Source organism: Rattus rattus, chromosome 14 (genome assembly GCF_011064425.1).
Source record: "Rattus rattus isolate New Zealand chromosome 14, Rrattus_CSIRO_v1, whole genome shotgun sequence".
In the NCBI taxonomy this organism is placed as follows: domain Eukaryota; kingdom Metazoa; phylum Chordata; class Mammalia; order Rodentia; family Muridae; genus Rattus; species Rattus rattus.
This window is the reverse complement of record NC_046167.1, coordinates 41,951,642-42,022,951: the sequence shown is the minus strand read 5'-3', so window position 1 is coordinate 42,022,951 and position 71,310 is coordinate 41,951,642. Positions and strand designations below refer to the sequence as shown.

At 41.0% G+C, this 71,310-nt stretch overlaps 5 protein-coding genes, 2 non-coding genes and 1 pseudogene across 7 annotated transcripts; 6 read left to right on the top strand and 2 right to left on the bottom strand.

Annotated features, from left to right (window-relative positions):
- Nucleotides 1-32,722: 32,722 nt before the first annotated feature.
- LOC116883553 (olfactory receptor 2B2-like) lies at nt 32,723-33,664 on the top strand. Its single transcript, XM_032884732.1, has one exon. It carries the CDS (start codon nt 32,723-32,725, stop codon nt 33,662-33,664), a length of 942 nt encoding a protein of 313 aa, XP_032740623.1.
- A 5,927-nt stretch (nt 33,665-39,591) lies between these two features.
- Trnag-gcc lies at nt 39,592-39,662 on the top strand. Its single transcript has one exon. It is a non-coding gene; the product is annotated as a tRNA-Gly (tRNA).
- Nucleotides 39,663-40,007: 345 nt separating this feature from the next.
- Nucleotides 40,008-40,079, top strand: Trnam-cau. Its single transcript has one exon. It is a non-coding gene; the product is annotated as a tRNA-Met (tRNA).
- A 4,348-nt stretch (nt 40,080-44,427) lies between these two features.
- On the bottom strand, nt 44,428-44,871 carry LOC116883206 (annotated as a pseudogene).
- A 209-nt stretch (nt 44,872-45,080) lies between these two features.
- Nucleotides 45,081-46,063, top strand: LOC116883566 (histone H2A type 1-B). The gene has a single exon (XM_032884747.1). The coding sequence runs from the start codon at nt 45,106-45,108 to the stop codon at nt 45,496-45,498; it is 393 nt and encodes a 130-aa protein (XP_032740638.1). The 5' UTR covers nt 45,081-45,105; the 3' UTR covers nt 45,499-46,063.
- Nucleotides 46,064-46,343: 280 nt separating this feature from the next.
- LOC116883587 (histone H3.1-like) lies at nt 46,344-70,948 on the top strand. The gene is made up of 3 exons (XM_032884768.1): nt 46,344-46,685; nt 67,987-68,000; nt 70,587-70,948. Exons 1-3 carry the CDS (start codon nt 46,357-46,359, stop codon nt 70,898-70,900), a joined length of 657 nt encoding a protein of 218 aa, XP_032740659.1. The 5' UTR covers nt 46,344-46,356; the 3' UTR covers nt 70,901-70,948.
- Nucleotides 51,572-51,954, bottom strand: LOC116883897 (histone H2A type 1-H-like). The gene is made up of 2 exons (XM_032885165.1): nt 51,918-51,954; nt 51,572-51,832 (listed from the first exon to the last, which is right to left on the bottom strand). The coding sequence occupies exons 1-2, from the start codon at nt 51,952-51,954 to the stop codon at nt 51,597-51,599; spliced, it is 273 nt and encodes a 90-aa protein (XP_032741056.1). The 3' UTR covers nt 51,572-51,596.
- On the top strand, nt 52,013-53,803 carry LOC116883560 (histone H2B type 1-M-like). The gene is made up of 3 exons (XM_032884741.1): nt 52,013-52,413; nt 53,318-53,427; nt 53,702-53,803. Exons 1-3 carry the CDS (start codon nt 52,037-52,039, stop codon nt 53,773-53,775), a joined length of 561 nt encoding a protein of 186 aa, XP_032740632.1. The 5' UTR covers nt 52,013-52,036; the 3' UTR covers nt 53,776-53,803.
- Nucleotides 70,949-71,310: the final 362 nt, after the last annotated feature.

Sequence of the window (71,310 nt, the reverse complement as noted above, 5' to 3'; positions counted from 1 at the left end):
ACATGTTTAAAATTGTAAAAAAAAATATATAATAAATAAAACCCTGCAACTTTAACAAATTTGGAGAGAAAAAATCCAATACATTACCACATTTAAAAGAAATATCAAACTGATGTAGAGTAGCCAGGTTTGCAAGTCCAAATAGTATAACAAAACTGATCCGAGATTGAATGAACGGCCATTCAGAGCCTGCCCTACATGTGGCCCATATATATACAGACACCAAAACTAGATAAGAATGGTGAATCTAAGAAGTACATGCTGACAGGAACCGGATATAGATCTCTCCTGAGAGACATAGCAAGAACATGTCAAATACAGAGGCTAATGCCAGCAGCAAACCACTGAACTGAGAATGGGACCCCCGTTGCAGGAATTAGAGAAAAGACTAAAGAGCTGAAGGGCCTTGCAACCCCACAAGAACAACAATGCCAACCTACCAGAGCTCCCAGGGACTGAACCACTACCCAAAGACTATATATGGACTGACCCATGGCTTCGACTGTATGTGTAGCAGAGGATGACTTTGTTGGGCACCAATGGAAGGAGAAGCCTTTGGTCCTGCCCAAGTTGGGCTCCCAGTGTAAGGGAATGCTGGCGGGGGGGGGGGTGGATGGGAGAGGGGAACACCCTTATAGAAGAAGGGGATGGGGAAAGGATAGGGGACTTGTGGACAGGAAACCTGGAAAGGGAGTAACACTTGAAATACAAATAAAGAAATATCCAATAAAAAATCAATTAAAAAAGAAAAAAGAAAACTGATCCAATTATCAAAGAAATATATATTAAAATTGATAAAACTCTGTATTTTTATCAGTTTTTAAAAGGAGAAATTAGTTTTAAAGGTTCTTTCTAAAGAGACATAAGAAAATATTTCTTTTTGTTTTTCTCATTTTTATTAGTTCTTTGAGACTTTCATACAATGCATTTTGATCATATTTACCCTCTCCCCAACTCCTCTCAGATCCATTTCCCATTTCTATTTCACTCAACTCTGTCCTTTTATTTTATTTAAATCTATCAAGTCCAATGTGTGCTTTCTATATTCTCTTGGATATGTGTCCTCCACTGGAGGATGGCCAACTAACAAGGGGCTGACTCTTCAAGAAAGCTGACTCACCTTCTTCAGACATTAGCAGTTTCCAATACATCTTTAGATAGGGATGGGACTTAGTGCTCATCTTCCTTCCCTGTATTGGAATTTTGTTTATGCCTGCTGTCTCAAATGCCATGAATTCATATGTAAAACTCTTCAGCTCTGTGCACAAAACATCATTTCTCCTGGTTCTAATGATATTTCAACCCCCTCTTCATCAGTGATTCCTGAACCTTGAGCAGATGAAGTATAATATAGATATTCCATTTAGGGCTGAGTGCCAAATTGGATTTCAACTTGTGAAACAGACCTGAAATCCAGTCAGTAAGTGGTTGGTTACTCACATGCTTGATTTCTCAGTGTTCTCTGTGTCTTCATAAATTGGGTTTTAGTGTCAAATTTGAGTAACCGACAGCATTGGCAATAGCCTATAATATTGAGGTATTTATAGGATCTTTGAGTTGTCCAACAAGTCAAAAAGAGGAAACCCACTATTGCCACTGTCCTGTCTAATAGGGACCTTGTTGCCTTGTTATGGGCAACTCTATTTAAACTCCTTACACATGTGTATTTGTATATTTTAGAAAGTTTCTTCGGGTTTCCATATGACTTTCAAAATGTCTTTAGTGTTAATTCCGCATATTCTAACCTCTATCTTGCCATTTCACCTTGTTCTTAACCCTACCTGTGCCATTATTAGCCTCTAATCCCCTATGCCATTGCTTTCTCTCTCCCTTGAAATCCACCATCCCATGATTCCTTACTAATTTCATGACCTTTATGGATATTCCCAACTGTGCACACGTACCTGCAGATTGAAAGCTAACATTCATAAATGAAAGGACATTTCATTTGTTTGTGTGTGTGTGTGTGTGTGTGTGTGTTTATCTTATTCAGACTGATTATTTCCAGCTGTATCATTTACCTGTGAAATTCATAATTTCCTAAGAGCTTAAGAATATTTTTTAAATATACCATTTTTCATTATTCCTTCATCATTGCTAGGTGTCTAGGCTGTTTCCATTTCCTAGCTCTTGTGACTAAAGCAGGATTGAACACAGATGGGTAGGTATCTGTATAATAGTATGTCTCTGCCTATGGATCTTGTGGTTGATTTGTTTCTCAATTTTTGAGGAACCTCTGTCTTGAATTTCAGAGTGCTGCACCAGTTTGTACTACCACCAGCAGGAAATTCATATTTTCTCTTCCTATATCCAGTCATTAGGGAGGAAGGGGGTGGTCTTAGCTGTTCAATTGGATGAATTCTCAAAGCAGTTTTAATTTGCATTTCCCTGACAGCTAGGGATGTTGGACATTCAAAGCAAATGTTTCTCGTCCATTTGTATTCCATCTTTTGAAAACCCTCTGTTCCATAGCCAATTTTAAATTTGGCTTGTATTCTTGATGTTTAGTATGATCCTTTTGTAATTGTTGTTCTTTGCATGTTATAAATACTAACCCTCTGTGAGATATTGGGATGGGAAAGTTATTATTCCATTCTGTAGGCTTCACCTTCACTTGAGTGATAGTGTCTCTTGCTGTATAGAAGCTTTTAGTCCAATGAGGTCTTATTTATTAATTTTTGGTCTTAACACCTATGTTAACAAGGTCCCATTCAGAAAGTCCTTTCCTATTTAATGACGTTCAAGCATATTCCCTACTGTCTCCTCTATCAGATTCAGGTTATCAGGTCTTATGCTGAAGTAAAGACCTAGTTTCATTCTTCTACATGTAGCTATCCAGTTAGATCAGCATCACTGTTGAAGTTTTTTTCTCCAATGTGTATTGTGAGCTTCTTTGTCAAAAATCATGTGACTATAGGAGTATGGGTTTATGTGAGTCCTCAATTTTATTCTACTGATCAACATGTATGTTTTTATGATAGTTCTATGTTTTTCTTATTACCATAACTCTGTAATATAACTTGAAATCTGGGATGACATTCCTCTCAATAGCTCTTCTTGTAAAGGAGTGTTTTCAGTGTCTTTTGGTTTTTCATGCAAAATTTAAGATTTTTTTTTAAATTTCTGTGAAAACTTGAATTGGAATTCTGATGGTGATTGCATCAAAATTGCTTTTGGTAGGATGGCCATTTTCTCATTGTTATTTCTATAAATCCATGAGCATGGGAGGCCTTTCCTTTCTAGTATCTTCTTCAGATTCCTTTGTCAAAGTCTTGAAGTTTTCATTTTACAAGTCTCTCATGTCCTCAGTTGTATTTATTTCATGTGTTTTCATTTACTTTTATGTTATTGTGAATGGACTTGTTTTCCTGATGTCTTTCTCAGCATGCTTGCCATTTTTGATTAGTAACTACTGATTTGTGTGTTAATTTTGTATTCTACTACATTGCTATAGATTTGTGGTGATATATGGCATCATATCATCTGAAAATAAGGATGTTTTGAAGATTTTCCATAGAGACTTGAGTAGAGAGAATCTCTTGTGCACTGTGTGCATCTATTAGTAAAAAGATGATTAGCAAATGGCAGGAAGTAATAGGTGGGAGTTTCAGTAGAGAGAATAGAATTCTGGGAGAGAGTCAGAAGATGGAGGATTTACACTAGACTCTGAGGAAGACAGACACATGAAACTGAAGAAAGGTAACTAGCTTTATGGCAGACTAGTTAACAGAGATAATTGAGTTATGTGCTAGTGGGGATGAGTCAAAGCTTATGGCCTAAGCATCTGTTCATAACTAATTAAGCCACAGAGTTGTTATTTTGGAGACAGGGTGTACATAAAAAACCCTAAGCCTACAAGTTGGGTCTTACACAGATTTAATTTTTTGAATGGTGTTATTGCATCTCAGCTTAGATATGGTAGATGGAAGAAATACCTAGGGAGTTTGAAGATCTTAAGAACTTCCTATCTGAGATAATGAGTCCAAGTTATCATAGGGCAGAAACTCAATAAAAGTTAAGGAAAGTTAGCCAGGGAAGAAAATTCAGCATACTTTTTTCCATTTTTATTCCAACCTATCTTTTTGTTCACACTTGGTGCATCCTCACCCATAAATCACTTCAAATACATTCAAGTTTAAAAGTTATAAAAGTATCATAGGTGTATAGCTCTCTTTTGGGTGAAATGATGTAATAGAACCCAAGTTCCTCAGTATTTCATGTTACAATATGACCTAATGCAGTATTAGTTTGACACCATACACTACCTCAGAAGAATAAATAAAGTCTATACCAGTCATCATTTCCACAAATTTAAGAACATTGAAACACATTCTCTTCTACTACAATGTAGTCTAATTGTTTTCCTGGAGCTTTGGTAGAAGGGAAGAAGATATTGTCCATACTACTTTGGTCAAATGTATTCAGAGCATTTACAAGCACCCATTAATTCTTTGAACTTGATTTTCCTAAATGGCTGTGCATGGTTTTAGCCTCTGCAGTTTGTGAAGACAACACCATTTAAAGTAGCACATGTCTCTGGCATCATTTTCCCCCTCCTACTTATATTCACTAAGATGCTAAATCTACCATGAATTTCAAAGCTCTGACAACTTCTTCTTTTCTGCTTTGTTTGTCCTAGACTACTACCCACCCCATTGGTATAAAGATATCTTCATCAAGAAACTAATTTTTCTTTAGTAAGCTTTAGGGACCGAGTCTACAGTCCATGCTTTCCTGTAACCCATGGCAATCCTGCCTCTGCAACTTAAGTGCTGGAATAATAATACAGAGATCATTAGAGAAAACCACAACCAACCAGAATGCAGAGTTATGGAGCCCAGTCCCAATGGACACATCTACAAAACATTCCTATACCTAACATTTAGGGATTACTGTGAAACAGAGGAAAGATAGATTGCAGGAGTCACAGGGACAGGGAGTTTGATGTGAGTGTGTATCTTCTAGTAATATCAGAAGCTACAGCCATAAAGTTTCACCAGCATGAGAGCCTAAACAATAGCTGAATAAGGATGGTAACAACACACTTGCTAATGTGGACAGGGAAAAGCCCAAGAGACCTCAACCCTACACAAAGAATTACAGGCAACTAAAGAATTCTGAGAACAGGAGAAATAATCTCCCCAGGGAAGAGCACAGTTGGTTATCCAGTAGCACACTTTCAGTCCTCAAAACCTACGTATAAATAGCATTATACTGACAGAGCAGGTAGTCCTTATGCATTTAGAAATATATATTTAATGTGTCTGTATGTGTATAACAACAATTAATGAAAAAAAGAGGTACGAAGTTGAAAGAATAAGGGAGGTATATGGGAGGATTTGGAGGAAGTAAGTTGACCTGGGGAATGATGTAATTATATTATAATTTCAAAATGAATTTTGCAAAACTGCTCTACATGGTATCATAATTTGGCAACACAGTCCATTATACACAGGGAGAAGAGAAGAAAAAATTTTGACAAACTTAACAAAATGAAAGAACCAAGTGCTCATTGTGGTTGTTAAGTGAAGGAATGTGGATGTAAGGATAGAGGATGTGGCAGAAAGAAAAGATTTGCCCTCAGAAGAACACATTTTGTGTGATGATATCATTTAAGGCCCGTACAATCTGTTATTCAAACCCTTCTATGTAATAAAAGAAAACTACAATATGATAAGAAATCCAAAGTGCATATAATCAATAATCAAGATTTCTTTCAAAGGTGCCCTATATAGAAACTATTGAACACTTAAGATGTTGTAAATAGTGAGAAAATGGTTGGTTGTAAATATTAACTTGTGAAAGGTATTTAGCAACGAAAGTAATGAGGTTGTGACAATTTTATTTGATAAATTGAAATACTGAAAATGAAAGAGACTTCTAAAAATGAAAAGTAAAATAAAAAAAGTAAAATAAAGACTGGGAGACCAATGAATAGAAATATGTTGGCAAGAAGAAAAATAAACACAGAGCACAGTGGTGACACATACCTATAATGTCTACATGTGGGAGGCTCAGAAATTTGAGGTCACTCACCACTGTACATTGAGTTGGAGGTCAGCCTTAACTACATAAGACCATGACTCAACAACTTACAAATTGAAAAAAAAAATATGAACATGCAAAATTTGCATAAAAACCGTGATAGTTAGCCTTCATTGTCAATTTCATTGAACTTTAAATTATCATAGGAATACATTCCAGAAACAGCCAGGAAGAACCACTGTAATATGAGCAATGCTATTGCATGGGCTGAGGTCAACTGGCCTAAAATCAGTAAGTGAACTTAGCACCTGTCTCTCTGTCCCACCCTCCTCAGCACCTTCTGTGGATACAACATATCTTCAAACCCTGACTTGAAGTAAATCCTCCCTTCCCTAAGTTACTCTGGTCAGTTACCTGGTGACTGTAGCAAGCAAAGTAACTAATACAGAGACAAAGAACTGGTTACAGAAGGAGATTGGAGAATTTTGGCTGCTGTACATTCAATAGAGACTTTATAACCAGAGTGCATGAAGAACTCAAAAAGCAAACACAGAAAAAACAAGGAAATAAATGATCCAATTAAAAATGGGCTATATATCTAAAGAGAATTCTCTAAAGAAGAAATAAAAATGATCAAGAAATACTTTTTAAATGTTCAACATCCTTAGCCATCAGAGAACTGTAAATTAAAACTGCTTTGAGATGTCACCATTCCCAAGTTAAGATCAAGAAAAAAGGCAACAGAAATGGGGACTTTAGAAAGATAAACTAGTCTATTCGCAATAGAATCAGTGTGGAGAGTTCTCAAAGAGCTAAAAGTAGATCTAGCACATATAACCCATCCTTGGCATACACCCAAAGGACTCAGTTTCCTACTCCACAGGGCCTGGCCATGCTCTGTGCTGCTCTATTCATAATACCTAGGAGGTGGAAACAATCTTAATGTTCCTTATCTGGTGACTAGGTAATGAAAATGTAGCACATTTTGAATGTGGTACACTATGGATGTCTATTTAGTTTACAGAAAAATAAAGTTTTCAGGCAAATAGATGCAACTGAAAGGACTATATTATGCTGGTTAATTTTGTTTTTGTTTTGTCAAATTGACACAAACTAGATCCAGCTGGGAGAAGGAACTTCAATTGAGAAAATTCTTCCATTGGATTGTCCTATAGGCAAGTCTTTAGGACATTTTCTTAATTAGTGACTAATGTGAGAAGGCCCAGACAACTGTAAACAGTGCTACCCCTAAGCAGGTGATTCTTCCTGCCTTGTATTTAAAAAATGCTCAAGCTGTGAGGAATAAGCCAGTTAGCAGCATTCCTCAAATGTCTATGCTTCAGCTATCACTTCTAGATCTTGAGATCATGCACTGGAGTGCCTTGATAATGGACTCTAACCTAACTGGCAAGATATACTAACTCCTCTCCTCCCCATTTTGCCTTTGGTGATAGTGTTTATCACAGCAATAGAAAACAAACTAGGACATTTACTAACTAAGGTAACTAGATCCAGAAAGACAAATGCTGCATATTTGCTCATATTTGAGAATTCGAGCTCCAAATTTTTATATTTGAGTACATAGTCTGACATAACCACAGAACCTAGGAAAGTAAAACAGGATCATGTTGAACAGGGAAAAACAGGAGTTCTAGAGAAGCAGAGAATGAATCACAAGTGCTGTGAAAAGGGAAAGGGGGGACATGGGAGGAGGGTACTTTAACTGGGAGCAGGGAGGAAGAATACACACACACACACAAGCAGGAAAGAGAGTGTGGATAAATTATACTAAGTAAATTGAAAAGCTATGAGGGGGAGGGGGAATTGGAGAGATGGCTCAGCAGTTAAGAACACTGACTGCTGTTCCAGAGGTTCTGAGTTCAATTCCCAGCAACGACATGGTGGCTCACAACCATCTGTAATGGAGATCTGGTGCCCTCTTCTGGTGTGTCTGAAGACAGCTCAGTGTATTCATATACATAAAATAAATAAATGTTAAAAAATAAAAGAAAAACTAAATTCTGTGGGGAAGCTGAACACCCAGGAGTGCAGACATCCTGAGACCACACGACAGACTGCCACTTCTGCACACCTCTGCCCACATCTCTGGTCCAAGAGGAAACTGCACAGTGCCTCTGGACATGGGAATATAGGAACAGTCAGTCACTGGTACCTGTGGTTCTGGTCTGTGCCCAGGACTGAACTGAACCGGCCAAGCAGCTCCTTGCACCCAAATCCTGTGGGGGAGAGAGCTGGACCCTCAGAAGTGTGGACAATCCTGAGAAGTCAGAGGAAACTATCCTTTGTCCACAGTCGAGACCCAAGAGAGAATAGCCCAGTGCCAACTGTGTCCCCTGCGTGCGGGGACCTGGGAGCAATCAGGGGCAGGACCTTTTGATTCCTGCCCATGCCTAGAGCTGGAAGACAGTCTCCAGGAGTGCCTCCACACCTGAGAGCAGAGGTAAGATCCACTTTTCTGCTATCAAGTGACCTGCCTGGTGGATTTGGACACACAGAGGTAGAAATCCTCTGGGTCAGGGCACTTCCTGTTTCTGGCTCTGCCATTCCACTGATACTATTCCACAGTTACCTGCACCCAAATCCCATGGGGAAGAGAGCTAAACATCCAGGAGTGCAGACACCCTGAGACCACAGGACAGACTGTAACTTCTGTACATCTCTGTCCACATCCCCGGTCCAAGGGGAAACGGCACAGTGCCTCTGGACACAGGAATGTAGTAACAGTCAGACTGTCCTGAAGACAGTCTCCAGGAGCACCTCCATACCTGAAATCAGAGCCCCTTTTCTCAGGAAAGGCTGAAAGAAAACAGGAAAATAGTTCTGCAGGAGTGCTGACACAGAGGCCTGCAGCAGGGTCAAGTCACTCTCAGAAACAGCAAGACAAGCAAACACCAGAGACAACCCAATGGCTAGAGGAAAGCTCAGGAACCTAAGCAACAGAAACCAAGACTAGTTGGCAACATCAGAGCCCAGTTCTCCCACCACAGAAAATACTGTATATCCCAACACATCAGAAAATCAAATTTAGATTTAAAATCACATTTTTTGATGATGGAGGACTTTAAGAAGGACATAAAGAACTCCCTTAAAGAAATGCAGGAAAACGCAACTAAACAAGTAGAAGCCCTTAGAGAGGAAACACAAAAATCCCTGAAAGAATTACAGGAAAACACAACCAAACAGGTGAAGGAATTGAACAAAACCATTCAGGATTTAAAAATGGAAATATAAACAATAAAGAAAGCACAAAGGGAGACAACCCTGGATATAGAAAACCTAAAGAAGAGACAAGGAGTCATAGATACAAGCATTACAAACAGAATACAAGAGATAGAAGAGAGAATCTCAGGGGGCAGAAGATACCATAAAAAACATTGACACAATTGTCAAAGATAATGTAAAACTCAAAAAGCTCCTAGCCCCAAACATCCAGGAAATCCAGGACACAATGAGAAGATCAAACCTAAGGATAATAGGTATAGAAAAAAGTGAAGACTCCCAACTTAAGGGCCAGTAAATATATTCAACAAAATCATAGAAGAAAACTTCCCTAACATAAAGAAAGAGATGCCCATAAACATACAAGAAGCCTACAGAACTCCAAATAGATTGTACCAGAAGAGAAATTCCTCCAGTCACATAATAGTCAAAACACCAAATGCAAAAAACAGAGAAAGAATATTAAAAGCAGTAAGGGAAAAAGGTCAAGTAACATGTAAAGGGAGACCTATCAGAATCACACCAGACTTCTCACCAGAGACTATGAAAGCCAGAAGATCCTGGACAGATGTCATACAGACCCTAAGAGAACACAAATGCCAGCCCAGGTTACTGTACCAGCAAAACTCTCAATTAACATAGATGGAGAAACCAAGATATTCTGTGACAAAACCAAATTTGAACAATAACGTTCTACAAATCCAGCCCTACAAAGGATAATAGATGGAAAACTCCAACACAAGGAGAGAAATTACACTGTACAGAAAGCAAGAATATAATTCCCTTGCAATGAAACCAAAAGAGAGACACACAAACATAATTCCACCTCTAACAACAAAAATAACAGGAAGCTACAATCACTATTACTTAATAGCTCTCTACATCAATGGACTCAATTCCCCAATAAAAAGACATAGACTAACACACTGGATATATAAAGAGAACTCAGCATTTTGCTGCACGCAGGAAACACACCTCAGAGACAAAGACAGACACTACCTCAGATTAAGTGGTTGGAAAGCAACTTTCCAAGCAAATGACCCAAAGAAACAAGCTGGAGTTGCCATTCTAATATCAAATAAACTTGACTTTCAACCAAAAGTCATTAAAAAAAGATAAGGAAGGACACTTCATATTCATCAAAGGAAAAATCCACCAAGATGAACTCTCAATCCTAAATATCTATGCTCCAAATGCAAGGGTACCTACATTCATAAAAGAAACCTTATTAAAGTTCAAAGCACACATTACACCTCACACAATAATAGTAGGAGATTTCAACACCCCCACCTCTCATCAATGGACGGATCATGGAAACAGAAAATTAACAGAGACACAAAGAAACTAACAGAAGTTATGAACCAAATGGATTTAACAGATATTTATAGAACATTCCATCCTAAAACAAAAGGATATACCTTCTTCTCAGCACCTCATGGTACCATCTCCAAAGTTGATCATATAATCTGTCACAAAACAGGACTCAATAGATACAGGAAAATAGAAATAATCCCATGCATCCTACCAGATCACCATGGACTAAGTCTTGTTTTCAATAACAACAATAATGACAGAAAGTCCACATATACATGGAAGTTGAACAATGCTCTACTCAATGACAACTTGGACAAGGAAAGAAATAAAGAAAGAAATTAAAGACTTCTTAGAATTTAATAAAAATGAAAACACAACATTCCCAAACATATGGGACACAATGAAAGCAGTGCTAAGAGGAAAGCTCATAGCTCTGAGTGCCTGCAAAAAGAAACAGGAAAGAGCATATGTCACCAACTTGACAGCACACCTAAAAGCTCTAGAACCAAAAGAAGCAAGTACACCCAGGAGGAGTAGAAGGCAGGAAATAATCAAACTCAGAACTGAAATCAACCAAGTAGAAACAAAAAAGACTATACAAAGGATCAACAAAAATCAGGATCTGGTTCTTTGAGAAAATCAACAAGACAGATAAACCCTTAGCCAGACTAACTAGAGGTCACGAAGAGTGTATCCAAATTAACAAAATCAGAAATGAAAAGAGGGACATAATAACAGAATCTGAAGAAAAAAATCATCAGATCTTACTACAAAAGCCTATATTCAACAAAACTAGAAAATCTGGAGGAAATGGACAATTTTCTAGACAGATACCAGGGATCAAAGTTAAATCAGGAACAAATAAACCATCTAAATGACCTTATAACTCCTAAAGAAATAGAAGCAGTTATTAAAAGTCTCCGAAACAAAAAGAGCCCAGGACCAGATGGGTTTAGTGAAGAATTCTATCAGACCTTCATAGAAGCACTCACAACAATACTGTCCAACACTTTGCTGAAGTTGTTTATCAGGTTAAGTAGTTCTCTGGTGAAACTTTTGTGGTTACTTAAGTATACTATCATATCATCTGCAAATAGTGATATTTTGATTTCTTCCCTTCCAATTTGTATCCCTTTGACTTCCTTTCATTGTCTGATTGCTCTGTCTAGGACTTTGAGTATTATATTGAATAAGTAGAGAGAGAGTGGGCAGCCTTGTCTAGTCCCTGATTTTAGTGTGATTGCTTCAAGTTTCTCTCCATTTAGTTTGATGTTAGCTACTGGTTTGTTATATATTGCTTTTACTATGTTTAGATATGGGCCGCTTATTCCTGATCTTTCCAGGACTTTTATCATGAGACTGTGTTGAATTTTGTCAAATGCTTTCTCAGCATCTAATGAAATGACCATGTAGTTCTTATACCTCTCCTGGGCATATACCCAAAAGATGCTCCAACATACAACAAAGACACATGCTCCACTATGTTCATAGTTGCCTTATTTATAATAGCCAGAAGCTAAAAAGAACCCAGATGTCCTTCAACAAAGGAATTAATTCAGAAAATGTGGTACATCTACACAATGGAGTACTACTCAGCTATCAGAAACAATGACTTCATGAAATTCATAGGCAAATGGAATGAACTAGAAAATATCATCCTGAGTGAAGTGACCCAATCACAGAAAAACATACTTGGTATGCACTCATTGATAAGTTGATATTAGTCCAAAAGCTCGAATTACCCAAGATGCAATCCACAGGAAGCTCAAGAAGAAGGATGACCAAAATGTAGATGTTCCTAGTCCTTCCTAAAAGGGGGGAAAATATCCATAGGAGGGGATATGGAAGTAAAGTTTAGAACAGTGACTGAAGGAACAACCATTCAGAGCCTGCCCCACATGTGACCCATATATATACAGCCACCAAAACTAGCTAAGATTGATGAAGCTAAAAAATGCATGCTGAAAGGGACCAGATGTAGAGCTTTCCTGGGAGACACATCCAGAGCATGTCCAATACAGAGGTCAATGCTAGCAGCAAACCACTGAACTGAGAACAGGACCCCCTTGGGGGGAATTAGAGGAAGGATTGAAAGAGTTGAAGGAGCTTGCAATCCCATAAGAACAACAATGCCAACCAACCAGAGCTTCCAGGGACTAAACCACTAACGATAGACTATACATGGACTAACCCAGGGCTCCAACTGCATATGTAGCAGAAAATAGCTTTGTTGGGGCACCAGTGGAAGGGCAAGCTCTTGGTCCTGCCAAGTTTCGACCCCCAGTGCAGGGGAATATGGGGAGCAGTAAGGGGGATGGACAGAGGGAATACCCATATGGGGGAGGGGAAAGGGATGTGGGCTTATGGACAGGAAACCAGGAAAGGGAATAACATTTGAAATGTAAGTAAAGAAATACATCTAATTAAAAAAATTAAAAAGAAAACAAAAAGCTATAGGGAAATGTAGCATGTTATACAGATGAAGGCAGGTACAAGATAGAATGAGGCCTGTTATTGGACAAGAAGGAAGGATAGACAGGAGAAAAGTTTGAGTGAAGAGGAGACTGGAATGCGAGGAGACTGGAGAAGAAGCCACGGAGAGAACATAGAGGCTGATGTTAAGATTATACTCTGTGTATTTACAGGTTGTTATGAATATTCTTAAGGAATGAATGTGTACAAGGCTTTGTATGTTTACATGGGCAATTACATTTTATCAATGGATCAGAGGTTGTTATGTTGTGTGTTCTTTCTTGAGGTGAGTTAAGTTTAAGAAAGTATGTGGCAGCAGAGACACTAAGCTACCATGGAATTGGGATGTGTTTCTGGCAAGATATCTACCAGATATCTTGGAGTACTCTGGTACCAGACCTACAGAGGGAAGAAGACAGCCATTTTTTATTATTTTACAACAACAGGGGAACATTTTATAGGCTTACTTAAGAATACATATTTATGTACATATATTTTAATGGAGTTATGGTAAAGGACATGATAATGCTCTACCCAAGATTAACAGATGATCTGACAAAAGTCCTGGTGGGAAACCTCCTTTAGAGTCATTAGTCTGGGGAGTCCACAAGATCCTGTAAACAAAAGAGACTACTGCATTTGCTTTGGTCACCTCCCAGAACTTGAAAGTATGACCCCACTCTTGAAGACAACACACAATTTGGACACAAGATTTGGAGGGATCAAGCTGGAACTGACAGTGAAGCCGCCTCCTGAAGGACTAACTCCCACAGTATGGGAAGATGCTATGTAAGCTCCCAAGAAAGAGAAGTAAACACTAGTCCTACCCCATTGAAAACCCATGGACAGCAACAACTAGTCCAGTAATGTGTCCCCAACAGTGCAACAGTGGTACTTGGAGTTCAACCAACAACTGTCTAATTGGACTTAAGGCCCAATCAATAGGAGGTAATTTATGCCTGGTAAACCTCATCAACTATCAGTGCTGCTGGAATGTCATAGATCTTACAGTATAACCTACTACTGCCACTTTCCTAAGCAGTACAATTTCTAAGTGCACCCCCAAATGCTTATCCTTATGCCTATAGATAAGCATAGCTCTTGTCCCTCATCAAAGAACCTATTTCTTCAGTAGACAGAAACACCTACAGAGGTCCATAATTGGTCACACTGAAGATAAGAGACTGGGGTGGGGGCATCCAACTACAATGGATATATTTATAATGTAACTCCATACCTAAGGCTTGGGGAACATCATAGATAGAGTCAGGAGACCTGGATGCCAACTCTGAGATAAGGCATGATTTAAGTTTCATGGGAAACCGCACCCATGAAATTTCAACAATAGGTGTGTTTTCATTTCAACTTGTTACAAATTAGAATCACCCAGATAGGAGCCTGACCCAAAGAATTGTCCTGATTGCCTTGACTGGAATGGGAAAGCCGCCCCAGATGTGGATGGCATGCTCTGGCAGCAGCCCAGTAAAAAGCCAGGGTTAGCAGCAAGACTATTTGCCCTTGTTCAGTTGGCTTTCCCTCTTGCTACAGAATGGATTCACTCTGTCACTGCTGCTGTTTTGCTTGCTGAGATTAGAAACACCACTTCCAGGTTTCCATCATTGGTTAAAGATCATTGTTATCAAGGAAACTTCCAGATTTTTGGTGCCAGATTGGCACTGCTGACGTATCTAGTCTCAAGGACAAAGAAAACGCTGGCTTCTTAGCCTCTCAAGCACAAGACAACTGTTCTATTTTGATTTAATAAATTTTTTACACTCACACAACCCACAAGCTTATTGGTTCTGTCCTTCTAGAGAACTATCTATCATCATCAGTACAATATGCTCTCCTAAGTAAGACTTCTGTCTTAGGGTTTCAATTGTAGTGAACAGACACCATGTCCAAGGCAACTCTTTTAAAGGACAACATTTAGTTGGGGTTGGCTTATAGGTTCTGGCATTCAGTCCATTTTCATCATGGAAGGAAGCATGACATCACGCAGGCTGGCATGGTGATAAAGAATCTGAGAGTTCTATATCTTCATCCAAAGAAAGCCGGGAGCAGACAGAGGAAGACTGGTTTCTAGGCAGCTAGGACAAGGGTCTTGAAGCCCACGCCCACAATGGCACTTTTTCTCCAACCAGGCCACACCTACTCTAACAAGCTCATACCTGCTACTAGTGCCACTCTGTGGGCCAAGCCTATATAAACCAACACAACTACATAATGACAAGAGCAGTCAACATGCCAACATGGATGAGGAATGAATTTCACAAAATCCCATCTCTACAAGGGGAACTGCTGTCTGCTTTAGGCTAGGCTACATTGTAATACTCTATTTTAAAACAAAAAGAATCAAAACCACTCTACTCCTAGACCTCCTAGACTCCCCCCAAAACCCAGCTGTAGAATATGAGGACAGGCTTGCAGACTATGTACCTCACTCTAAATTCTACCTGAATGTATAATGACATCTTAAAATATACAGGCTGGGGACATATCTCAGCCTAGCATGTGGAAAACTCTGGATTCCATTCCTAACAATACAAAAGGAAAAAGGAAAAATGGGTCAAAATACTATACAAAACATCAACTATTAACAGATTGAAGTGTTTAGAATTGGGGAATCTTGGCTCACACTTTCAATCTTAGCACTCGTGAGGCTAAGGAAGGAGGAGTAGCCATAGACTTGCAGCTAGTCTGTACTACATAGCTAGACCCTGTCTCAATAACAGAAAAGTATTTATTTACCATATACCCATAATCCCAATAAACGGTCTTAATTTTTACCTCAACAAAATGAACACTGTCTCACACAAAACTCTACATACCTTTATTGTAGTTTTGCATGTGGTATTCAAATATAAAAATTACTTCAATGTTCTTCAGTAAACAAGAGGCTAAAAAGAAGTGCTGCTGCATTCATTGTATGAAATATAACCTGGTCATTTAAAATATTGACAGCAGCTACAGGAAAAATGCTGAGGGAATAAAACAGAGTAGGAAAGTTGACCTTAAGGTTACAGACTGCATGATTCTATAAATAACCATTCCCAAAATGGCACCCATAAGTGGTGGCCAGGAGTCAGGGTCAGGGCGGTAAGAGGAAAGAACTGTGTTGGAGCTACAAGGGTGGAGCCTGGGAATAGCATGGTAATAGAACAATTGTGGATCTGGGTTGCAGTGGCGGGAGCACAAGTTTGCATAACACTAATACACATGTTTGTGAACCTAGGGTTCTAAGGTTGTCCATGTCTTAATTAGGGTTACTACTGGTCTGATAAAACACCATTGCCTAAAGTAACTTGGGGAGGAAAGGGTTTATTTGGCTTATATTTCCATGTCACTGTTCATCACTGAAGGAAATCAGACAGGGCAGGAATCTGGAGGCAGGAGCTGATAGAAAGGCCATGGACAGGTGCTTTTACTGGCTTCTTCCACATGTTGACACTGGTTAGGGATCAGACATGCCTTTTACAACATTTATTTCCAGAGAACAAACTGTTGTTCCATGAAACATCAATTCCTTTGGCAGTTTGGTCATCTTGTAGCAGGCTTCACTTCTTTCATATCAAACACACATCAATAGTGCCAAACTTGGTGACACATTCCTTTAATTCCAGCACTTGGGAGGCAGAGGCAGATAGATCTCTGTGAGTTTGAGTCCAGCATAGCCCATGTGGTAGTTTTGTATGTGGAATTCCAGGACAGCCAGAAATTCATCGAGAGAGCCTGACTCAAACAAAACAAAACAAAACAAAACAAAACAAAACAAAATAAAACAAAACACAACAATCATCAGTATGGACACACGAGGAACCAGGCTTCCAACATAGGACTCTTTGAAGGAGACAAATCACACTTGAACCAAAGCAGTAATTATATGCATTAAAAAGCAGTTTGTACAGAAACAAGAAGCATAATATATACTAAGGGACATGTTTAGTGCCTACATCTTTTTTTTTTTCATCTTTATTAACGGGTATTTCTTATTTACATTTTGATTGTTATTCCCTTTCCCTGTTTCCAGGCCAACATCCCCCTATCTGGTTCCTGTCTGCCTGCATTTCTTTGCTTCATCCATCTTATCTAGTTTGGTGACTGTATATGTATGGACCACATGTGGGGCAGGCTTGGAATGGGTGTTCCTTCTGTCTCTGTTCTAAACTTTGCCTCCCTATTCCCTCACTAGGGTATTCTTGTTTCTCTTTTAAAGAAGGAATGAAGCATTCACATTTTGGTCATCCTTCTTGAATTTCATGTGTTCTGTTCATCGAGGGTAATTCGAACATTTGGGCTAATAGCCACTTATCAATGAGTGCATACCAAGTGTGTTTTTCTGTGATTGGGTTACCTCACTCAGGATGATGTTTTTCCAGATCCATCCATTTGCCTATGAATTTCATAAAGTCATTGTTTTTGATAGGTGAGTAATATTCCATTGTGTAGATGTACCACATTTTCTGTATCCATTCCTCTGTTGAAGGGCATCTGAGTTCTTTCCAGCTTCTGGCTATTATAAATAAGGCTGCTATGAACATAAGGAGCACGTGTCTTTGTTATATGTTGGGGCATCATTTGGGTATACGCCCAAGAGAAGTATAACTGGGTCCTCAGGTAGTTCAATGTCCAATTTTCTGAGGAACCTCCAGACTGACTTCCAGAATGGTTGTACCAGTCTGCAATCCCACCAACAATGAAGGAGTGTTCCTCTTTTTCCACATCCTGGCCAGCATCTGCTGTCACCTGAGTTTTTGATCTTAGCCATTCTCACTGGTGTGAGCTGGAATCTCAGGGTTGTTTTGCTTTGCATTTCCCTTATGACTAAAGATGGTGAACACCTCTGTAGGTGTTTCTCAGTCATTTGGGATTCCTCAGCTGTGAATTCTTTGTTTAGCTCTGAACCCCATTTTTAATAGGGTTATTTGTCTCCCTGCAGTCTAACTTCCTGAGTTCTTTGTATATTGCAGATATGAGCCCTCTATCAGTTGTAGGATTGGTAAAGATCTTTTCCCAATCTGTTGGTGGCCATTTTGTCCTAACTACACTGTCCTTTGCCTTTCAGAAGCTTTGCAGTTTTATGAGATCCCATTTGTCGATTCTTGATCTGAGAGCATAAGCCATTGGTGTTTTGTCCAGGAAATTCTCTCCAGTGCCCACGTGTTCCAGATTCTTCCCCACTATTTCTTCTATTAGTTTGAGTGTATCTGGTTTGATGTGGAGGTCCTTGATCCACTTGGACTTAAGCTTTGTACAGGGTGATAAGCGTGAACTGATCTGCGTTCTTCTACATGCTGACCTCCAGTTGAACCAGCAGCATTTGCTGAAAATGCTATCTTTTTTCCATTGAATGGTTTTGGCTCCTTTGTCAAAAATCAAGTGACCATAGGTATGTGGGTTCATTTCTGAGTCTTCTATTCTATTCCACTGGTCTATCTGTCTGTCTCTGTACCAATACCATGCAGTTTTTATCACTATTGCTCTGTAATACTGCTTGAGTTCAGGGATAGTGATTCCCCCAGACATACTTTTATTGTTGAGGATAGTTTTAGCAATCCTGGGATTTGTTTGTCAAGATGAATTTGCAAATTATTCTGTCTACCTCTCTGAAGAATTGGATTGGTATTTTGATGGGGATTGCATTGAATATGTAGATCACTTTTGGTGAAATGGCCATTTTTACTATATTAATCCTGCCAATCCATGAGCATGGATCTTTTCCATCTTCTGAGATTTTCTTCAATTTCTTTGTTCAGAGGCTTGAAGTTCTTTTCATACAGATCTTTCACTTGCTTGGTTAAAGTCACACCGAGGTATTTTATATTATTTGGGACTATTATGAAGGTCATTGTTTCCCTAATTTCTTTCTCAGCTTGTTTCCCTTTTGTGTAGAGGAAGGCTACTGATTTATTTGAGTTAATTTTGAACCCAGACACTTTGCAGAAGGTGTTTATTGGGTTTAGTAGTTCTCTGGTGGAACTTTTGGGATCACATAAATATACTATCATATCATCTGCAAAGAGTGATATTTTGACTTCTTCTTTTCCAATCTGTATCCCTTTGATCTCCTTTTGTTTTCTGATTGCTCTAGCTAGGACTTCAAGAATTATATTGAATAAGTAGGGAGAGAGTGGGCAGCCTTGTCTAGTCCCTGATTTTAGTGGGATTGCTTCAAGGTTCTCTTCATTTAGTTTAATGTTAGCTACTGGTTTGCTGTATATGGCTTTTACTATGTTTAGGTATGGGCCTTGAATTCCTATTCTTTCCAGGACTTTTATCATGAAGGGGTGTTGAATATTTCCAATGCTTTCTCAGCATCTAATGAAATGATCATGTGGTTTTATCTTTCAGTTTGTTGATATAGTGGATTACATTGATGGTTTTCCATATATTAAACCATTCCTGCATGCCTGGGATGAAGCCTACTTGATCATGATGGATGATTGTTTTGATGTGTTCTTGGATTCAGTTTGCAAAAATTTTATTGAGTATTTTTGTGTCACTATTCATAAGGGAAAATGGTCTGAAGTTCTCTTTCTTTGTTGGGTCTTTGTGTGTTTTAGGTATAAGAGTAATTGTGACTTCATAGAAGGAATCCGGTAGCACTCCATCTGTTTCAGTTTTCTGGAATAGTTTGGATAGTATTGGTAAGAGGTCTTCGATGAAGGTCTGATAGAATTCTGCACTGAACCGATCTGGACCTGGGCTCTTTTTAGTTGGGAGATGGTTAGTGACTGCTTCTATTTCTTTAGGAGTTATGGGGTTGTTTAAATGGTTTGTCTGTTCCTGATTTAACTTTGGTACCTGGTATCTGTCTAGGAAACTGTCCATTTCCTGCAGATTTTCAAGTTTTGTTGAATATAGGCCTTTGTAGTAGGATCTGATGATTTTTTGAATTTCCTCTGATTCTGTAGTTATGTCTCCCTTTTCATTTCTGATTTTGTTAATTTGGACACACTCTCTGTGTCTTCTCGTTAGTCTGGCTAAGGGATTATCTATCTTGTTGATTTTCTCAAAGAACCAACTTTCGGTTCTGTTCTTTCTTTGTATGGTCCTTTTTGTTTGTACTTGGTTGATTTCAGCTCTGAGTTTGATTATTTCCTGCCTTCTACTCCTCCCGGGTGTACTTGCTTCTTTTGGTTCTAGAGCTTTTAGGTGTGCTGTCAAGCTGTTGATATATGTTCTCTCCTGTTTTTTTCTGCAGGCACTTAGAGCTTTGAGTTTTCCTCTTAGCACAGCTTTCATTGTGTCCCTTATGTTTGGGTATGTTGTACCTTCATTTTCATTAAATTCTAAGAAGTCTTTAATTTCTTTCTTTATTTCCTCCTTGACCAGGTTATCGTTGAGTAGAGCATTGTTCAACTTCCATGTATATGTGGGCGTTCTTCCCTTATTGTTGTTGAAGACCATCTTTAGCCCATGATGGTCTGGTAGGACACGTGGGGTTATTTCTATATTTCTGTATCTGTTGAGGCCTGTTTTATGATCAATTATATGGTCAATTTTGGAGAAAGTACCATGAGGTGGTGAGAGGAAGGTATATCCTTTTGTTTTAGGATAGAATTTTCTATAAATATCTGTTAAGTCCATTTGGTTAATGACTTCTCTTGAACTTCTCATGAGTCTGTCTATGTCTCTGTTTAATTTCTGTTTCCATGATCTGTCCATTGATGAGAGTGGGGTGTTGAAATCTCCTATTATTATTATGTGAGGTGCAATGTGTGCTTTGAGCTTTAGTAAGGTTTCTTTTATGTATGTAGGTGCTCTTGTATTTGGAGCATAGATATTTAGGATTGAGAGTTCATCTTGGTGGATATTTTCTTTAGTGAATATGAAGTGTCCTTACTTATCTTTTTTGATGACTTTTGGTTGAAAATCGATTTTATTTGATATTAGAACTCCAGCTTGCTTCTTCAGACCATTTGCTTGGAAAGTTGTTTTCCAGCCTTTCACTCTGAGGTAGTGTCTGTCTTTGTCTCTGAGATGTGTTTCCTGTAGGCAGCAGAATGCAGGGTCCTCCTTGCATATCTAGTTTGTTAATCTATGTCTTTTTATTGGGGAGTTGAGTCCATTGATGTTAATATCCAGAAATATTAAGGAATAGTGATTGTTGCTTCCTGTTATATTCGTATTTGGATGTGAGATTATGTTTGTGTGCTTTTCTTCTCTTTGTTTTGTTACCAAGACAATTAGTTTCTTGCTTTTTCTAGGGTGTAGTTTGCCTCTTTATGTTGGGCTTTACCATTTATTATCCTTTGTAGTGCTGGATTTGTAGAACGTTATTGTTCAAATTTGGTTTTGTCACAGAATATCTTGGTTTCTCCATCTATGTTAATTGAGAGTTTTGCTGGATACAGTAACCTGGGCTGGCATTTGTGTTCTCTTAGGGTCTGTATGACATCTGTCCAGGATCTTCTGGCTTTCATAGTCTCTGGTGAGAAGTCTGGTGTGATTCTGATAGGTCTCCCTTTACATGTTACTTGACCTTTTTCCCTTACTGCTTTTAATATTCTTTCTTTTTTTTGTGCGTTTGGTGTTTTTACTATTATGTGACTGGAGGAATTTCTCTTCTGGTACAATCTATTTGGAGTTCTGTAGGCTTCTTGTATGTTTATGGGCATCTCTTTCTTTATGTTAGGGAAGTTTTCTTCTATGATTTTGTTGAATATATTTACTGGTCCTTTGAGCTGGGAGTCTTCGTTCTCTTCTATACCTATTATCCTTAGGTTTGATCTTCTCATTGAGTCCTGAATTTCCTGTATGTTTTGGACCAGTAGCTTTTTCCGTTTTACATTATCTTTGACAGTTGTGTCGATGATTTCTGTGGAATCTTCTGCTCCTGGGATTCTCTCTTCTATCTCTTGTATTCTGTTGGTGATGCTTGTATCTACGACTCCTTGTCTCTTCCTTTGGTTTTCTATTACTCCAGGATTGTCTCCCTTTGTGCTTTCTTTATTGCTTCTATTTCCATTTTTAATTCCTTCACCTGTTTGATTGTGTTTTCCTGGAATTCTTTCAGGATTTTTGTGATTCCTCTCTACAGGCTTCTACTTGTTTATTTATGTTTTCCTGCATTTCTCTAAGGGAGTTCTTTTTGTCTTTCTTGAAGTCCTCCATCATGTTGATCAAATGTGATTTAAAATCAAGATTTTGCTTTTCTGGTGTGTTTGGATATTCAGTGTTTGCTTTGGTGGGAGAATTGGGCTCTGATGATGCCATGTAGTCTTGGTTTCTGTTCGTTGGGTTCCTGCACTTGCCTCTCACCTTCAGCTTGTCTCTGGTGTTACCTTTTTCTGCTATTTCTGACAGTGGCTAGACCGACCTATAGGCCTGTGTGTCAGGAGTGCTGTAGACCTGTTTTTCTGTTTTCTTTCAGCCAGTTATGGGAACAGAGTGTTCTGCTATCAGGCGTATAGTCATTCCTGTCTACTGGTCTTCAGCTGTTCCTGTGGGCCTGTGTCCTGAGTCCACCAGGGAGGTTGCTTGTTGCAGAAAAGTTGGTCTTACCTGTGATTCCCAGGCTGAAGTTGCTCCTGGGGTGCTGCTTTTGAGACCCCTCTGTGAGGGCGGCAACCAGGAGGGCCTGCGCTGCCTTTTCCCAGGGCCCCTGTGGACCTTGGTCCCAGATGGCTTAGGCTTTAGGTGTTTTCCTCTGGAGTCAGAAATGTGGGCTGAGTGTAGTCTCTTCTGGCTTCCCAGGCATGTTTGCCCCTCTGAAGGTTTAGCTCTCCCTCCCACTGGATTTGGGTGCAGGGAGCTGTTGACTGGGTCACTTCAGGTCTGGGTGGTGTCTGGACCGCAGGGGACCTGCTGCTTGAGTGCCCCTATCTTCTGGTTCCCAGAGGCCCTATACAGTTTCCTCTTGGGCCAGGGATGTGGGCAGGGGTGGGCAGTATTGGTGGTCTCTCCTGCTCTGCAGTCTTAGGAGTGCCCACCTGTCCAGGCGGTGAGCTCTCTCTCCCAAGGAGTTTGGGAGCAGGGAGCTGTGGGCCGGGATCAGTGAGGTTCGGGCTCCAGCTAAAAACGGGAAGTGTTGGGTCACAGAGGAGTTTTGCCTCTGTGTTAGTGCCTAGATCTTAATTTCCAAATTTATTCTCCAGTAAAAGGAGCCAAGGACCCAGAGAGAAACAATGTATCGCAAGGCTGACTTGCAAAGGTTTCCTGGACAATGGCGATAGAACTTAGACATGCTCAAATAGTGAGCATCATACAAGGTCATGGGAACTGTCAGAGGCCAAACGAGAACAATCTTATATTAGTTAATTACAAATCGAGATAAGACAGGGGACAAACCTGGGCTGTGTTGTGGCCTCATGAATGTGTCCTTGAAGAGATGAGGACACTGTGAAAGGACAAAAGAGTAATGTTGAAAGAGCTTTCAAAGGACAAGTAGAGGACAGTTGCAGTGACAAACAGAATCAATAACCTGCAATTTTTTGATACACTTTGTTCCTGTTAATTCCCTGAATGCAAAGTGTCTGAATTATCTTTGCAAATATTTAATTTAAATGTAACGAATGCCGATATATGTAACTATAATTTATACATAAGAAAATTGAGACTGTGAACCATAGTTTAAGGTGCATTCTTAATCTCTTTTTCAGTTGACCATTCTTTGACAAGGCATGGGTCTGTTACAGAACTCTGGTCATTTTTGCTGAAACCCTTCTGTCAGCATCTACACAGCCTCCACATAGCTTCCAGGCTATTTTCAGTGAGATAAAGCATCTCACCTATGCTTGGATGTGTGTGTGAGCCTTCTCTTGGCTTAAAGCCACATATGTATTGATCTATACCTAAGTAAACACAGTGCACCCAGATAAAGTATGTAACTTAAAACCAGCTTAAAACTTGCAAAAGATGCCCATTTCATTTGAAGCTTTCGCAAGCTGCTGCTTAGTAACAACATAAATCAACAGATCTGAAGACCAGAAATGCACTCCTTTTTTTTCCTACAAAACCCAGGATACCCTGGCAAGCATCCAGGTCAGGTATTAAGGTAGGAAAACAAAAAAATCGTGTTAACGAGCAACAAACTTATCTTCACTGAGATAGTTTAAATATGAAGAAAAAATGGCATTTTCTCTCAGTGGTCCTTTCCCCTATAGAAACACAGTTGGAAAATTTTAAGTACATCCAGATAGATGGTTTTAATGTATTATTAAGGAGAACTGATTCAAGGAATCCTGCTCTTCTTTGAACCCAGAGAGCCAGGGTGAAAGCAGGAAAGGCCAGGAGTTAGAGATGCACTGAATCTGAGTCACATACCTGGTTAGGCCCATGTCTCTATTGCAGACCTCCAGGAGGACATGATGCAAGCACAGTCTTATGATTCATAATGATGCTTTGGTTATATATACTCCATATACAATCATGACCTCACCACATAACAACAGAGATGAACACTTTTTGTTACCTAATGAATGGCATTGTGGTTGTTTCAACTGTTAGAACAAGTTGCTACGTCAGTGTTTGTTATGGAACTGTCGCAAACAAACCTGTGCTGCCAAGTGATATAGAAGGAGTTGTGTGTCACACACTGGTATACACACAATATGCAGTACTTGGTGGATGGCCATGCTACTAGCTTATATTGTTGTGTTTGAAATTGTGTTCTGTCTTCTTATCAAACATTTCCTGTAAAGCAACATGTTGGGTTATGCTGGCAGAAGCCTTGCAAGTCTTGAAATTACTGCATCTCTTGATTAATTTGTACAGATTATGTTCACAGAATGAAATCGAATAATGATGAATTTCTCAGAACATTTCTGCCTCACGCCTCATGTTCATACCTGTGAATAGAGCTGGCAGAGGGAAGATGGCAAGAAGGGTTGAGCCCTTGACTGTAACATGCACCAGAGAGCCTCCACAGTCCTGGTAGATTAAAGATAATCAAGGATGTTGTAGGCTAATGTGTACCATGGAACTTGAAAGCTGACATGTCTCTGAGGAAAATGGGCCCCTCCATGTCCTCTCTTCTCCTCCTTTTGGTATTCCAAAGTCACTAAAATGGCGTTTAAGAGTAGCCTCATTTGGACAGAAAGAAACAGATGCCTGCAATTCTAGCACTCAGCAAAGCAGGAGGATTGCGAACTTGAAGCCAACCTCTGCTAAATATTAGTGAGACCCTGTCTTAACCCAAATCAAAACAACAAAAGCATCCATAAAATAACAGTCAAAGGCATGGGTCCTTTCCAGAATCAGCAGCTAAATCAATCCTTCCTTCCAGTAAAGTGCCAACTTCAAGGTCATTCGTGGTTATAATGGCTATAGACATTTAGACTATAAACATTTAGGCTACAGACAATGGTGGTAGGCATTTCAATCCATGGGATTATCTGTCTTACAAATTCCAAGCAGATGATGTGATTAGAGTGCATCACACCTTTGAAGTCTTTCATGGAAGCATTTTCCCGGAAGGAGATCTTAAATACTTGGTCAGCCATTAAGAGTGAAAGTTTGCAAAAGTCAAATGATACAGGTTGTCTTCATTTTATGGAGCCTCCAGGTATCCATAAATCTGATCTCTGACCATTTCCATGAGTCTGGATGTTCTCCTTGCTCTCTGGTGAGCAGATGGGAATCTGAGCTCCATATATATCCCTCAGGGCCTGAACAGAGGCAAGTCAGGTAGCCATGAGTCCTAGTTTGCTTTCTACTTCTGTGATTACCACCATGACCTAAAGTAAGTTGGGGAGGAAATTATTTATTTATTTAATTAAATTATTTAAATTATTTATTTCATCTTAAAGCTTGCAGTTCATCAGGATAGGAACTAGAGGCAGAAACTGAAGCAGAGAACATGGAGAAACATTGCTTATAGACTTGTTTTCCAAGCTTCTATTGAAATACCCTTTTAAAACTTCCCAGGACTGTTTGCCCATGGTGGCATAACCCACAATAGGTTGGGCTCTCCCATATCAATCATTCATTCTAAAGAGATGTGTGTTCCTCTGAGTCCATCTGTTGTCATGAGGACTGAATTTTACTCCCCAGAAGTACAATGCTTGGAAATGTGACTGTTTTTCATTTTTGTTTGTCTTTTTTATTTTGGTTTTGTTTTGTTGTTGTTATAAGTGTAACTTTTAAATTTTCTTCTCTGCTATATTTAAAGGCTTGTAATTGAGTCCTTACTTCATTTTAGTTACTTTAGCTTTATAAAAGTAACAACTTTCTCCACACCCCCTGCCCTTTTGCCAGCTGACTGTGATAGGACAGATTTCTGGAGCCATCTGCTGCTGGCTGGCACCCAGGACCAGCAAATTTCTCCAGGGAAAAAGAAATTTCAAGTCCACTTCAAAGCTGTTCACTCTATAGTATAGTAACTTTTTGTGTTTATTACTTCAATGGCTCTATGTTACTTATACAAATATTTTTGTTATTTATTCTGACTTTTTTAGTTCTTGAAGGGGTAGCATACTTTCTGAGATATTCTGTTGCCTACAAGCAGAATTCACAATCTAGAATTGAGCTAAGTTTGCAAAGGAAGACATAGATTTCACTACCATGGGTGACTTCACAGTCAGGGGCACAGATGTTCTTACTATGAAGCTGAGCTTAATTTCATAACCTGGTACTTGCACAGGCCCTTTCTAAGTCTCTGGGAAGGGTCCTAGTGATGTATTCCTCTAAACACATTTCACCTACAATTCATGGTACATGCTCCCTTTTTTAAATTTTCATATTAATTGCTAATAAGGCAGGTACAAGAATTTTCATCATCTAGTTAAAAGATTCACAGTCATTTGCATATACTGATGAGTGATTAGTAGCTTTTCTGGACTAGAAATAGTATACTTATGAACTACTGTGATTAAAATGACAGAAACAACTTGGTGAAGATTCAGTCATCAAGGCTAGAAGGATATGGTAGCCATATAGCAATGAGTCAGAAAGGGTAGGGGACAGGGATTAAAGGAGGAAGAGAAAAGAGGAGGAAGGGGAAAGGAAGGAGAAGGGGAGGAAAAGGCAGAAGAGGAAGAGACCAAGGGAATTGTAGACCAAAAATATATGTAACAGCAAAAGCAGTACTGAGAAAAAATTATACCCATCAGGATCCATATAAAAAGTAGAAGGATCACAGATAAACAACCAATTACAGTGACTCAAGAAAATGTACTACACAACCAAACCAAACCCAAAATACTAGAAGGAAAATAAAGTTAAGAAAGATGAAAACATAAATGAAACAGACTCCCTCAACCAAGAAGAGAAACAATTCTTTCTGTACTCATAAAATGGATCCCAGTTGTAATAAAAGAAAAACACTACTTGGGTATATGTAGTAATATGGATACATTTCAAAACAGTATGCCTAGTTGAAGAATCTAACAAAAGTTTACAAACTACACACATAAAAGTTTTGGTATAAAAAGAAATGTGTGGAGCTCACACTAAGTATCCCACATCTGTGAAGCTGTCAGGACTTGATGAAATGCTGTGCGTCACAGATAAAGTGATTACTTGCAGAGGACTAACTGAAGAAGGCACCATGTTGAGGAGCCTGCTTTCTTCTAAAAGGATCTAGCAAACAAACAACACCAATTAAATTGTTTTGGAAAACTCCCTGGATAGATTATAAAAAGAAAACAAATCCATACTGAGGACAAAATTTACTTTCCATTTGATAAGACGTTCCAAGCCATTCCTTTACTGTTAAAAAAAAAAAAAAAAAAAAGTTGAGAATCCCATCAATCCCTAGAGGGAAGTCTCTTCTGGAGCTAATCAGAGGAAAAGGCCATCATCTCTCGGCTCCCCTGCCTGTTCCCATAGGGTCAAGTCCTGGCTTTGCCATAAACAGAAGACTTTGGCTATGACGGATTGAGATTCCCTCCACAGACCAAATGAAACACCAGTCTTTACAGAGAAAGTATTTTTCTATCCAGTTTTGCAATGCTCACAGAAAAAAAAATCTCTAAAAATAACAGTAGATCCCCTAAACTATAAATGGCATGGCACCCACCCCATACATTCCAGTCCTGAGTGATATTTCCTCCTCACTGTCCAGTGAGCTGAGTTTGGGGATTTCAGAACATCTACCTAGCAGTGAAACTAAAGAACGTTAAGTCATTTTGCCAGAATGAGTGTACCGCTAACTGGTGCGGGAAAGCGCCCGTGCATCTGCAGACTTTAAATCAACTCTAATTGTATTCAAGGATACTTGGATATCAAAAGAAAGTCATCATGCCAAATGCTTAAAGTGCCGGTAAGTAAATACATTTAAACAAACTGCTAAAACTCTCATTAGAATTTGAGAACTAGAAGAGGTTTGGAATCTCCGTGAGACCATGGGCTTCACAGCAGGTCAGCTTTTCCTTCTGTTTGCTGCTCAAGCAGATCTGGGCTCTCAGGGAAGGGACCTAAGCTAGAGGAGCATGGAAACCCAAGCTTCTGCCTTCAGGACTCAACTTTTCTAAACTAAGTTTTTTTTGAAGATTTTTCCTTACTAGCAGTATAGGGAAATGACTTCTATTATGTATGCTTATAATCCAGCAAAACAGGATGGTATGTCAAAGAGCCTTTCACTGAGGTATGAGGTCATTTCAGGAAACACAAATAAGTAGTTGTTGTACAGAGAGGAAAATATCACCTCTATCCCATCACAAAAAATAAAACCGAACTTCGAAGTGTGGAATTCACTCGTGCAGTTAACAGGCTTGGAGCTGACTCTGGCGTCTTTCTTGTCCCAATATCCTTTACGGAAAGCTTAAAATGCTTTCTCAAGACCTCTCTCACTGTTTTGAGTAATCAAACTCAGACCCAGGGCAAGGAAATTCAAGGAGATGAGAAACACAAGGCCAGTCTATTACAGGCTAATAATATTATTATTATTATTATTATTATTATTATTATTCATCAAAGAAGTATCCTGAAGTTTAGATTAAAATACTCTCAGGTGATCACAGATGAAACCTGCAAAGACTCCTCAGCAACTTTCTGAAACACTTACCTACAAATGTCAGTTTTAGGCTTGCTGTTGTGCTCTCACATGATTCAAATGTTTTGTTTCGCTGGCTGACAGAATGTGTGGTATTCCAAAGGAGAATAATATAACCCTAAAGTTCTGCAATGTAGGTTTGCTTTAAAGGAGAGAAGCCTATTTTGTGGCCTCAAAAGCCCCAGCTGTAACTATGAGCAAGTAGATTAGGCGCTAAGAGCAAGGATGAGGAAGAGCCTGGCCCCTGCTCTTTATTCATGCAGCTAAGGAAACCCTAACCTTTAGTCCTGAGTTCTCTTTATTAACAAACACTTTTTCGAAGGTTAATGATATAAGTCTGAGTTCAGTTCACTTAATAGACACAATGATAGCAATACCACCTAGAGTTGTGCTCTTAGGAGATCATAGATGTTTAAGGCTCTCACTTGTTGGAAGTTAGACACATTCAGAAAGCTGAATGAAGCACAGTGTAAGAATTGAATTCTCCCATTGCCTTCCCTGCTTCCTGCGTGTTTCTCTGCTGTTATTCTGTTCCAAAATTTCCTGCTAAATGGACAAATACTTTTGCTCTTTTTTGCACCATGATTATGGAGTATGAGAGGATTTTACATATCACAGAATCACTAATATATTATGTTGTTTACAAAGGAGTTATAAATTATGACTCTCAGAGTGAGGGGTACATTGATTGGAAGTGTATCAACTAATTTTCTTTCCTTTATTTATAATGAGGCTTCTTATAGAAGTTGCCTTTTGGTAATGTCTCTTAGGATAAATTTCAGAATCAAGGGCCCAGGTGGGTCATTGGTCATGTTGGAGCAGAAAACACAAGCACTGTCCTCACGGTGAGAAGCCCCCTTAGCAATAATACACAGCTCATTTCATACCTTAGCACTGCTTACAGAGACTTAACAGCTTATCCGAGAGGACCCAGTGTGAAAGTAAAAGGAATTCCATCAGTTTCTGTACCAGGCCAGCAAGTCCTAGGTGAACTGAGACATAGAGTCACTCTAATTGTATGGACTTAGGGAAGATGTGATTTACTCTTGTAATGCAAAGACATATAAGTTGTATATTATGTTAATAAAGACCTATACCCAGCATATGAGAGGGTAAAACAGAAGGATAATGCCAACCTTAGCTAGGCATCAAGTGTGAGGCTAGCCTCGACTACATAAGGCCCTATCTGAAAACAAAAATACAACAAAAATGAAATTGTGAAGTATGTGAAATTTATCTCTACTAATGCTTATCCTGCTCTCTCTACCTGGTTCCCACATTTTTTTGACAATGTGGATGTGAATTACTTTTGGCTAAGAGAATGAAGATGTGTTTCTGCCACCCATGCTTCAAATGTCCTCATAGATTTATACTGTATTTTAAGAAAGTACTAAGTTGAGTAGGTCAGAGAAGTCCCCACTTCTGTGCTTCCATATTAAATGAAGAGTTCCTTAGTACCTTTACAGAGATGAGAGATAAAAGCATCAATCTTTGAGCATCAATATCTGTTTTGAGACAGCTGACTTATTCTGACACCTTGGTATGGGACTTATATGAAAATAATTATCTTTTGTAAATAATTTTTCAATAAATTGAGAAATTATCAAAAAAGAAAGTGCTTTAAGAAATTATATTCCTTATGAAAATTTGAATCTGATAATGATCAAAGTCTTAACTAAAGGTACTTATCTTAAAACAAAACAGACAACTGGCAGATTAGTAGGCCAAGACTGGTTTCCTTTCTCTACACTGTTTCGCAGGGATATGAGTCTCTTCTGTATCTCTCATGGTTACTTCTAATTTGTATATTAATATTGAGATATTCTATGCTGTATATTCTTTAAATGGGTGGAATTATACTATACAACTCTTCAGTAACACACACACACGCACGCACACACACACACACACACACACACACACACACACACACACTACTGTGAATCTAGCTAACTTTTGGTGAGTGCTTACCTACCTTGCCTGAAGGCTAGGGCTCTAACTTAGCACTGCTAACCAAGGAATGGTCATGCACATCTATCTATTCACTCTCAGGGCAGAAGGCAGGAGAAAGAGAGTTGAAAGTTGGTCTTCAGTTACCAGGAAATTTCAAACAAGTCCGGAAACTTGTCTAAGGGAAAAGCTTAAAACTTAATCTCTCTATATCTCAGATTTCTTAAAGGAGAGAGTAAGAGAATGATTCCTAGGGAGTAAATGTTGTGGAATGAGTAGAAAAACCCAGCAGCCTTGGCTAATATTTTGATGAACTGGACTAAGGCAGAAAAACATAATTTCAGATGGTGATTTAGAGTAACTTAGATTACCATTGAGAATTGTTTGGGATGCATACTTTCTTAACTGCCAGTCCTGTCATGAGTATCTGCAGAAAATATAGAGCTATGAATAGTTTCTCAAAGCAAACTGCAGTCTGTCACAACTGCCAAACCTCTGTGCTCCCAGGAACCAGACACTACCAATTTACACAAAAGATTACAGCTACACTAAGATAACAGCCAAACCTAGGATGGGTTCCCTTGGACCTGAGACTGAAGCTGACTGCTGGGATTGTCACACAACAACTTGTGCTGCTGACCCCTAGCAAAGTGAACACTGTAAAAGCTCCAAGTGAGTCTCCTGAGCTCCTCAGTTCTTTCCCTCACTCTGGCTGCTTAATTCACACTCTTCTGTTACTATTCAGTGTCAAGCTCAGCAAGGTACAATTGTGATTCTCCACAGTCCAGAAAAGTCATTCCTATCAGTACTGGCTGGTTTTGTGTCAACTTGACTAGAGTCATCAGAGAGGAAGGCGCCTTAGTTGAGTAACTGCCTCCCTGAGATCCAGCTGTAAGGCAGCCCTGGGCTGGTGGTTCAGAGTCCAAAAGCAAGAAGCTTGAGCAAGCTAGGGGAAAGAAGCCAGTAAGCATCACTCCTCCTTCGGCTCCAGCCTCCAGGTTCATGACATGCTTGAGTTCCTGTCCTGACTTCTTTGGGTGATGAACAGCAATGTGGAAGTGTGAGCTGAATAAACCCTTTCCTCCCCATTTGTTTTTGGACATAGTGTGATTTCACCATAACTAAAGTATTTTTATTAATGAGTATCTTACAAAAGAGGAACCTGAATGTCAGAGGACAAGAAGCATTCTCAGAGCAATGTAACTAGTTACAGAAGAGGTTTGGCAGTGCATAAGCCAGACCTGCCAGTCTCAGATGTCACATGAGCAAACAGTCCTGTGTAGATTCTCCAACATGAGAGTAATAGGATAAGTCCCTTGACATGGTGTCTGAAAGAGTACTATAGAAGCTACAATATCTAAATTTCTTTGACAGCAGGGCAGGAATAGTAGAGAAATAAGATTTAAATAATTTTCACAAATGCCAGTGAACAGTGACTCTCACTGATTCTGGGGAGAAATTAAACTGGATTCAAATAACAGGGTCAAGAGCTGCGTCTCCCTGATAGCGATACCTGCTTTAAAAATAGACCAGAGAACCCATCCATAAAATAGCAAACACCCAAGGAGATGTCCTGTGACAATGATAAAGTGCTATAACCTTGAAATCACCTTGGTTAAGAATTATTAGGAATAGAAAACACCTCTGAAAGGTTTGACAGACACTTAAACTTCTGTCAATGTATTTTCACTATAACAGGATGACTTCGTGAATGCACAAACTCTCTAGCATCATCACTTCATAACTAATCGACACATCCAATAATCATGTCCGCCAACTTATAACCCTTTGTGTTCCAGGGACCCGGAGGCTGTATTGTTTACCATGAGTGTGGCCAATGAGAGCATCTCACGGGAGTTCATTCTCTTAGGGTTTTCAGATCGGCCATGGCTGGAGCTGCCACTCTTTGTGGTGTTTCTAGTGTCCTATATTCTGACCATCTTTGGAAATATGATGATAATTCTTGTGTCCCGCCTGGATTCCAAACTCCACACCCCCATGTACTTTTTCCTCACTAACCTGTCCCTGCTGGACCTGTGCTACACGACAAGCACAGTCCCACAGATGCTCATCAACATATGCAGCACCAGGAAGGTGATCAGCTACGGTGGCTGTGTAGTTCAGCTTTTCATTTTCCTGGCCTTGGGTTCGACTGAATGCATTCTTCTGGGAGTCATGTCCTTTGACAGGTTTTTAGCCATCTGTCGGCCTCTCCACTATTCAGTCATCATGCACCAAAGGCGTTGCCTCCACTTGGCGGCTGCGTGTTGGATCAGTGGCTTCAGCAATTCAGTATTACAGTCCACATGGACCCTTCAGATGCCACTGTGTGGTCACAAGGAAGTAGACCATTTCTTCTGCGAAGTCCCTGCTCTGCTCAAATTGTCCTGTGTGGATACGACAGCTAATGAAGCGGAGCTGTTCTTCATCAGCGTGCTGTTCCTTTTAATACCTGTGACTCTCATCCTCATATCATATGCTTTTATTGTCCAAGCAGTGTTGAAAATAAGATCAGCTGAATGTCGGCGCAAGGCATTTGGGACATGTGGCTCCCACCTCATTGTGGTGGTACTTTTTTATGGCACTGCCATCTACATGTATCTGCAGCCACCATCCCCTACTTCCAAGGACCGGGGGAAAATGGTGTCCCTCTTTTATGGGATCATCACACCCATGCTGAACCCCCTCATCTACACACTCAGGAATGAAGAGGTAAAGGGAGCCTTCAAGAGGTTGATGAAAAGAATCATCTTGATTGGAAAATAAGGGGTGCCTGAATAATAGCCCTATTAATATAAGTATATTTTTATAGCCTGATAAATTATATTGTTTTCTTCTATGCTGAACTATTGTGATGATTTCCATCAAATAAAGTCTTGTTGATAGAGGACTATATGGTTTTCACCTGCCTGGATATATTCATTCACAAGCCCTGAGAATGACTCTTTATGATTCTTCCAAACCACTATCCCTACAAACCGCATTTTTCCAGTTTTACACTATCTGCGTGTTTGGTGAGGATTCCTAAACATCTCAGGGTCTAAAGTAAAAAGATTCTTAGGAATATTTTCTATGAAAACAATACATGCAGATACCCTGTCAATGCACATAAACATTCATCCCACATTGAAATATGTACAGAAGCTCTAACAGAAGTCTGTAACACTAGCTCTCATCTTGAGCCCTGGGTAAAAATTTAGCATTATCTCTATACCAGCACAATTTAAAATCCACAAAGAACTGATCTCCACGGATTATTTAAAAATTTTCATGATTATCTTTCTACAGTCTCTACTTCTATTTAATTGAGGTCATGTCCTATTTTATCTACCAAAAAAAGGAATAATGATAAAGCAATACTTTAACCTTGAGTCAAACCACTTTTGACATTTTAACAATTTTCCCTATATACATATCATCTCTTCTTAATAACCTCTAAAAAATCCCTAGTTCAATTCATTTTAAAAAGCAGCTTACAATGATGCACACTCCTTTTTACTGTACCTCTCTTCTTGTTAAGGTTTATTTCATGTGTATTGTATGTGTCTCTATGTGGTGGTGTTGGATCCCCTGGAACTGGAATTCGAGGGAATTGTGAGAAGCCACATGGGTACTGAGAATTGAACCAAGGTCTTTGAGGAGCTGGATGTTGTGGCTCTCCAAGACAGGATGCCCAGGAGAAAGCCACTGAACACTATGATCCATCCTGGTATTCTGAGGTATCACTGGTATTTCCTAGGGATCATCTGGGATCAGACCCAGCCTTCAGAATTAGGGTGAGGCCCTAATAGGCTGTATGCTGGCATCTTGATCAAAGCCAGAGGTGGGTTTGGGGGAATTAGCAAAAGGGAGGAAATTGAGGTATTTATGTTTTAAAACATGAGCAATTTCATTGATTCAACATGCTGTACACTGGTAAATTTAAAGGAATTTATATCTAAATTCTATAAATATTTTCCTATTAGTCGATGTATATATGTACATATGATATGTATTTCGTGACCTCTGCCTTTCTCATTATACTTTTTGTACAATGTGGAGCAACAGTGACTAAGGAGATAGAATAAGTCTATGTGCTCTTATCTGTCTTAAAACCCCTCCTAAAAACTGACTAGTAAAATGCTACTACTTTTGAAAGAATTCACCGTTGCTATAGGGTTTAAATGTTTTACTATACTAATTGACACTTGTCAATCAATAGCCTTTCTGAATTTAAAAATAACAGGAGTGATAACTGTAAAAGGATGGGTCGAATAAGAGAAAATAATTCTGAAGATGTGAGAAATATGACTTAAAACCAACAGATAGGTGGTTGGCATTTAACAAAAATCAGTATACATATGTCACCTTCATTTTCTACTCTAAAAGGTATTGAAATATGAAATATATTCCATATAATCCTTACCTGGAAGAATGTGCTAATAAATTATTGGTTGTAGCTCTGGGGTTTGCATCTTAATCAATCTATTTTAATCAATCTGTTTTACCTTCATAGAATAGGTAATAAGTAAAGAATTGAGCAATCAGAACACCAAATCTCTTGAAGACTTTTTAAGGAAGGCATGGATTCATTCAGCAAGGAATAGGAAGCATTTTATCCTGATGTCATTGACATCAGCATTGGAAGAGTGCTCATGAAATGTAGTTTCTTTAATTCCTACCAGTGAATAAAAATTGAGAAATTGATTTTAGTATAATGGGAGAAAGAACTCATAAAAATATTGACACTCTACAATGCTGATAGAGTTGACCATTTGACAATCTTGAAAAATAAAGGTTATAAAACAAGGGTAAATTAAAAATCTTCTCTCACTTCTGGCTGCTTTCACATTTCTTTCTCCACATAGTGAACCTCAATAGAATCTCTCTCAACCTATCTTACTCATGATGCCATTTGGGTGCCATCTAAATAATCTAGAATAAGCACCTCTACTTAAGACTCTCAATCACACCTTTTGCTAATAAAGAAGTGTGAAATGAAAGAAAAAGTTGTCATTTTTGATGACAGAAGAATATTTTGGCAGATACAGGAGCAGCTCCTGATGCTGCTTTTTCGTAAGGATCTGGCATTGTCAACAGATGGGGGTCAGAAACATAAAGAAATTTACATGAATTACTGCACCTCCATCAGAAAAGTGACTACAGACAACTTTCATCAACCAAGACACTCAGTAGCTCAGGATGCTGTGGTAGCTACTGTCATCCAGTTACCACCAGACTGAATGCCAGTCGTGGAGGCCAGGAGAAAAGATACTGCTGTGTAAAGTGTCGACTCATGAAAGCTGTTGGAGTGGCTTTTCTGATATAGGTGGGACAAAGCAGATATGGGTAGGGTGGGCTGGGTAACTGACCGGGAGTATTGGAGACAGGGAGAAGTGGAGTGGTGAATTTGTTCAAACGAAGACAAATGTTCAGAAGATGGCCATAACTGTGTGTTCCTAGGATAGAGTTTTAGCTACCAGATATAAAACTGTCATCCATGTGTAAGCAAGGGTTGCTGGTTTTCTTATTGAAGTTTTTGGGTAAAAGTGTGACCATGAGACTCAACTAACAAGAAGGGAAGTGGAGAAAGGTAGAGAAAGAGATATAAATAACCAGTCTTTGGTGTTTAGACATGAGCTTTATTTGGGTTTAAGGAGAGGAAGGGTTTGAGCAGAGGAAAGACAAGTACAGTGATGCAGGGTCTGCTCAGAGTGGGCTGGATGATTAACCCATGTGTCTGTTCTACCAGGTTTGGGGACATTGTTATCACTCTGGGGTGGGGTGGTAGAATTGGGGGTTGGGTATGAGCTGACTATGGCAATGTTTGTCTCTCATCTTCTCCTGTTCTTTTTCCTGTTCTCCTACAGCTGCAAGCCCAAGGCAGGCCACAGAAATTAGAAACCTTTTCCTCCCAAAGAGTTATAAACCCCAGGAATATTACTTCAGACTTCCCCATCTATTCTATGTAATGGCTGGCTAAGAAGAAATGTTATGAGTGACCTGACCTGATGGGAAAGACATTTCAGGAAGGTCTTATTCTAAAGGATGAGGAGCTAGTGCTGCAAGAGCAAGCCTGTAGCCAGGTCATCTTACGCTCCCACTCAGTCCATTTCTGTTTGTACAAGCACATTTTTACTGTCCATTGCTGCCTATACTTCAGCAAATGTAATCCTAAAGATAGGTGATTCTCCCTGGGTCTTTAAATGGTCCACCTCTAGGCTCCCACAACATGTCAAACTTGAATCAAATCTATTTGTTATGATTTTTTGCTTATTAACTTCTTTCCTTAATAGAGGTGTTATTTCTGGTCTTTATGATGGACAGAAAAGGAATCATCTCCTTTGATGTGATTACACCTGTGAGGAATTTAGATGAAAGGGTAGCACAATCATATCATATAATGCTTTATTCAGGGCATAGCTCATCTCGTTACCTGGCTCACGCTTAAAGGGGCTAAAAGTTAGTCAGTGAGCATGTTGTCCTGACCAATAATGAGGGTGAGCAATTTAGCTCATCATATGTAGGACAAATAATGAGAATCTAGCTTTGAGGGGTGCTTGGGCTGGAGAGATGGCACTTACTACTCATATTTGATCACCTGAGTTCAATCTCAAGATCCTAGGGGAGAAGGAGAGAGTCAGCTTCTACATGCAGGCCATGGTAGACACACACACGATGATGATGATGATGATGGTGATGATGATGATGATGGTGGTGGTGGTGGTGGTGGTGGAGGAGGAGGAGGAGGAGGAGGAGGAGGAGGAGGAGGAGGAGGAGGAGGAGGAGGAGGAGGAGGAGGAGTAAAACTGCCAAAAAGAAAAGTGACGGGCTGGGGATTTAGCTCAGCGGTAGAGCGCTTACCTAGGAAGCATAAGGCCCTGGGTTCGGTCCCCAGCTCCGAAAAAAAAACAAAAAAAAAAAAAAAAAAAAAAAAAAAAAAAAAAAAAAAAAAAGAAAAGTGACACATGAGTCCTAAATGCTCTGATGGGACATAGAAGGAGGGACATAGAAGGATGGGGACATAGAAGGAGGAGGACATGGAGGCTTTGAGGCCTCCACTTGGTGGTTTTTTCACTTGAGCCTCCAACCTTAACTTTACTCCTTTTTACATTGAGGGAATCCTTTCTGTGCAGATCTTACAGTCACAGTATTCTATGGCAGAGAGCCCTTTCCTCTTTTGCAGGAGTCCTTTTTGCTCTTTGCAATAGCGATTTGCATTAAAGTTTCTCCTGAATGTGGAGAGACTTTTTGGACATCTTAGTTCCGGAAACCCTAACAAACCTTCTGGGCAAAGATATGTTAATGCCTTGGTTTCTCTTCCCAGTGTTGCTTCCAGAGTCTCTCCCTCCTCAGTGTCTATGGGTTTTGTTGTTTGCTTAACAACGTATAAATAAACATATGAAGAAACCCTTTATCAGATATGCTACACATATTTTCTTCCTGTCTGTGGCTTGTTTTTAAATGTCTCCACAGTGCCTTTTGCTGAACAAGTTTTACATTTTGATTCCATGCTGAATGTTTTTTCTCCTCTATTACTTAACTTGGGATTTTGAGGCTACATAGCTAAGGGGTTAGTTTGTTGGTTTTTGTTCTGTTTGTTTGTTTTTTAAATTTTCTTTCTCTCCCCTCTTCTCTCTGCTCCTCTTTACTGTTAAGGGAATGAGAAGGAGAGTTCAAGGAAAGGAACTCCTCCCTCAGCTTCTATCCCAACATGTATTTGGAATCCTAAAGGTTTTTGGAAAGAATTTCGACACCCTTTCTACTTCTCCAGAAGTTTCTGTAGGGCTGCCTGTTCATATTTCCCCCGGGGAGGTGCCTGGAAGGAGGCCCCAGGCAAAACCAGATTTAGTATGCTCAAAGGAAATTGAAAGTTATGGCCTTGTTCACACATTCCTTTCGACATTCCTGATCGCTTATAGAAAGCTTCTATTTTTTATATTTTTTTGTTGATTAGGTTACAGCAATCGCATCTTGAATTTATTATACAAGATCATTTAACACGAGTTCATTTTTCTGTTTTTATGGAAGTCATGACTGTGCCTTTGGGGAGAAGTTGGCCTTTAATGGGATCGCTACACTGGATTTTCCTAAAGGACATTTCAGAGCTACTTCTGAAATCAATACATTGGCCAAAACTCCAAAGGCCGAATCCTCATTTCTAACAGCCGCCCTTCCCGCCTTCCGATCTTCCGACCAATAGAGAGCAGCACTGATCCCATACACCAGTGCGCACCTTGGAGTTCCTCTGTTTCCTTTGCTCTGCTCTTTTGCACCCTTTCGTTGGACTCTTCTTCTTCTCGTTCCCTTAACATTTCTTCATTGTCCCGCTCACGTTCCTTCTGGGTCCACACAGATTCTTAAGCGATTTCTGAGAGTTGCCTTCATTAAGGTGATATTCACGGCATCCGCAGGTGCCCGCCTCCTGACTGCCCTCCCTGTGCCACAATACTCCGGATCTCCCATACCACCCAAGCCTGTCTGTCAATCTTTCTACCTCCGAAGGGAGACTTACGGCCTGCAAGCTGGTGACTTGCAAGTGCCTAGAACACCCAGTAATTGCAGTAAATTGGAAAGGAACATTACCAAACGTTATCGATAAGAGTGTAAGATGATATTACAAATAGGTATATTTTTAAGGAAGTGATATTTTAATACTGAGTTTTTCATATGGGTAATGTAATCACCTATAAGATTAAACCCTTCTGCTCAAGGCATTGGTGGTTCAGTGGTAGAATTCTCGCCTGCCACGCGGGAGGCCCGGGTTCGATTCCCGGCCAATGCAGTTATACCATTTTGTTTTTCTCTAAAAACACATCTTCAAGATACAATTTGTATTACAATCATACGTTTTTCCTACTTATATTTTCGATTGCTCGTATATACTAATCATATTTTAAATAAAATCGCTCTTTCAAATGAAGGGGACTAGTAGATTAGCGACAAGCTATTTTCTTAAAGAAACACTGAATTTCATTTATCTGATGTTATTTGAAATAAAATCTTTCTGAGCTCATTTTGCTAGATCTAAGTCATTAATTAAACCAGTATAACTTGTAAAAGGCTATGGAAACACAGTGTTTACATAAGCCTATAAAGATGTGATTTCAGAACCCAGCTTGCTAGCTCTAGCAGAGTGGCGCAGCGGAAGCGTGCTGGGCCCATAACCCAGAGGTCGATGGATCGAAACCATCCTCTGCTAAAAAGCAATTCCCTTTTTTTTTCCCTCGCCACAAAACCAAAGTTTCGTTAACTTTCTACTATTTGCTTGCAAAAAAAGAGAAAAATAACTAATTAAAACACGCTGCACTCCTCGAAATGTATATAAGAAATATTCAAGTTAATAAAAAAAAAAAATCACGCTGCACTCAATATACCTTCAAGATAAAAGGGCGCACTTTCAATTAACTGTGGGATAACAGACTCAGTGGTGGTAAGAAAGTTAGCCACAGAGTTCTCATGTCTGTGTGCCACTGAACTGCCTACTACAAATGAAACTACAAAATGCCAACTTCAAAGAAACTGCTTATAGCCAGCTTGATTTTAGAGTGTCTGTGAAAGTTACATGGATTAGGCTTTTCATCCTGCTCCGTTTTCCTGCTTGGCGCTTATTACCACCAGCTCAGGGAAATGTGTTTTATTCCTTTATTTCTTCAGAGCTCTGGACATTGCCTATGGAGATTTTTTTTCTAGACCAGAGTAGAAAGTCTGTGTAGGGCAATAGTCATTTGGCCGAGAACTGACTGTCGTCCCTGGTGAGGTATGGAGAAAGAAAGACCACACATCAGCCCTACCTTCCTTTCCACAGTCAACATTTGGAAAAAACTGGCATCTTATCCGTTATAGTCACACTCCTGATACATCAAAGACAGCAAAAGATCTCCATTCCTGTTAGGTTATTCCGAGAGGATACGCTGGAATTTTCTTTGTCCACCTCCAAGTCTTTCGCAGTTTGTTTTGACAACTCTTACCTCTTTTGTTAATAATCTTTGATAATGCTCCAAGCCAAGTTTCCTGTGTCAGACTTCGGTATATTTATCTCCCAGTATCAGGCCTTGAAAGCACCAGCCCCCTTCTAAGTCTTGCAGGCAGAGAAACGGTGGGGTCGCTGAGCATCATAAAATGAACCTACTGATACTCTAATGAAGTATTTCACAGAGCAAAATTCAGAGATTATGACACAATAGTAAGAGTTAAAATTTTAAAGTTTTGGTTTTATATAATCCCAGATGCTCAGTCTAATGATGGAGGGTGACTTAAACCAATAAATTGCTGGGAAACATATGAACATATTCTTTCAGAAGAAAAATATAAATAAAATGAAATTTAAGCCCAGTACTGATATTTTTTCCTCTTAAAATGTGTGCTGCCTTCTGGAATGCAAACCAGCAACCTTTTCCTTTTCCTTTCTTTTTTCTTTTCTTTTCTTTTCCTCTTCTTTTTTTTTCTACTTAAAATCATAATTGTTGAAATATGAAAGCCAGAAGGAAACAGTTCTGTTTAATTCTCAATCATGAGCGGAGAGATAAAGAAAAAGGGCTATTGATTTGTTAGACAACTATTTTAAATAGAATTCGAGATTCTTGCTTCATCTAAAATAGACTGGAGGCAACAATGAGAGAAAGGGAAGTAAGAAAAACTTAGGCAGTTCATTTGCCAAGGGATCAGCAAGTAGGAAAGGAGGAGTCCGGCAGATTGTTGTTGCCTCTACCCTCTTCCCTTTCATGTCTTGTAAGACAGAAGGGGAGGGAAAAACCACTAAAGAAAAGAGAGGGAATTTTAGAGACAGGACGGAGAAAAACAGGTAGAAGAGATTGTATCACAGGACACAGGTAAACAGGTGACTGGTCCAGTAATTCCCTCTATTTAATACTCAGCATTGTATACAGATATCAAAATATTATGCTGTGCCCAACTAATGTATAAAACTTTCCCTTGCCAGTTAAGAATATCATTTAAAACAAAACAAAGGTCAGCTAAGCAGAAAAGAATGCTTGTTTTGCTTTTTTAACTTAGATAATTATTCAATCAACAATAAACAACTTTTGAGAGGTTAGGAAACAACACAGAGGTAGAGTGTTTGCTCAGTAAATACGATGACTGACCTGAGTCAGAGTTCAAGATTAAAACAAACAAACCCAAAACAACAATAAACAACTCTGGATATTTCCTACTTCTTCACTCTCACCTCACTATTGTTAGAAAGTCAAGACTGTTCCCTCTGGTTTACTTTTTTTCTTAACTAGCTTTTGAGTATCTGTTATGTGAGACTCTGCTCTGCCAAGAAGGGACAATCGAGGAATGACTTCTTAGTTGAAAATCATGTGGGAAAGTCTGGGCCTTTGAGTCAGGCTGTGGTGCAGGAGACATCATGAAGAGTTTGTCCTGGGTCCAGAAATCTTTTTTCATATCCAGATTTCCAACTTTGAGATTAAAAAACAATAGACAACTTTGTTTGTTTGGTCTGGGTCATATTCTAAATGTTTGTTAAGTGCCAATACAAAAGATCTAGACTGTTTCACATTGAAATGCATACCTTCTTCAAAACTGGAAGACTCAGCCAGTAAAACTGTGTTGTGCAGGAACATGCTGAGCATTTCCACTCCCCAGTTCCTGTCAGTTTCCACCAGTTTTATGAACATGTATGTGCTGTAATTGTTCTTACAACAGAGCTAAGAAACTACTGAAATGTGTTTTGGTCTTTATTGAAAGATGAATGTTAAAATAATGGACGCTAAAGAATTAAGATTTCCTCCGGGAGGACTAGAGAGATGGCTCGGCCATCAAACGACTAGGCTCATAACTAAAAATATAAGATGTTCTCCAGGAATTTCAAGATGGGGAAGGGAAAGGCTAACATCCGGACCCCAGAAGTTTTCATAGCATGACAACCTAACTTGCCAAGAACTCAACATCTTTTGTCCTGTGTTTCTTTCTATGGTTTCTATAAAATTGTAGCATGGCCATAGGAAAAGTAGAGAGTGCACAGGAACTTTTAGCTCTTCAGTTCTCTCCTGTTAGTCTACTTTCCTTTACTCATTTCTAATTTCTTTCAAAATTTGGGGAAACTAGAGTGGTAGGACTAGGTGCCTAAGTATCTCAAAACACTATCAAAAAATTAAAGAAAAAGAATACAATGCAGAAGGACTTCAAGAAAATGAATAGAAATGAGACATGGTTTCACATGTCCAATAACCCTCGGACCCCTGTGAGCAACTGACATAAACTGTCTTAGAAAATCTTCGGTTGTCGTTTTTCCTATAATTTTAACAAAATGCAGACTTTTAAAATGAGAATGTGAAATAATAGCAGGTTGAAATAAAATATGGTGTTAAGTGTGGTGACAGATTAAAGTGTTCTCAGTGTTCTCCCCACAAAGGCACATGGTCAGGTCTTCTCTGCGATATGATTGTATTTGGAGACAGGATCTTCAAGGAGCTAATTCACAGGCTGGAGCTGCAGGTCAGTGGCTGCCCACTTGCCTAGTAACTTGCCTTCAGTCCACTTCCATTAAGAAAGGTCCTAAGAGTGAAGCCCTTACTAGAGAGACACAGAGCTGAATAGGTAGGGCACAATATGAAGGCAGACACCTGCCAAGTCTCAGAGAGAGACCTCGGGAGAAGCCATATCGTGCCGACCTGATCATGACTTCAAGAAAATATCTATTGCCTATGTTATGTTTCTTATGCAACCCTGTCACTCTAATGTTTTAATAATACATTTGGGTATGATGAAGCACTGGAAAATGTCAAAGAAGAAATTATTGACAGAAATCGAAAACTATAAATCATGTCTCTAATATTTTCAGTTATTTTATAATGTCTTAATTTGATTTTGTGTAGTTTTCTGACTAGACTCTCCCTCTATGTTCACCAGTCTCATCTGTCTTGCCTCGGCTCCTTCAGTCATGGTCCGGTGACTCTTGAGAAGTTAATATAACTCTTATAACGTTACCAGGAAAAAACCAGTAACACTATTGAAACTCACTGGTCACAGGATAAGGAAGCATTTCTAGACTGGATTTAAAAAAAAACAAGGCCATGGGTTTGTGATTCTGTTGTTGCCACAAGATGGCAGAAAAGAGCGGCACATTTCACAACACTGCAAAATTAGGCTAATCCTTAGATATCCCCCACCTGTCCTGCTTTAATTGCACGCTGGAAGTCTTCATGCAGGGGGACTGCGGTGATCTACAAAACATGACTTACTGGACAAAGTAGATGAGGTAACGGAGAACATTAACATCATGAATCAAAAATTTTGGGGCTGTCGGGATTATGGAGTTGCACTACCTGGGTGGTACATGGAAGCCCCACAAATATTGGGAGCTAACCAGCGCTTTTAATTCACCTCCAACTCCTCCAACTCAGGTGAATTAAAATGCAGTTTTCCTTCCTGCTGCTCAAGGACCCAGATCCTCCAAACTCACTTGCTTTGTTACCCTGCAAGGCTAAAGAACTGCCTTAAATAATACGTGCTGCAGTTATCCCTTAGGAAATTTGTGGGTGGCTCTGAAATACAGCCTTTGGGTTTGTTGTGAGCGTCCGCGCTCACTTGTAGCTGGTGTACTTGGTGACGGCCTTGGTGCCCTCGGACACGGCGTGCTTGGCCAGCTCCCCGGGTAGTAGCAGGCGCACGGCCGTCTGGATCTCCCGGGACGTGATGGTCGAGCGCTTGTTGTAATGCTCCAGACGCGACGCCTCGCCCGCGATGCGCTCGAAGATGTCGTTCACGAACGAGTTCATGATGGCCTTAGAAGAAATGCCCGTGTCCGGATGCATTTGCTTAAGCACCTTGTACACGTACACCGAGTAGCTCTCCTATCGGCTGCGCTTGCGCTTCTTGCCGTCCTTCTTCTGCGCCTTGGTCATGGCCTTTTTGGAGCCCTTCTTCGGGCCGGGGGCGGACTTCGCGGGTTCAGGAATGGCGAAAAGAAACAACCAACCAAAAAAAAAATAGAACCGAACAACTGCACTGTCTCTGCACAGGCTCATTTTAAAGAAACTTGTGGCTTTGGTTAGCGCGAACTAGCAATCGTCATCCACTAAATACCCAATCATAGCAAGGGTTTGTCAAACCAACTGTGTTATTGGTCTAGATGAATAGTTCCATGTAACCAATGAAATTGCTACTTTTTCACGCCCTGCGTTGAGTATAAATGGCAAAGCATAGCTGTGTCATCTCTCACTGAGTATCTTTCAGTAGATTCTACCTTCCAGCTCTCTATAATGTCTGGACGTGGTAAACAAGGTGGCAAGGCTCGTGCCAAGGCCAAGACCCGCTCTTCCCGGGCCGGCCTACAGTTCCCCGTGGGTCGTGTGCACCGGCTGCTCCGCAAGGGCAACTACTCGGAGCGGGTGGGCGCCGGCGCCCCGGTGTACCTGGCGGCCGTCCTGGAGTACCTGACGGCCGAGATCTTGGAGCTGGCGGGCAACGCGGCGAGGGACAACAAGAAGACGCGTATCATCCCGCGCCACCTGCAGCTGGCCATCCGCAACGACGAGGAGCTCAACAAGCTGCTGGGCCGCGTGACCATCGCACAGGGCGGCGTCCTGCCCAATATCCAGGCCGTGCTGCTGCCCAAGAAGACCGAGAGCCACCACAAAGCTAAGGGAAAGTGAGACCCTTTGTACAAAGCACTATAACCAAAGGCTCTTTTCAGAGCCACTCACTTTCTCCAAAAAGAATTGGACGCTGCCAAAAATGTTAAATTGTAGGAATTTTTGTGTTTTGCCCCGCCATTAATTTTTGAAAACAATTTTACCTCGGTTGTATCAAGGGTTCCTTTTCCCCATACATAAGCTAAATATTCTTGGTATAGTTCCTAGGGCTCCTGGAAGAATTCTCTGGCCCAGTAGTACACAAAAGCAGACCCACCCTTTAGTTCGAGGTCTCAACTCTGCAGGGTGAATCCCAAGACAGGACTACACAACGAATTGTCTCGAGAAGTGTTCCTTTTACACTTGGAAGACAGCACACACTAGAAAACAACTAATCACTGTACAATTCTCACCTTAATACTGCTTATGTGCATGATTGACAAGTCCTTATTGCCATTTGACAAGTACAAGATCAGCTAAGGGTGTTAAATCATTTGGTTACCATCACAGCTAAAAACGTTTCCACTAGACCTCCCCACCTCGCTCTGCAAATCCCAAGGGGTCAATGCCTATCTTGTAGGTATCTTACTACACATCTTTCCATATAATCTAAAACAGGAAAAAATGTAGGAAAAGTGCTTTTAATAAACATTACATTGATCTCCCCGATTATTCAGCGAGATTTCCTTTTCAATGAGGAAATTGCACACTTGCTTAAACACAAACCCTCATCAGACTCAGAAAACAAAAGAACTCACCAGCCAATTATGTTGTTCCTGCAACTATTTTGACCAATCAGAATCCAGCCGCCTGTATAAATGTGGCCGTGAAGCTTTTTCTTTTTTCCTTTCACTTTCCTGTGGGAGGTGAAGAGTTACTATGGCTCGTACTAAGCAGACCGCTCGCAAGTCCACCGGTGGCAAGGCCCCGCGCAAGCAACTGGCCACCAAGGCCGCTCGCAAGAGCGCTCCAGCCACCGGCGGCGTTAAGAAGCCCCACCGCTACCGTCCTGGCACCGTGGCTCTGCGTGAGATCCGGCGCTACCAAAAGTCGACCGAGCTGCTGATCCGCAAGCTGCCTTTCCAGCGCTTGGTACGTGAAATCGCTCAGGACTTCAAGACCGACCTGCGTTTCCAGAGCTCGGCGGTCATGGCCCTGCAGGAGGCCTGTGAGGCTTACCTTGTGGGTCTGTTTGAGGACACCAACCTGTGCGCCATCCACGCCAAGCGTGTGACCATCATGCCCAAGGATATCCAGCTTGCCCGCCGCATTCGAGGGGAGAGAGCATAAGTTGTCTCGTGTTTTTCCAAAGGCTCTTTTCAGAGCCACCTATACGTACACAAAAGAGTTATATTACTTTTACACGAATTGGAGCTCTTCCCTTGGTACAAAGCCAGTTTGTAACCAAATTTTTTAAGTTTTGCTAAAGAAAATAACAGGTCACATGGTATTACAAATACAGCAAATTCTCTTCACAATCTCTCATGTATTTGTGTTAGAGAATGGTGCCTACCCTCAAAGTTGCTTCTAATCCCCCAAATGCACTAAATTTTTTTTGCCTAAATCCACGGATTGTGTTTTGTAATTAGCATGGCAGCCATTTTAAGGTGCATGGAGTCCAAAATCCCAGGCATGGGCAAACCTTTAAGGTTTTAATATGACTAAATTCATGATCTCCGCATTCTTTTACACATTACCAGGCAATGACTCACCTGCTTATGGGTGTTTGTTCTATGCATGACTGCACCACCTGTATACCTGATGCTCTGAGAGGCCAGAATAAGGGGTTAGGTCCTCTGTCCCTGGCATTCTAGAGGGCTGTGAGCTACAAAATGGGTGTATGGAAATCTGAGGTCTTACAGAATTGCTGCAAGCATTGTAACATACAGTCCCAAGAATAGACTTCTGGTGTTCAGAATCCACTTAGATAAAAGGTTTGAATGGGTGGAGAAACAGTAAGAAAACCCATAACAACCCAAGTGCTACAACCAGCTTTCTGTGGCCTGTGAGGGCTATCTTTAAATGTGCACAATTCTAACATCCCATTTCCTTATCAAAGCATTCATCTTTTTGTGGCCAGTGACCTATGTACCATAACTGCTGCTGTGCAAGAGTGAAACTTCTAGTCCCTAGCGATCATGTGTCTTTCTATAACGACAGCACAACAGAGGCTGAGATACATTCAGAGACAAATAGCTAACTTTAGAGTCCTTTGGCTCAGGATTGGAATCGGAGACTTCAACTGAAGTTATAAGGTGGAAAACGGTGAGGCCTATGTCGACCTCTAGCCACACATACACAAACTGTATCATAGGCCCACACATTAGCACAGTCACCACACACAAGGGCAAAGTAAAAATTCTAGGTAGAATAATATAGTGCTTTCTATTGGAATTAATCCCTAAAATAATCTTTCAGGGGAGGTAACCTTCTGGAAAGGAAGGTGAAGATTTTGGAAGAAAGGCCCATGTGTCTACTGCAGATGTAGAGTCTGTCTTTGGATTCAGGCTAAGACCATCTGTTGACAGACTGACAGGAGTACATTCTTTCCTTCCACAGAGACACTAGTACTCACTCCAGAAGGACTCACACAGCTTTTGTTTAGCTTTTGTTTTTCAGGTTTGTACTGACCACTCCTCAGTATCGGCCATCTCACAGGTTTAACCTTTCAGTTAGAATTACATAAAACATTTTTCACAGTCAGTGGGCAGGTATAGCTATACGCTCATTTGTACATGAATATTCTGTTTCTGACAGTATTCCATGTGACGGGACTGTCACAATTGTGTGGTCATCTTCTAAATAAACTTTATAAACCCTAGCACACCTTATCTCCTATGTAAGAACTGAGCTTTTGCTTTAGTAACAACATATAAAAATTGCTACTCGGTGATGGATGCCACACTCTCAGCCTATCCTAATGGGTACCCAGTAAGTAATGTTATTTAAGACAAGAATCAGTAAGAAGTTGAATTGCTCAGTGATGAATCTAGTATATTTGGAGTTTTGTTTCTACAGGAAATCTGGAAGTTAAAAGAACCATCACATAAAGGGACTAAGTCTCATACAAACAAAGATCTGGAATTCAACAGTATATCAGAAATATTTAAAACTAAGGGAAGGGGCTATCTCTTATAACTTTTCCTTACTGTCAGTATCAAATTTCCTACTTTGCTTTGTTCATCTTAGTCATGAATCTACACTTACAGGCCTTCTCTGCTGGATCCCCATACTATCCTGTAATAATAATTCCCTTTAAGTCTCAGAGCGGATGCTCCTTTCATAGATTTTATTCTCTTAAACGACCATGCTCCCTGCTCCCCTAAGTCCATATACTTTCTCATCCTGTGTTATTTGCCCGCTTGTGTACTCTTCACTGGGTTTTTTCTTTAGCTTGGATGCTCTACTTATGGCATCTAAATGTGAAATTAATTTTCGGAACGAATAGTTAGAATTTAAGGGGATAAAGTAATAGAAATTGTGCTTGAACTTCCTGAGACAGCAAAACCATGAGGTGTTACGGATTCCTTTCCAAAACCCAGGTTTCATATACACTCATTTGGGCAACAACAAGGGTACTTTACACACACACACACACACACACACACACACACACACACACACGTTCTCCAATGGCCTTTGGCTTTTCAGAAGAAATTGAACTGTTTCAGAACATGGACTGTCCACTTAGTACTCTTAGGATTGGGATGGCAGCATTCAATATCGCTGTTATTATTGCAGTCTCATCTAGGGCACACCTCTGTATTCATAGCTGCTCAGGGATTCCTTTTTTTCTTTTCTCTTTGAGATGGAGTTCTCACTGTACAGCCCCCACTGGCCTGGAATTAAGAGATCTGCCTAATTTTGTGCCCTAACCACTGGGATTAGAGATGTAGGGCAGGCATGCACAGCAATGTTATTAACCATTTATGAGTCACTAACTTAACAGCAAGGTACAACAACTAACTACAAGTATTCTTAAAAGGAAAATAAAGCTAGAAACACAGTTTTCAAGATTTTTATTAAAATATATACCCACACGAAACAGGAATCCTCTCACAGACTAGATATTTCAAACTCAGCAATCCCACTGCCTCAAACAGCAGTGATGGTATTTACAGGTATGAATTACCTAGAGCAACACTATCGTATGTAGGCATACTAGGTACACAAAATGTAAGCTGTTTCTCAGGGTTAGGGTTAGTCATCACCCTTCCCCTGCTTTTTAATTCCAGTTCCATTTTATTTCCATGATGAGTCATAAACAGAGAAAGAGCTAATTAGAAGTAGTCAAAAACAGACCTAGGCTAATATTGCTTTCTTTATAAAAAATCTTTTATCAGTCACACCTATTGTGAGGGTAGGGTACACTTGTATGAAAGCCAGAGGACAACTTGTGGGACCAATTCTCTCCATGTGGGCTCAGGCTTTAACTCAAGTGTTCAGGATAACTGTTTTAATGCCTCCGGGCTCCGTACTAGGCCACTAGCTGAATTTTAATAAAACACCTAATGAAGACTTCAGAAAACCGTTTAGTTACAATGCTCCAGAAACAAAAGGCAGCAAAGTACAAAATAGTACTGAGGCCACCTTCGGCAAGACTCAACCTTGCAGAAACTACACTGGTACCACACAGAGGACTGATGAGGCATTCTAATCAGTGTTCCATTTGGCATAGCTTGTGGCCTAAGTAAGGTACTTGTCCTGCAAGCCTATAAACTGAAACCGAACAGAGACTGGGGTAGCGCCAAGAACTATGCTTCTGACTTCTAGAAAAGCTCGGTAATTCAATAAAACTGTTGTAGTCTTGTACTCACAAATCCAAGTGTCACTTTTTTTATTAGGGTACAAAATGTGGCTCAAAAAGAGCCATTTTCAAGATCAAAAACTCAGGTGACAGCAGATGCTGGCGAGGATGCGGACAAAGAGGAACACTCCTCCATTGTTGGTGGGATTGCAGACTGGTACAACCATTCTGGAAATCAGTCTGGAGGTTCCTCAGAAAATTGGACATTGAACTACCTGAGGATCCAACTATACCTCTCTTGGGCATATACCCAAAACATGCTCCAACATATAAAAAAGACACGTGCTCCACTATGTTCATAGCAGCCTTATTTATAATAGCCAGAAGCTGGAAAGAACCCAGATGCCCTTCAACAGTGGAACGGATACAGAAAATGTGGTTCATATACACAATGGAATATTACTCAGCTATCAAAAACAATGCCTTTATGAAATTCATAGACAAATGGTTGGAACTGGAAAATATCATCCTGAGTGAGGTAACCCAATCACAGAAAAACACACATGGTATGCACTCATTGATAAGTGGCTATTAGCCCAAATGCTTGAATTACCCTAGATGCATAGAACACATGAAACTCAAGACAGATGATCAAAATGTGAATGCTTCACTCCTTTAAAAGGGGAACAAGAATACCCTTGGCAGGGAATAAAGAGGCAAAGATTAAAACAGACACAGAAGGAACACCTATTCAGAGCCTGCCCCACATGTGGCCCATACATATACAGCCACCCAATTAGACAAGATGGATGAAGCAAAGAAGTGCAGGCTGACAGGAGCCGGATGTAGATCTCTCCTGAGAGACACAGCCAGAATACAGCAAATACAGAGGCGAATGCCAGCATCAAACCACTCAACTGAGAATAGGACCCCGTTGAAGGAATCAGAGAAAGAACTGGAAGAGCTTGAAGGGGCTCGAGACCCCCATATGTACAACAATGCCAAGCAACCAGAGCTTCCAGGGACTAAGCCACTACCTAAAAGACTATACATGGACTGACCCTGGACTCTGACCTCATAGGTAGCAATGAATATCCTAGTAAGATCACCAGTGGAAGGGAAGCCCTTGGTCCTGCTAAGACTGAACCCCAGTGAACGTGATTGTTGTGGGGAGGACAGCAATTGGGGGAGGATGGGGAGGAGAACACCCATATAGAAGCGGAGGGGAAAGGGTTAGGGGGATTTGGACCAGAAACCGGGAAAGGGAATAACACTCGAAATGTAAATAAAGAAATACTCAAGTTAATAAAAAAATAAATAAGTAAATAAAAAAGAGAGCCATTTTCCTAAGAACTTTCCGAAAACATGCTGTTCATTTGGCCTTGTGGTGGCTCTCGGTCTTCTTGGGCAGCAGCACCGCCTGGATATTGGGCAGGACGCTGTCCTGAGCGATGGTCACGCGGCCCAGCAGCTTGTTGAGCGCCTCGTCGTTGCGGATTGCCAGGGGCAAGTGGCGCGGGATAATGTGCATCTTCTTGTCCCTCGCCGCATTGCCCGCCAGCTCCAGGATCTCGGCCCTCGGGAATTCCAGCACGGCCGCGGTCTTGGCTCAGCGTCTAGTATCCTGTAACCAATAGAAGCACAACTTTGGCGCATCTGCATTCTGATTGGATAAAGATAATTTTAAACTTACCAATAAGCAGGCGTCCTCCTTTCCACTCGATTTGCATAAAAGCGTGTCTATAAGGTCTTCCCTTACTTCCCGTCCTACAGTCAGACTTTTTTTGTTATCACTAGGTACCGAGATATAACATGCCTGAGCCTACGAAGTCCGTCCCCGCCCCGAAGAAGGGCTCCAAGAAGGCCGTGACTAAGGCGCAGAAGAAGGACGGCAAGAAGCGCAAGCGCAGCCGCAAGGAGAGCTACTCGGTGTACGTGTACAAGGTGCTGAAGCAAGTGCACCCGGACACGGGCATCTCTTCCAAGGCCATGGGCATCATGAACTCGTTCGTGAACGACATCTTCGAGCGCATCGCGGGCGAGGCGTCGCGCCTGGCGCATTACAACAAGCGCTCGACCATCACGTCCCGGGAGATCCAGACGGCCGTGCGCCTGCTGCTGCCCGGAGAGCTGGCCAAGCACGCCGTGTCCGAGGGCACCAAGGCGGTCACCAAGTACACCAGCTCCAAGTGAGCGCGCAGATTTCTCTCCCAACCCAAAGGCTCTTTTTAGAGCCACTAAGTAGTTCTTTTAAAAGGGCTCGTACTGTATGTTCCACAAGTAAAAGAGAAACTTCCCGAACATCTCCGGCCTCATTAGCATTTTAAGTCTACTTTTTGCTGCTCATATTTCTAGAAATAATATACTTGTCTGTTTTGGGGCTATTTTAATAATCTCAAACTGGAAGATCACAATAATGTATTTGTAGAAGTGACCTGAGTGTCATGTCACAAGGCAACCATACCTTTTTTAGCTTACTCTTGGCCTTTTAGTTTTCTTGGCACCAGCTCTCTTTTGCTGCCTAGTGTGGAATTACCACAATCACCTAGTCTGTCCTCACATTTTGTATCTTCCTCATTTTCCGTCCCTGGGATTACAGTCCTTTGCAGACAGGTTTGGCTTTCCAAGCCCCTTGTTTTTTCAATGGGCTTGCAAGGTACCCCTAAATTATTTGTCTAAATTATTGTTTTAAAATTGTCTTTGATGTGACCTAATTCTTTGCACTTAAGCATTTATTGGTATGGCATTTCAAAATGAACTATAGAAGAAAAACAACCTCAAAAGGTTTTAATGTCATTGCCAAATTTATTATAATTTTGTGATTCTACCTACAAGTAGTGTTTTGTTTGTTTCTTAATCATACTAGGTAAAGGTATGTTCATTCAAGCATAGTAGAAATGTCAAGAAAATGAAAATTATCTCTAATACCCATCAGTAGGATAGTAAATGGAATAGAGTGGCAATAAAATAGTCACAGAAAGATAAGTAATTTAATATTGTCCTATTTTGCTTTGTATTGCTGTTGTAAACACTGACGAAAAGCAACTTGAGGAGGAAAAGGTTCATTTGGCTTACAAACCCTTTCTGATTTAGTTCATCACTGAAGAAAGGGCAGGAATCAAGCAGGAGCAGAGGCCGAAAACCAACTCAAGTTCATATGGTCTTCTTCCAACTGCCAGGACAACCCTACCCAGGGGATCCACGTAAGTTTGGTTCAACCTCATCAACCATTATTTGAAAAAATGCCACATACAATTATCTACAGGTCAATCTAATAAATATGTTTTCTCAATTGAGGGTCCCTCCCTCTTCTATCTGAAGAGTTTAGCTTCTGTCAATTAGAGAAACACTAACCAGCACAAATATCAATAAAATATTAGTACACAGCTGTTCAAAATGAATTTAAGCTATTGTAGAGTAAGATCTTAATATGCCTTTCTAACCATTTTCTTTGATTATTATCTCTGATTTTTATAGTATCTCGTGGAACAAATTCTATTGTCTTCCCTCTTTTAAAGTTGAGGAAATTAAATGAAAATGGACTGCACTGAAGTCACAAATTATATATCCAGTCTTGTGTGAATGCAGAGACCCAGCTATGAACTATTTTCCAAAATTATTACATAAACCTTGAAAAGAAGATATGTAATACATTATAAAATGAAAATTTGCATATTCCATCAAATTGCAATAAAATTTCTTTCATTAATTTTACTTTCTATTTTAAGAGTGACAGTTTGCTTTGTACCCAGACTTGCTTGGAATTCACAAGAGTCCTCCTTCCTCAGCCTGCTACATGCTATCATAGGCACTCCTCATAACAGGTTTGAAAGAGTCAGTTTATTAAGTATATAGCAAATCAAAAGCAAAAAGAAAATAGTGACAGAAGAAATCAACTAAGGAAGGATTGTTGAGTCAATCAGCTGGATTTTATGGAATACCTAGCAGAACAGTGTCTCTTCCTGGAAAACTTTAAAAAACAGATAGCAACTTACATCAAATCAGTTGCTTACCACATAAAGCAGGAAACAAATGGGGAAGGGGCAGTCAGCTGGAGTTTCCTGTTGAGCTTTCTCTCTGTGGCTGAGTTTCCCACAGCTGGAGTGCTTCTCTCTCTCTCTCTCTCTCTCTCTCTCTCTCTCTCTCTCTCTCTCTCTCTCTCTCTCTCTTCTTTTTTTAATGGCACTTTTTTTTTTTTAAATCATGGGATAAGCAAATGTTCTTATTCTTGGGCTGTATTCTGTTCCATTCCTTCCATGCAACATTAGGAGAGCCAACTAATCCTTACACAAAGGGCCTTGTAAGAGACTGATTCTTTTTCTTTTTTTCTTTTTTTTGGGGGTTGGGGGCTGGGGCTGGGGGTGGAGGTTGGAAGGTGGAGGATGTTCAAGACAGGGTTTCTCTGTGTAGTCCTGTCTTAGAACTCACTATGTAGATCAGGTCAGCCTGGAGTTCAGAGATCTGATTGCCTCTGCCTCCCAAGTGGTGGGATTAAAGGAGTGTGTTTGCCACCACCCCACCTATAAGAGACTTTGAGACTATCATACTTGGGTCAGAACTGGTTAGGGAGTAGTACAACAATCCTGACTCTCAGATAAAGCTTTTTGGTGAATTCAAATATGGCAATTTACCTATATAATGCACAGAATACTCTCGTCGTTCAATGATTACGTCAATGACATGAACTAATGATAGATTGACAAGAGAAAGTGTTTACATTCATTACATGAAGGAAAAATGAAGGCCACTAACTTCGGAGATCTGGAAATTTATATTCCTCAGTGGAGGAGGGAGACAGGCACACAATGGAGGATGAATTAGATGTTTGTAGTGCTCTCAGGATACTCATGATGCAGTTGCTTCTGGGTGGTTTGTCTTTGGAAATTGAAGGGAAATTCAGATCAAGTACCTCCATGAATTTGTTCTTTCCAAAACACCCTCAGTTTTCAGATATTAAATATATAAAAAAGGTGGTTATTTCCACTGGTGAGAGAGAAACAGTAAAGGATTCACCAATAAACTTCCTCAGAAATGCTGAGTTGCCCTCTATCCTGCCTCATGAGGAAGCTCTTTGGTGTAGGGAGCAAAGGAAGTCCCTGAATGAGGGCAGTTGTGAGTGCATGCCCATGTCAAGGAAGGGCATTAGACTCTCAGACTCATGAAAGAACGGCAGAGCTCTTCACCTCTAGGGTGAGGCTCAGAGGCACAGCAAAACCTGCTTGTCTGGTTCATGTATGGATGTCAATAGTGTGTGTTGAACATGTCCACATTAACTCTCCTCCCCCTGTATCACTTCTTGAAGTTTGCTCTCCTATCTCCTATGAGTGAAACCTATTTTCTTGATTGAGCTGTATGACATAATCCCTGCCTCCTTGTTCATGTATGTAGAGATGCTTATAATAACCCCACCTCCTTGTCCAGATGCATGAAACATCCTGCCTCTCATTCAACTCTACATAAGAAACAAGCTGAGCATGTAGATGCGGTGTCTGCAGCCTGGAGACCAATCCATGCAGTCTCAGCTTTCTAGCCTTGAGGCTTTTACTTCCTCACATGTCCAATCACCACCAAGTCCTGGGAGGCCACGTTATAGCCTTTGGACTTTGCTTTGTAGGTATTTTTCAGTTTGTATAATTTTCCTAATTTGTTGGCCTAATTTGGGTGTGTGTGTGTGTGTGTGTGTGTGTGTGTGTGTGTGTGTGTGTGTGTCCTTGTAAGTACTAATGCCAAAGGCTACATTAAAGTTTAATTCTAGGGTAAGTCACCTGGAAACAGGGAGGAACTCAAATATAGACACATGGCTTTCAACAAGACAGACTTTCCATCCAGGTGATTTGGAAGTGGGTTTCCTAAACCACTCTCATTTCTCCTGAATATCCAGTGCCACATTCAGAGGTTCACAATTTCTCAGGCTTAATTTCTCAATTGACTCAGGAAATCCAGGAAAATTGATGGACTTTTTAATTATACTTTATACATCATAAAGTATTCTGGCTACTGTTTTAAACATTACCTGTCCTTTCCAGGTTTGGAAGAGATGTGTCCTGAGATTGGCGGTCAGGTGCCCTTTAATAACTTTCACAGCACAGGAAGTAGGATACAGTAGGGATCAAGCAGCAGCTGGAAGAACAAAGAGAAAAGCTTACATTTATAGCTTTTAGATGAGAAGAGTCTCTGAGCATAGCAGATTATTAAATTCCTAAGTAAAATATATATGTGACCATAATTTAGAAAGCTCTGTTGTGGCATATCCACCAGAGAAGACTGTTCTGACACAGGTTTAATCCAATAGAAAGTTTGGATTAGCCAGAAAGCCTTTATTAGCCAGCTGGCAACTACACAGGGTATTCAGGATCCAGGTGCAGCACTGAGCCTTTCTCAGCATAAACTTTTAATCACCAAAGCATATCGTAAGTTGACATAGTTCAGTTAGCAAGAGCAGTTAGCCAGAGGCAGAAGTATGGAAGACAAAAGGCAACATTAATATATTTAAAGACTTTCCCAAGACTACAGATCTTGATGGATTATTGTCACAGACCACCACAGTCAGATATGGGGGTCCCTGGAATGAGAGTCCTTGAAGGCTAAGTGGGTAAAATTTCAGCGGTGATGAACAAAAACAAACACAGAGGCAGTTTGAATCTGAGTGTATTCTGTAGCTTTCAAGCAAAGATTTTTATATAATGAAACAGGTGTTAAAATTCTTAGACGATGTGTTTAGTGAAGCAATCACAGCTAGGACAGATAACATCATTGTTGTTTGACACAGTAAAGCACAAAAATCATCCAAGACTAATGGCATATTTCAAAGAACAGGTTAATAAATTTTTATGGCCAGTTATTGTTAAACCTAATACCTATTTTTTGTGAATCTTCAACGTTTAAATTTAAACTATTTCAATTCTTTTTTATTCAAGGCTTTCTTTACCATACACCAAAGCCCACCTTCGATGACAAACATATAGCCATATGAAATTTTATTGTTGGGAATGTTTTTATCATAATACTATTCTGTAACTTTGTAAATGATTTATGAAGTAAAGCATTGGTTTTCCTGGAGATAAGGCCATGGCTATAAGGTCCCCATCTCAAGGGATGGTTTCTTATCCATTTTTCTCGCTTAAAATCTCAGCCTAGGCCATCAGAAACATCTTGCCAATATGGAAAGGGAATAGAAGATAGAACAGATAAATTGCCATGAGAACTACGGCCCAATATTTTGTTCTGGCCAAGAGTTACACAACCGGCTCCAGGATTCCTTCTTCCTTTGAAGTTTCTGCCCCAGTCTGTGGAACTTGTCACACAGAGTCTACTGGGATTGGTGTGACAGATTATGTCTTTCATTTTCATTTTACCAAGTTCTGCTGTCTACGTGATGAGTTTTATGGCCTGAATGGTACTTCTGTCATGGATTCAGCTGCGTTAAGGTCTAAGGTCCTACTAAAGTCTGTTGTAACTCATCCTATTGCACCACCCTACCTTGGGGCTATTAATTGCCAGGAATTTAGCAACTTAGAGAAGAAACTAGATAGAATATTATGAAGATTAATCACATTAGTGATTAACTCTGAGTCACCATTAATGCAAAGGACATGAAATAAAAACAATTCCTGGTTGTAATATTTAATCTCAGTCAGGAGTTCCTATCCTGCCTTGATCATTTAGTTCCCAGATAAAAGATACACAACTTTTTAGTTATAATAAGCCTTTAATACACTAGAACTGGACATATTTCTATCCTCTAAACTATCAGTGCCTACTTTCCTATCAATAACCCCGAGGTATAACTTGCTGCGTTCCATCTGGGCAGCTCTTAACTCCAGTTGGCCAGTTCTCATGGCCATCCTTCCATGACTCACCTAACTCATGCCATTCTCTCCTCTCTCCACCTTCTCTTCCTCCTCTTAGTCCTGCCTCAGGCCCGGAGCCTGGAAACCAAAACTCGACCTATGTCTCTTCTGCCCAGCTATAGTCTGTTGGCATCTATATTCAACCCATATTTTAAATTAAGGAGCAAGGTCACATAGCATCACTTTGTGCACATGAGGATTCTTTCCTCCCTGAGACAATCCCTGCAGTATTTAGCACTGCAATACATAAAGACAGACCAAACCTCAAACTTCCCCACTTGGAGTCAACTAAACCAAGGACAAGTACAAATTTGAATTCTCTATCTATTTTATGCTCCCTGTGTCTTCTCTCTGTTCTGTCTTAACGTCAATGTGAATGGTAATGAGTCTGAATCTGTGCCTGACTGAAATGAAGGCTATCTTGTTACTACTGTCCCTCTGTCTTCTGTCTCTGTGTGTCTTGTTTTGTGAGCTGTGTGTGTGTGTGTGTGTGTGTGTGTGTGTGTGTGAGAGAGAGAGAGAGAAAGAGAGAGACAGACAGACAGACAGACAGACAGAGACAGAGAGACAGAGAGAGAGAGCAAGGATGATGTTTGTCTCTGACAAAGGACTTCTCTCTGCATTTATTGAACACAACAGAAAATATTATATGGCCTTTAGAGCAGCAGTTCTCAACCTATGGATTGTAACCCCCTGGGAATTGAATATCAGATATCCTTCATATCAGATATTTTAATTATGATTCATAACAGTAGAAAAATTACAGTTATGAAGTAGCAATGAAATAATGTTATATTGGGGCTCACCACAACATGTATTAAAGGACCACAGCATTAAGCAGATTGAGAACCACTGGTTTAGAGACATCTTTGACAGAGTTTTACAGGGAATTATGTCACAGGATCCAACTGATACCAACTGAACCAGACAACAAACATTATTGTTTATAAGCCAATATCCATAAATGTTACTGTCAATTTGGACGGTAGATTTTAGAAAGTTGCTTCCAAACTTCTGTGTTTGCTGCTTCCAGCAAATGATTAACATGCATTATTTGGGCCAGGAGCATGGAAGACAGGTTGTAAAAGTTGATTACATGAGAAACTCAAGACAGGTTTGAATGTTATAGTGTTCTTTTAAATGCAAGTTAAATAAACAGTCTAGGTTAACAGTCTCAAAAGGGATCTCAAGGAGTATTGTTAACTCTGGCTTTGAGATCCAACATCAGTTCCAGTCTCTTAGGATGTAAGAGATAGTTTCAGAATATTATATGACCACAGAATAGAAGAGGTGGTTATTTTGGGATTTGGTTAACAACACAGACTCGCTGTTTAGCTGCTTTTTCTAGTCTGCAGCTCCCATCCTGAATCGTCTCATTTCGCTGCAAATTTAGATGGGACAGAATGGGCTCAGGAAAAACAGACAGCTTTGCTATTTAACAAAACTAAAAAATATATTAAGGTACCTTGTATAGAGTTTATCTGCTACATATTGTTAAGAGCAGGAAGTGATGGGAAATGTGATAGGGCAAAGAATGTATACTATTGATGCCGCACAGGTCTGCTTCCTGCAGCCTCGTGGACTCAGAGAATCAAGGGGCAGAATAAGAAAGAAAAGGGTGTTGTTAACAGGAAGTCAAAGTGTTTGAAGGTGACAGGATATGGCCTTTTAAAAATTATCTTTTGTTATGGGTTTTTGGCTACCTGTGTGCCTGAAAGCATACCACATGTATGCCTTTCGCCCAGATAGGCCAAAAAATAGCATCAAATCCCCTGAAACTATAGCTACAGACACCTGTGTGAACTGCCACATGGGTGTTGCATGTAGAAAAAATGAAGCAGGTAAGCAAGAGACTGTCTCAACACAATGAGAGTGCTTTATTAGAATAGTGAACAACATATATATATGCATATACATATATATGCATATATATACATATATATATGTTATGTGTTATGTTTCTTTAGAAAGCCCTGACTATACAAGTGCCTAGCTGATTGCAGTTCAGATCAATTTATAAAGAGAGAATTCTGGGGGCAGCTAACCCTGAAGGCACAGGATGAGCAATAAGGAGGATGTGCTGCTCAAAGTTTGTTCTCAGTGTGGAGTAGTGGTGCTGCTCTTTGACATGTCAGTTCTCATCTGTCAACAAAGGGAGCAGATCTATCTCGATGAATAAAAGAGATGATTTATTGTAGCTGCAAAACTTGGCTTTTTAGAGATTTTCTTCAAATTCAGCTAACTGTGTGTGTGGCATTTTCACTTTTTGAGAACATAAAGGAAATGGAGCTTTAGAAACAGTCAATTGTTAACCTCCTGCCCCATCCCCACTCCTACCTCCAGGGACTTCTGATCTTTTTCTATCCCAAGGTAGTCCATACAAGTAAGAATACCTCATATAAGACAGAAAAAAAGACTGCCTCTCTACCACACAGTCTTGAAAACAAACTTACTGCTCTAGCATCCTTTCTAGGAAATAAGTGGCTAGAAAGACCGGCTTGTCTGATAAGAGATCATTAGACTCTGCTCCCAGAGAAGTCCTGTCTTATGCCTAGAGAAAGGAAACTCCATACTGAGAAGCAGAAGTCTGAACTGAAAGCCCAGGCTGGGTTTCCCATTAGTCCATACCCATATCATCCGTGTCTAACTCCATTACTGTTGGATTGCCATTACTCAAAATTCAGAGGGAAAAAAAAGATCATTTTTGTCTTTGTCTTTGAATGTTTGCTATGGAAGGCTGTATGTCGCATATAAGTTTAATACAATTGCCCTAGAGCTGCATCCCAAGTCTTTTTTTAAATTGTTTTATTAATGAGAACAAGAAACTTGATAGGAAACCTTAGCTTCCCAGTAATAGGCCCGGGGAAAGCCAAAGCTAAACACATTAGCAAGAAGGCCTATATGAAACAACACCTTGCACATGGCAGGGCAGCTGAACAAACTGACTTTCTCTGAGCTCTCATCTATGCTAAAATTGGAAGTGTGCTGTTTCAGAAATAATTTGCCTTCCTGTGAAAAATCACTCTAGACACTGAGGATTAATAAAAGTAAAGGCTCTTTAAGGCTAATTCTCAATGCTGAGCTGTCCTTGAGAAGATTTCATTAACTTATAATGAATTTCACAAGTGCTGCCATTCTAAAATCTCTTTGGGTCCCAACCCCAGGTTACATGTTGAGCAATTTAAATGAAGACAAGTCTGCATTTCTGGTCCCTTAGGCTGATGCCAGATATATACAGCAAAGATATTATGAGAATTATTTTAAGTACACCACTGTTGGTCCCACTCCCGCCCCCCAACAGTTGTTACCTGGGGTCATCTTGCCCACCTGGCAGAATTATGCTTTTCTCTAGAAGTGAACATGGCTTTGTGGAAGACCAGGACTTAATGGATGTTGTGACTCTGCCCGGGCCCCCTGGAGCTGCCTCTTAAGGGCCTGTTCTTTGGTATGGAAATGGTCCCAAAGGCTGTTGTAAATCACTGGTGTCTCTGTTGTTATGGAAACAGAGCCTAAGGGACAGTCAATCCCCGTGAAGAGTTACCTCCTAGCTTCCTAATTTTTGCTTATTTTGTGTCCTAGTTAGTACACTACCTTTTGGGGGCGTATTTGGGAGGCAATGCTCCCTTAGTTAAATTAACTACCTTGTGTGACTTAACGTCTCCTAAACAAATCTCTTATTAACAGATCCTTTCTAACACCATTTCTATTCCTTCGAATCTCTTCTACATCAGTATAGCAACCATAAGATCAAAAGAGAACAGCTCAAAGATATTCACTGAGAGCCAGCACTTAAGCTATACATGCAGAAGAATCAGCACATGGTGAAAGGTCCTTCCCAAGCAGGAGAATCTTACTCAAGTACCGGGATGACGAGAACCCAAGAACTCACAAGCAGCCGGTCTTGATGCAATCAGGCAAGGGAAACCAGAGCTCTGGGGATGACACAAAAGACACAGAGGAGTCGACCCCGAACTCAATTTCGGGGCTCATTTTATAGAGAAAATCACTCAGGCAGGAAGCAGTAGGCACGTAACAATTTTATTGCCTTGCTCAAATTGGCACACTCTATCTAAACACAAGTTTAGTCAACTTATCTAAGTAAACCATTTTCCTGTTCTTGTCTTTCTCAGAATTACTGAACCAGCCCTAATCTGGGCCAGATGGATTTGTGGTTAGCCTATTTCTTGGAATAGGAGGCCATGTACCCAGGAGTAGGTCTCTGAGTGCTTGTAGTGGAGTTAACTAAAAATTTTTATTCTTACAATGGCTACCTCAAGGACAGCTGGCAGTGTTTTGACATTGGTGATTGAGAGATAGAATTTTAAATTAGCCCAAAACTCAACAACAGGACCAGACTCAGGAAGACAGATTGTTAAAAATGCAAGAGAACCACTTTGCTTATAACCCGGTGTGAGTAACTGTATTTGTTCTGCCCCTGTGATGTTTATTTAAGCCCCTACTGTCCCTTCCAGCCATAGCGTCCTGCAGAGAGCATTCCAGAAAAACCGCGGCCCAACCCAACCAGAGGTGTTTCAAATGCAGATGCTTCATCAATTCTGACAAACTTTTAAAAATAATGAGGACCTGAAGACCGACCCTTCTCTTGATTTAGTAGCTCTGTTCCCAGAACCAGGGGGCCGTAAAACCTTTTGGCGTCCCCTTATCTCCTAGAGCCATAAAACAATCCTGTAACTTGTGGTACATTCCCCTTTGACATCCCCCCCATCCCCTGGGGCTCACAGCCTCTGCCTTTAAATACTCTTTCTCCCAGCCTCTCGGGTGGAACTCCACTGCCCCTGTGTGGGATATGAGTCTCGACCCCAGTGCACTGGTTCCTATCGATAAACCTCATGTGATTACAGCAAGGATGGTCTTGTGTGAGTTCTTGGGGGTGTCGCGTCATCCCGAGACTTGAGTGAGGGTCTCCCTGCTCTGGGGATCTTTCAGTAATGACAATTTGTTTTTGAAAAGACCTCCGGAGAGGACCTTTCCCTCAGGAGGAGACCCCCAAGCGCCCAATGACCGAACCGAGGCCACTCGGATGCAATCAGCAAGAGGGTTTATTGGAAAACACAGGTACCTGCGGGCACACAGTCTCTTCGGAGGACTTGCGCGCCCAGCAGCTCCAGCATGGGGCTTTTATAGGGATTGGGGAAGCAGAAGCGGGCGTACAGAAGCAGATGCATAGTTACGGGGATTGGTGGATTCAAACGAGGCACATAGACATGTTCACATATGATTGGCTATTTCACATGATGAGGTAATAAGGTATAGCTACACACATTGGCAGGTTTGGGGCGTCCTGGATGTCGGGGACTGGGGGCTTATCTCTTCCTGCCAGGTGGCCTGTGAGTCAGATCAGGTACTCCTGGTCTGTTCTGCATTCCTTTCCTTTTATGGTCTGTTAGTTCTAGCGGCAGGGCGGGGCTGCCTGGGCTTGCTTTTCACAGTGTTTAGTCCTGAGTCTGAATTTAAAACTTATTCTTTTAACTTCATATTTTTAAACCTTAAATCTGTATAATTTTCCTTTCAGTTTTGACAAACAGTAAATAAAGATATAGCCATTTTGTCTCAAAGAAAACCCATCAGTAAATCCTTTCTAACATCAGTCCTAGTCAAGCTCTGCCTCAGCACTGTCTGTTTCTGCAGGAACTGTGTAGCTTGGAATAATCATCAGTATTGGCTGTGACATTTAAGAGGAGGGAAGATACCAATGATTTCTTGCCATCTCCATACTGGAAATCTCTGATTAATTAATGAAATAATACTATATGATTTATAAAAAACTTACCAGAAATCACAGTGCTTAAAACATTTTTTGTTTTTTGGTGAAGGTTGTAGGGATGATTCAGCAATCAAAAACACTTGTTCTTTCAGAGGACTAGGGTTCAGTTTCCAGTATCTTTATGTGGCTCACGACCATCCATTCATTACTCCAGGGTCAGATAATCTAACATCCTCTTCTGACCTGTTTGAAATATATAATAGGTACTTGTGACACTGAGGGAGCCTGGGGACCAATGAAGGACCCTAGTTCTTACTGAAGTGTAAGACCTATTAAGAGGTTTGGCCTGCTAGAAAGTAGGTAGGTTATGGACTTCCTGTGAAGGACCCTAAGGGCTTTCACAAGCCTTACACCCACCGCCTCAGGTCAAGATTAGGCCAAGTACCAGCTTCCTGCCTTGGATCAAGGCTAGGCCAAGTTCCATTCTCCACCTGTAGTTCTCGGGAGGACCAGGGACTTACTTGAAAAACTGCAGAATGTACTGACTTGATAGTCACCTGACCCTCTGGTCCTAGATAGAGTTCGAATGCATGTCATATGCTTGCTAGTCAATAGATTCAAAGGTCAATACGCTCAGCCAGTAAGTTTAAACTGTAACTTTGCTGATGTAACCTGTACCCCTAAAATGTATAAAAACCAACTAGTTATAGCCATTCAGGGTCACCTTCTAGTCACTTGCCACGGGGGACTGATTGAAGGTCGACCCCAGCATGCCGGAAAATAACTCCATTTGAGACATGAGTGTCTCACTTGGGGGGTCTCTGGGTAGTTAAGACTCACTTTGAGCCTTACACCAGCATGAGCTTTAATATGCAGCCATAGGTAACCATAGATCCTGTTAGCATTCTGTCTAAGCTCTGCCCCACAGTTACCTGGCAATAGCCAGGTGTGCCTGACTCACTATAAAAGGGGCTGCCTGTCCCCCACCCCCAGCTCTCTTCCTGTCTTACCAGCTTCCCCCTTTGTCCCTTCTCTCCCCATTCTCTATTTTTCTATTTCTCTCCTTCTCTCCTCTCCTCTTCCTCCTCTTCCTCCTTCCTCCTTCTTCCCTCTTCCTCCTCCTCCTCCTCCTCCTCCTCCTCCTCCTCTTCTTCTTCTTCTTCTTCTTCTTCCTTCTCTCTCTCTCTCTCTCTCTCTCTCTCTCTCTCTCTCTCTCTCTCCCTCCCTCCCTCCCTCTCTCTCTCTCTCTCTCTCTCTCTCTCTCTCTCTCTCTCTCTCTCCTTCCTCCTCTTCCAGGCCCTGAATAAACTCTATTCTATACTATAGAGTATAGTATAGTGGCTGATCCCTTCCCCTATATCTCACTACACCTCCATAGAACATATCCCTCCCTCTCTTTATCTTTTTAGAAACACATCAGGTCCCTTCTGCCAAAGGTAAGAAAAATGACTCCTTTTGGCCTTGGGAGCCAGTTTGACAAGTTCCTGAGAAAAGTTGGTTTTTATCTAACCAATAAAATCCTCTTTAGGTTGGGCTCATTATGAGGTATATGGACAAGCTATTGGAATTTTAAGTAATGGAGATTTTTTGAAAATCATAATGGAGATTATGATTTTTTTCATATATACACTAATATATTTTTAAGTGCCTTGAGTTATAATTTTCTTAGTTCTGTTACTATAAAAAAAAATTCAAGAAATGGCTACTTCATTGAATATGGAATTTGGAGCAACTAAAGCTACATTTTGGGGGTCACAGTCATTCATATTTGGCTCCTTAATAAAGAATCTCTTCCCCACTGTGATGAAAAGTTGTTTTTTGGTCAAAAATACCAATTCTCCCAGTTAAAATATTTAAATTTGAGAGTATGGTCAGAAATACATACTTTATACTAGGAAAAGATTTCATTAACATGTTTTGATTAAATGTATGAGCTTTCTCAAAATATATCTTAAATAGTTGAGATGGAATATTAAGTGCACATCATCACTTTTTAATTTTTTTCCACACCAGTTTAAACTGTTTCACTGTAGGGTCCCTCTGCCAAGAAACATTGATTAAAGAATAGAATTTTCCTCGGTGTTACTGGTGATACTCAGCCTAGGACTGTCAAGAGAATTAAAATATAATTTTTTAAATTTAAGTTGTTAATAATAGGTTTTCTGCAAATGCAATATGGGCCAGATTAGATGGAACTAAAAAATAAAGACAGGTTTATTAAACATAGTTCCCAAGCAGGTTCACAGAATCCAAGGAAGAGGGCCAGGGAAATCATGCACCCAGGCCAAGGCATGACTTATAGGTCTTAGGTGAGGGATGATGACTGTCAGCTGGAACTGGGATTGTGCCCTTATTTGATCAAAAGCTGAGCCCCAACACAGGCATACTTAAGTAGGTGACAGTTTAGCCCTAAGTCTTCTCCCTGCACACAGGACTGAGGGAAAGAAAGCAGAAAACACAAGCAGGCTTCCCTACCAAACATCTTTGGTTATAGGGACGCTGATTCAGATGAGCTACTTCCTGTTGAAGAGAGATGGCCTGGGGTGGGAGAGTCAGGAGTCAGTGAACCCATGCTCAATCAGTTCCTGAAAAAAAAGTGATGATGCAAAGTGCTAGGAGAAAAAATAGACAGAAGATCACTACCAGCCCTATGAGCAGGGCTAGCCATGTGAAGACTGACAAAAGGAGTGGAGCAGGATGTGTCCTGCCTGTATTTGCTTCAGACAATTTGTGGAGCTCAATATAGTTTCTAACAGACCATATACATTGATAGAGTAACAGCAATCTTCTCCCAAGTACATGCAGGTGCTCCTTTGTCTGCTGTGGCAAGGTCCAATGCCCTCACATTTTACATGAGCACCTGGACCCCAAAAGTGATCTGACACTGGAGGGAGACCAATGACACCATTGAGTTGTTGATGACCCTTGAGAAACAGTCAGACACCCCTTTGATCCCAACCACCAAATATCCCATGGTGCCTGCTTCTGAGAAAGAATAAGGCCATCATCCATCTCTTCCCTATGTGGCTACTTTGCCAAAGAATTTGTTTCTTTCCTCCATCTGGTACTGAGGTTTGTAGGAGGATATCAGAAAGAGGATGTGACCCCATGGGTCTGGAGGAACTGGCACCTGAATCAATCCCGGAATTAGCCAGAGCCACTGGGTCCGTTGAGGTGCCCCTGGCATTGAATTATGTCCACTTCTGCTGGGAGATGGTGGACCCTAAGACCCTGGCTGTAAGGACACCAGGGCACAACAGGAGTGCCCTTGTGGGTGAGGAAACCCATTTCCTTCCATAGGACAGAGTGGCTATGACCTATTATTATTAGAAAAGCATACTTCAAATCAGTGTAGATGTTACCATGTTATTCTTTGGCAATATGGAACACCCTGGGTAGAGTCTTTTTGTGAAGAGGTTGCCATTGGGAGGAAGTTTGCCTCAACCAGTTCAGCTGAGGTGACATAAGTTAACTGGGGGGTTCCTGAGTTATCTAAAAGAGAACTTCCACAAAAAGAATGAGTTGTGAGTTTGTGAGAGGGTCTAGGAGGCCAGGTCAGGGTGAATGTAGGGGCTCCATTCCTCTAGGAGTAAGAAGTGGAATAGGAAGAGAAGGGAACAGGAAGGGTGACCAGGTTTAAAGCAGGTCTATAGGCCAGGGTGACCTGGGAGTTTTCAGGGGATCAGAGAGGTGTTGGGGGGAGTATAAAGTAATAGGCTGGAGAAGTGTGATCTTGAGGGCCTCATGGGAGAATCAGCTATCACTGCTAGGGCCCGCAGAAATGGCTGCCACCTGGACACAGTAGGGTCCAATTGCTTACACGGAAAAGCTCAATGGGAGGACATGACAGGTTGGGCCAGGACACCAATTGCTACCCCCTCCCCCAGACTCTCATCTACAAAGAGGTAGTAGGGCCAAGAAGACTCTGAAAGAACTATATAGGTACATGAGTGAGAGTCCCTTTGGGGGTTTCCTTGGCCACTTGGTATAGTGGCTTAGCCATAATAGCAAAGTTGGGGATTCAATGTTTGAAGAACCCCACGATGAAAGAATCTAATCCACCATAGTTGGGGGCTGTGGGTCCCTCGGAGGCCCCACACAGTTGGAGATGAAGGTCTTAGAGTCCTGGCTAAGTTGAATGCCCAAGAATATTACTGCAGGAGAGCATAATTGAGCTTTAAAAGGAGATGCATTGTCTTAGGTTTTCTGCTCCTGTAAGCAAACAGCGTGACTGAAACACAAATTGAGGAGGAGAGGGTTTATTTGGTTTACACATCAAGATCATAATCAATCATTGGAGGAAGTCAAGATAGGAACTCAAGCAGGGCTGAGGGCAGGAGCTGATGTCGAGGCCATGGAGGGATGCTGCTTACTGGTTTGCTTCTCATGGGTTGCTCAGCCTGCTTTCTATAGAACCCAGGACCACCAGCCCAGAGATGACACCACCCACAATGAGCTGGGCCCTCCCCTACTGATCATTGAGAAAATGCCTTACAGCTAGATCTTATGGGGGCATTTTCTCAACTGAAGTCCCTTCCTCTCTGATGACTCTCACTTATGTCAAGTTAACACACCAAACCAGTTAATACAACTGCTCCTTGTCAACTTGACTCATAAACACACTATTAATCCAGAACTGTGGCTGAATCAAGGAGTGGGTATATTGGATCATAGTTCTCTTGCAATCCAGAAAATTGGTGAAATTTTCTTCAGCTTGCTACATAATTTCACAGGATTTATCAAAGTTTGAGACCATTTCTGCTGTGTCATCCACAGGAACTATAATGGTTTTAACATGCTTGGACCAGGGAGTGGCACTATTTAGAGGTGTGGCCTTGTTGGAGTAGGTGTGTCACTGTGGGCATGGGCTTAAGACCCTTATCCTAGCTGCCTGGAAGTCACTATTCTGCTACCAGCCTTCAGATGAAGATGTAGAACTCTCAGCAACCCCTGCACCATTCCTATCCGGATGCTGCCATGCTCCCGCCTTGATGATAATAGACTGAGCCTCTGAACCTAAAAGCCAGCCCCAATTAAATGTCGTCCTTATAAGACTTCCCTTGACCATGGTGTCTGTTCACAGCAGTAAAAGCCTAAGACAGGGGCCATATCGTCTACTAAGTGAGTCTGGACTACGTACTGCCTGGCTGGTGCATGAACGCATCCAAGCTGTGTGAGGGTGAGAGTGGAGGCCTGGATGGCATAAAAGTCGTGCCATGTTAATGACAGGCAAATGGACCAGAATGCCTTAACATCGGTGGGTGGGTTAGCAGAGAAGAAGCCTATTGGTTTTCCAGTCTGGGAGAGGTCTTAACTCGAACAACACCCTCACTCTGACTGCTTCCTGGAGAAGGCAGAAGGGAGCATAGGTTTGTTGGGACCCTGTATGAGAGGCTGCAGGGGAGTATCCAGTATCCAGGAGTAGTAGGCCAGTGTGTGGAAGGGGCCAGGATGTGGATTGCAGCATTGCAGAAGAGGCTAGAGGCAAAGGCAAGGACTGTGGAGGCAGATAAAGGGTTTACCATTAGGTGGAGCCTGTAAGAATAAGGAGGGGCAGGAGGAGAGGGGAAGAAAAAGACTGGTAAGGGGAGGAGGCTGACTGCTCATGGCCTTTGTCACAAAGGGGAAGACAGAAGGCATTGGTATAGGGAAGACTTTTCAGTAATCGGAGCAGGTGGATTTTGGGGAGGGAGAGGAGAGTTAGTTGGAAAAGGAGGAAGGCTTGGGTACTAAACAAAGCTCGCAGCGTTGTAGGAGGGGGAGAGATAGACAAGGCTTGGAGGAGCGGTGGAGGACCCAGTGGTTCAAGCGGGTCAGTAAAGGATGATGGTGGCTCGAGGTCTGAGACCCTGTATGTCTGGAGGTGCTGCAACCTTGGCCAATGAGACCTGAGCCATCGAGTGCTGGCTATAGAGAGACAGGAATTCAATTCCCCAAAAACGTGGACAAAAGGGAGTTCAGACCATTTGTTCCTACAGCAGCAGTAGTTTTCAGGATCACGAAAGATGTTATAGTCAGGTGTGTCCTCTAGTGACCATCCAGACTAGTATGCGTGTACTGAGGCCAGGCCAAAGAACAAAGGAAAGTCAGGCATTTTGGATTTGAAAATCGGAGACCGCCCCACTTTGGATACATTTTGCAGCAGGAACCCCAAGAGCGACTGAGGACAAAGCCTGGGTTGGTTACCAGAAACTTAGGCGAGGGTTAGCCAGGAATTTTCTCCAAGCATATGAGGTTGAGGAAAAGGAGGGTAGACTGGGTTTCCCAGCTTGTTGGTGCTAACAGGGTTCCAACCTGTGACGTCGATTTTAAAGTCTCTATGAACTCTTATGAACATTAAAATGGCCTCTTGAAAGTTTTAGCTAATGGAAATTATTTGAAATGTAATCACTGTAGAAAACGAGGTAATTCATAGCACGTTTTACATGTTAGGAAGTGCACTGACGACCAACGCGCCTTAGCAGCCGCCTGCAGCGTCCTCTGGAAGGAATAGGATAATGGGTTCTTAGGAGACCGCTTGGCGTTTTCTATCTTATACAACGTCAGTGTATTGTGCGCTAGATTATCCAAACTCTTAAATCATGGTGAGGAGCTAGTTCCCTTAGAAAGCACATACAGGAAAACAAGAGGCGCATTTATTTTTTTTAAGTCTTCCCTTCCCCCATGGCGGCGGGCGCAAATTCCCGCCTCCTCCTTGCAGGTTCTCATTTCGGTCCGCCCCTGCCGTATAAAACCGGGCGCCCAGGCTCCGTGTTAGCATAGCTGCTCTGGGCTCTTCAGAGTGCAGTCATGTCGGGCCGAGGCAAGGGCGGGAAGGGTCTGGGCAAAGGCGGCGCTAAGCGCCACCGCAAAGTTCTGCGCGACAATATCCAGGGCATCACCAAGCCCGCCATCCGCCGCCTGGCCCGGCGCGGAGGAGTGAAGCGCATCTCCGGCCTCATCTACGAGGAGACCCGCGGTGTGCTGAAGGTGTTCCTGGAGAACGTGATCCGCGACGCCGTCACCTACACGGAGCACGCCAAGCGCAAGACCGTCACCGCCATGGACGTAGTTTACGCGCTCAAGCGCCAGGGCCGTACTCTCTATGGCTTCGGTGGCTAAGGTGCTCAGAAGCAAACATCCCTAAAGGTCCTTTTCAGGGCCACTACATGTTTTACGAAGGAGGTAACGCTTGCTCAGACGTTGCTCATAATAAGTGAGGATTTAACTTCCATCAGAGCCATTCGTAGGAATGACAGTGCCTAGTAAGTTGTCCAATGAGGGCGAACCTATGTATGCACTTAATTTGCATGTGGGTTTTTGAGTCAGGAAAGCTGTACAGTCTTGCAAACTATTGAGTTCACTTTCTGTTCAGATGTTCTCATGGTTTTCTTTTTCTAGGCTTATTCTTAGGCACTTCTATTTGCTTACATTTACCATTATAGTAGTTACCCCTCACCCAAATTTATCCAGTCACCTTCCCGCAGCCTCTTAGGGTGCTTCCCTATCCTCCCAAGTCATTTCATACCTTG

What these genes read in the sequence shown, in the direction of transcription:
- LOC116883587 (XM_032884768.1), top strand. Translation starts at nt 46,357, where the DNA reads ATGGCTCGTACTAAGCAGACCGCTCGCAAGTCCACCGGTGGCAAGGCC.
- LOC116883566 (XM_032884747.1), top strand. Translation starts at nt 45,106, where the DNA reads ATGTCTGGACGTGGTAAACAAGGTGGCAAGGCTCGTGCCAAGGCCAAG.
- LOC116883560 (XM_032884741.1), top strand. Translation starts at nt 52,037, where the DNA reads ATGCCTGAGCCTACGAAGTCCGTCCCCGCCCCGAAGAAGGGCTCCAAG. An exon ending in ACCAAGTACACCAGCTCCAA is followed by an intron (nt 52,414 to 53,317) that starts GTGAGCGCGCAG and finishes TTTCTGATTTAG; the next exon opens with TTCATCACTGAAGAAAGGGC. An exon ending in ACCCTACCCAGGGGATCCAC is followed by an intron (nt 53,428 to 53,701) that starts GTAAGTTTGGTT and finishes TGATTTTTATAG; the next exon opens with TATCTCGTGGAACAAATTCT.
- LOC116883553 (XM_032884732.1), top strand. Translation starts at nt 32,723, where the DNA reads ATGAGTGTGGCCAATGAGAGCATCTCACGGGAGTTCATTCTCTTAGGG.
- LOC116883897 (XM_032885165.1), bottom strand. Translation starts at nt 51,954, where the DNA reads ATGCAAATCGAGTGGAAAGGAGGACGCCTGCTTATTG. An exon ending in AGGAGGACGCCTGCTTATTG is followed by an intron (nt 51,833 to 51,917) that starts GTAAGTTTAAAA and finishes CTAGACGCTGAG; the next exon opens with CCAAGACCGCGGCCGTGCTG.